Here is a 72,089-nt window from a genome sequence, read left to right as displayed (position 1 = left end):
GTGACTGGGTGGCTCATCCCTACCATCCTCCTTCTCTGGCTCCTTCTCTTTTTGTTCCTTTCAGATTTATCCTTCTATTTATTCTCTCTGCCTGCCAGCTCCACTAGTCCTTTTTTCGACCTTGCTATTGGCCATTCAGCTCTGTATCAGGTGTTTCAGACAGGTAAAGCAACACAGCTTGACAGAGTTATACAAATGCAGCATAAACAACTGCAACACACCTTAAAATATTATTCTACAATATTTCTCTCTTTTGTCTAAATAAAATGAAAGGTTTTAACTTTAACATAGTAAAACTATACACAACAAAAACCGTTATCACGTAAAAATTACTTTTACAATATTCTATCTGCTTGAAATTAGCATATTCAGAGAAAACAATGCATAATCTAGCCTGTCTTAGTGAATCCAAAGTATTACACCCATCTTACATTCTATCATAACAAAGGAAAACTGTGACTCAACTATCTAGTCTTCAACTCCATCAAAGACCCAGAAAATGTAATATTATCTAATAACAGAGACATTTGGCTGCCTTGACAGTTACCCAAAGTTCCTCTGCAACTTTAGAACATCTATTTTCACCCTACAGGTCCAGAATATCCTATAAACTTTTCAGTAAAGTAGGAAATTTGAAGGACTGTCCGCCTTGTATTGGCAATGTTTGTCAGTTGCTTTCCTCTGTATCCTGCAGAATATGTGGCAGATTTTTCTCTGAAGCAGGCATTTTGAAGTACTGTCCTGTCTTGTTTTGGCAAAGTTCAACAGTCTTTTTCCTGTGTGTTCTGTACATCTAGTCTGCACAGCACATTGTCAGCAGTCAAAGGCAAGAGCAGTTTCTTTGTCCAGTGGGTAACCTTGCCACAATGAAAGTAAACCCAAGAAGGAGTTTCTTAGATGCCCATAGCCTCTGAAGTAAATTGGTGCTGCCAGTGATGGATGTGTCTCATTGTCATGAAAAAACTTAGGTTAACAAAAAATTATAAATACCATATTCTGTAGGTCTTAGAAGTCATTGAAGATCATTTATCTATCTAAAATATACCCATTTAACATAGAAAACACACCTAATGTGACTACAAGTTTGCTTATTATACATTAACTACTAACCTCATTTTTTATCTATACATTGCATTTTTAAATGAATTGTATAAGTACAATAATCCAAATGAGTAGAAATATATACATACAATGTATCAAAATTAATATTAAATTTGTATCAATATACCAAAATCCATGCCAATGCAAAATATCTGAGTTTAGTAGTTGTTTTTTATCCTATATTCCCTTAAATTATAACAAACTTCAATAACCCACCAAATAACCAAAAAACTACCACACCATCCAACTCCTGGAAATGTGGGTGTTGTTTTCTCTAGACTACTTCCTGCTGTCTGTGGATGAATTATCTTTAGAACACCAGAGAGAAAATTTGATATTATCTCCAAGTCCTGGGAAGACCAGCTATAATTTTTGATAATAGATATCACCTGTCAAGTTTCAGGAGGTCTCCCTTGATCAAACCTAATCTATATTATTCCTGAAGGAATCCCAAACCTGTCATCCTCTATGGGAACAACACTCCAAAGCATTTTTGATATCCATTTAACAAAAATATTTTTTACTTTTTTTTTTTTTTTTGGTTTTTCAAGACAGGGTTTCTCTGTGTAACTTTGCGCCTTTTCCTGGAGCTCACTTGGTAGTCCAGGCTGGCCTAGAACTCACAGAGATCCACCTGGCTCTGCCTCCCGAGTGCTGGGGTTAAAGGCGTGCGCCACCACCGCCCGGCCAAGCTTCTGCTTTTTTAACAAGGACAGTTTTGTCATCTCTAAGCTGGCATTATGACAGGTGTTTTGCCTCATCAGGTGTTCACCTGACCCAGTCCCCCAGTGGGTTGCATTTGTTTGGGTGTTCAAGGGAGCTTATGCCAGATGCAATCATCCCTTAGGGCTACATTCCCTCATCTCACTGGGAGTCAGTTGAAACAAAGCTTTTTCTCCTAAAGATGCTTTCTCTGATAGAAAAGAAAGGTTTACTCCTGGATAGTTCTCCATTTTGCCTTGGCTGGGCTCTTTCCCCAGACAGCGTTCTTGACTCAGCAGACCAACTGCAGACACAGTTTGGCTTTACTGTTTTCCCAGAAAGGTCCTCTCTCTGATAGGAAAGCTTTGCTCAGATTTCTTTTTGTAGCTGTGGACCTATCAACTGGGAGTTGTAGGAAAGCAGACAACTGTGCTGTTCCCACTGGCTTTAGCTTTGTTCGTTCATTAGCAATCTTCCCCTGGGTCCTGCACCTTCCTGCCTCAGCTCTGTGCTCTAGGAAGTTTACCACTGCAGGAACCCTAGTATCCCCGAAATGCATTTCAAGTCAGAGATGCTGGCCAGTGGCCTCTGGGTTGTTGGTCTGAAAGGAGGATACAATGCTAACAGAGTTTGCATTGCTTCAGGGGATCTTTGCATTAGGATGATTAGGAGCACCTTGTCATTCTAAAATGCTCACTCAGAAACAAAACCCTTGATGCCTCAGCTTGGCTGTAAATGAAAAGCTTGCCTTTTTTGCTTTTCTCAGGTAAAGTTTCCTGCCCTTTTGGGCTCTCTGTAGCTCTTTACCCACACTCTCCCAAGTGTTTCCCTCAGGGAATTTTGACCCACTCTCTTTCACTATCTTGAAGAGACAGAGCTTAGAAGAGAGGTTTTTAGGAACTCCATCCCTGCCTCCTGCATTGCAGGGAGGATTTTTAAAGCTTGAAAAACAGAACTTAGAGAGGTTTTGTGGTCTTAAGTTTGTTGTTTTCCCTTTGAGCTAATCACAGGTGGTCCCCATACTATTATCTTCAGGTGATTCTAATTTTTGTCCTTCTGAGAGAGAGTTCTGAAAGGCTTTAGTTTTTAAGAGAGCTTTTAGTTTGAGAAAGAAAGACTAAGGCTTTTAAGAGATATTTTCCCCCCAAAATTTTTCAAGAAAAGCTTTTAGTTTAAGAGAAAGATTTTTTTTTTCCCCAAGAGAGAAAGACCAACTTTTCCCAAAAACTTCTGAATTTTAAACTTTTTGGCTTTTTACACTCACTCCCATTTTTGCCTCAGGGAGAAAACACTTTCTTCTGCTGCTTGGACTTGGACTTAGCATTTCAACTGTCCCCAGGACAAAAGCTTCCATAGGAAAGTTTTTTCTGCCTGATAAGCTCAGAGAAGAGCTTTTTTACTACCCGTAAAGCCCAAAGAAAGATTTTTCCCAGTTTGCATTCATAGCCCCCAAAGCCAGAAAATTGAAGAGTTTATCTGTCTAGTTGCTTTTAGTTATCTTAATTTTTTTCTACATGATCTTACATTTCTAAGTTTTTCCTACACTATATTACTACACTATGCCTTATACTTATTTTTACAGATAGAAATTGAGAAAGGGATAGAAGATAGAAAATTATATATATTTCATAACACCAGGCATGCCCCCCTTTTCACTGGCAGGGCTGACTCACACTTTCACCAAAAACTGTAATAAAACCATTATTTTCCTTTATCTTTAGTCCCTATTATTTTGTTTTTAGTCCCTGTTCATTAGTCTTTAGTCCGCCTTTTTTGTCTTTAGTCCTTTTTTTGTTCTTTAGTTTCTGTTTATGGCGCCATTCTGCGGGGCATTTACCCACCAACCCCACAGTTCCCCAGAGTTTTCTGGAGTGCAAGCAGCAGGAAATATTAGATAGAAGGATTTAGATTGTGGAGATAAACAGATAGAAAATACAAGATAGCCTCAAGAGGGCCTGGAACCTATTCCAAGGGGCCCTGACTGTCTCTGCCTCAGGGTATTTATAGAGAAGCCAAGGGGTGGAGCAAAAGACTTTTCCCCAGCACAGCCAAGTGCAGACCATCTCAGACACCTGCACTCAGGCCCATGGTCCTAATCATCCTCTCTATGCAGACCTGCTGGGTAAAGCCACGAGGAACCTGAAAATGGGCTCCCACAACTGATATTAAAGACCTCTATTCTACTGAATTAGAATCTCTAATTGAAACATATATGAGTTTCTAGATGCACTTACTATATTAAATTTAAACATCATGAAATAAATTCAGCCCTGAGACTGAGGCAGTAATAAAATGCCCCCCCCCATGCAAACCAATGACCTGATTGACAGGATTCTATCAAAACTTCAAAGAAGAACAGCAAATCTACATAAATACTTGAAACAAAAAGGAAGATTTCCTGATATTAAACCAGGTACTGATACAACCTAAGAGAATACAACCTAAGACTGACTTGCTCATTTCCAAAATTTATATTATTGTCTCTCTTTCATTTCTCTCTCACACATACATACATACACACACAAATACACATATGATGCAGATTTGTGTATGTGTGAGTGTGCTTCAAATACTGTCCATTCTCACTTCCTACCTCTGTACCATCCTGGTTCACAATTCCAACAAATCTCTGTTGTGTTCATCTCCATTCATTTTGCTTGGGATCCACTGAGATTAACCAGGGCCAATGTGAGACTGTGGGTTTGGAGCTATGTGTTGGAGCCTGGTTGGCTCAGCAGAGGACTGTAGCTAAAGGCAGTGATTCTTCTACAATGCATCTATTGTCATCATTTGAGAGGTAAAGAGTGTGCCCTGCGAGCCTTTCCCTTTCCTAGACTTATTGTGATCTAGTGTGAGGTCCATGCAGGTCAGTACAGTTAATGTTGGTTACTGATTACAACAGCTGTGTGGAGTCTAGAGAATGGCATGTCTTAGCCCTTCCTCCTCTTTCCCTTCTTATTCCCTCTCCTCCTCTGCTGTGGGATGTTCTGTATGGCAAATGTGTTGCTGATTGGTCAATAAAACACTGATTGGCCGTTGGCTAGGCAGGAAGTATAGGCGGGACAAGGAGGAGAATAAAGCTGGGAAGTGGAAGGCTGAGTCAGAGAGACACTGCCAGCCGCCACGATGACAAACAGCATGTGAAGATGCCGGTAAGCCACAAGCCACGTGCCAAGGTATAGATTTACTGAAACGGATTAATTTAAGCTGTAAGAAAAGTTAGCAAGAAGCCTGCCACGGCCATACAGTTTGTAACCAATATAAGTCTCTGTGTTTACTTGGTCGGGTCTGAGTGGCTGTGGGACTGGCAGGTGAGAGAGAGATTTGCCCTGATCATGGGCAAATCTAGCTACAAATTCTAAAACAGAGCTAAAAACAGTTTCCTAATTGTCTCTCTCAAATGAGCAGCAGCTGCTGGTTTGAGCTACTGGTGGGTTCCTAGCATGCGTGCTCGACCTGCCGCTGTATGGCGAGAATGAGGCCTCTGCAAGTGGCACACTAAGCTGCATGGTGGATTTAGCCTTTGCTAGTATAAAACAAAAAAAGAGGTTTCTGGGCTACACGCTGCTTGGATAAAAGCATAGAGACCCACGATAGCTCCCAGAGCTGGCGGTAAACTTAACATCGCCATGTTGGGAAGCTGAGGTGGGCGGAGCCAGCAGCCACAGCTGCTGCAGTTTAAAGCAATAGATTCACGATAAGACAGATTCAGATGTAATAGTTTACAATGTGTATAAAATATACATAGGCTTGAAAGAGACAAAAAAGGTGATATATACAGTTATATAAACAAATACATAGTTTTAAAAAATAAAGTCTTTAAAGAGACAGTAAAATTAATATAGAAAATAAGCCACGTAAAGATGAATATTACACAGAGAATCTGGATTGTGTTGTCTTTGGGATTCTTAACTGCAGAGAGATATTTGATTGTAAAGGAAGCTGAGTTAAACCAATATGTATATTTTAAAGGTACCTTCACTTCAAAATTTGGATATAAGGATGTGTTGCTTTGGAAAGGAGACTCTGCTTTTGTTCTCACAGAAAGCCAAAGGCTATGGATTTGTTCCAGATTAAGATACATCAGGTTTGACAAGCCAAGACCCCCTGAAAGTTCTCCGATGACACCATGGCCCAGATGATCCAACATCCAGAATGGTTTGAAGGCAACTGGCTCAGACAATACAGCCTCACGGACTACTCCATGATCCTAAAATTTCCTTTGTGTCCCCATAAGATACAGCACCCCCCTCCAGCAGGAAGTAGTAAGAGAAGCTACGCCCAAATTCCCAAATTATATGTAATTTTACTTTGTTAAGGTTAAAACCTTCCTTTTTGAAAAAAAAAAAAGAAAAGGGGAAGTGCTGTGGGATGTTCTGTATGGCAAATGTGTTGCTGATTGGTCAATGAAACACTGATTGGCCATTGGCTAGGTAGGAAGTGTAGGCGGGACAGGGAGGAGAATAAAGCTGGGAAGTGGAAGGCTGAGTCAGAGAGACACTGCCAGCCTCCATGATGACAAACAGCTTGTGAAGATGCCGGTAAGCCACGAGCCACATGGCAAGGTATAGATTGATGGAAATGGATTAATTTAAGCTGTAAGAACAGTTAGCAAGAAGCCTACCATGGCCATACAGTTTGTAACCAATACAAGTCTCTGTGTTTACTTGATCAGGTCTGAGTGGCTGTGGGACTGACAGGTGAGAGAGAGATTTGCTGTGGGCTAGGCCGGAAAATTCTAGCTACACTCCTCCTCTTCCTCAGTGTTCCCAGAGCCATAGATGGAAGGTGTAACTGACGTTTTTAGGGCTGGAGCCACATACCTTACTCATTTTCTGCATTTGGGACAGCAAGGGTCTCTGCCTTCACCACTGCATTAAAAAATTTCCCCTATAGTTTATGTAAATGTGCCTTTAGCATTAGTCTAAAAAGAACTTGTTTGAGTTAGTAAAATAACAAGACCACCGTCTAGTGGTGACAGCAGTACAGCTAGGCATGAACTCAGTCCACTGACTTCTGGAGACACCCATTTCTCCGCATATTCAAAGTTCCTGAAATGTCCCTCCCCAAGTCACAGCTGCAGTATTTGGTTTTGACTTGTCATGTTTGTGTTAGCGATGGGACGCTGGCATCTGAATTTACCCTGTTATCCTTTGGTGTAAGTATGTAGCCCAGGAGGTTGGTAGTCAAGTCGAGGTTAGGCTGTCTGTCTTTTATCTGAAGGGCTCAGAACTCACTGTAGGGTTCAGATACAGGGGTGCAGCGTCCTCCTAGATGCAGTTCTGGTCTAGGCTGGCATCGAGCATGTGGGGAGGCTGTGCAGAGCGGGTCCAGGGCAGCCTGACAGCTGGAGGAGTGAGAGGGGCGGGTCTAGAAGGGCGGGGACATTCACCGGAATCAGCCGCTGGGAGGATGTGGCGCATTGGCTGGGTGTAGGAAAAGAGTGGAGTGTGGGCGGGGTTAAAGCGGTGACGTAAACGGAAGCTGGGACACAAAGTGAACGCGGGGAAGTCGGAGAGTAACCCAGGTCAGCAGTGAAATTGCCGGTTCCCTGTCGCTGCTCCGGGTCCTGCACGGTGGGGAGTCCCGTGGTGCAGACCTGGGAGCGGAGGACACGGCGGGGTGTCGCGGGGACCCGAAACCTCCCCGGAGCCGCAGTCTCCGCGCGGGGCGGCCTGGGAAAGTCACCAGTCAGCAGCGCAGTGGCGGGAACCGCAGCCTGGCGGCCCTGGAACCTCCCAGGTCAGAGGAGCTGCGGGGCTGGGACACGGGAGGGGAGGGACCGGGGTGTGAGCAGTTTCTCTGCGTTCATGAGGAAGCCGGCTCTGAAGTTCTGCTGTGGGTGTCTTCCCTTGGTGTATTTAGGTCATATGCAATAAGCCTGATTTTTTTTTTCAATTGATCTTCTGGTTGCCAAAACATTCTTGTAAGAATAATCTAATCGAATATTTGAATTTATATGTTGAGATTTGCAAGCACGATTGTCTTTGCTACGGTGGAAATGACAAAGCTCTTGAAATTTAAAATCATTCATACTAACTTCCGTGTTATATTGCTTCCCTTTTATATACCCACCACCTTGGGAAGTGGAAGTTAAGCCACTTCCCAGAGAGTGGCGTATTTACCTGGAGACTTGGATTCTCTGAGCGCTTTTAGAGTATAGTCATGAAAGGAACGCCTGCAAATTTCACTGAATCCGAATATATATACATACATATGTATATATATATATATATTCATATTCGTCTACCACAGTTTACTTGCGAACATTACCTTTTAAAAGTTAATTTCTGTCCACTGTTAATTTTCCTTCTGAGACATATGCACACTGGGATGTAAATACAGCATTCTGAAAAGTGTCTTTGCCAGGCCTGGTGCAATAGGGCTTTAATCAGAAGGCCGAGGCAGGTGGATCGCAATCAGTTGGAGGCTGCTAAGGTGTACATAGTGACTTCAAGGACAGCCAGAACTACACAGAAAAACACTGTTTCGAAAATGGAAAATAAATTAATTAATTTAAATAATAATAAATGCATTATAGTACAGAATGATAATAAAAAGCATCTTTTGAGTAATAGTAATAATAATAATAATAATAATAATAATAATAATTATGATAACTCACCCATATCAGAGAAATGTCTTCAATAGTTTTTTTTCTCCTTGGTCCAAGAAAGCATTCTGTCCATGGACACATGACCAAACTTATTATTATTATTATTTTTTTTGGTTCTGGTGTTTGCTGTGTTTGAGACCTGAATTCACAGTGTTGCTCTGTCTGGTCCCGAACTCACCGTGTAGACCAGGCTAGACTGGAAAACACAGAATTCCACTCACCTGTTTCTCCCAAGTGCTAGGATTAAATGTGTGCACCAACAGGACAATTCAAACTGTTGTTTTTCACTTTGTTGTCTGTTGACAGCCAGTGGTGTGGCTTTTGACTACTCCCAAGTGGAGTGGCAATGCCCGGACCCTGCCCTGAGGGCTTTGTGCTGGGACTATGTTGTAGTGTTGTAGGAATTTAGCAGAGTTACTGTTTCTTGGATAAACATTAAATTGAACAACCGTGTTTTTTTTGGAAGTACTTTGACCTTAAAGAATCTTGTGGAAACAGTGAATGTATCCCGTGATCTGTAGAATTGTTTTTACTGAAGGGACATTGTAGCCATCCTGAGACTTTGGTCACAAGATGCCACAGGCACACCTGAGGCTTTTGTTTTGTTGTGTATTGCAAAGGACACATAATAAAGGACTAAAGTCATGGGGGCATGTGATGCTTTCCTTTAGTAAGACATGTAAATGAGATAAGGAAGCTTGGTTTGAAGAAATACTTTGTGTAACTTTCAATAAATACAACTTTGTGTGGGTGTTCCGGATTCAGTTCATCAAAGTTTGGACCTTCTTAATGTCACATAGACCTAAAATTTCATATTGGAGTGCCCTCTTTCTTCAATCAACCCATTACACTATACACCCTGACATTGCAGAATTACAGAAGTATACCTGGGCAGTGGTAGGGCATGACTCCTATCCCAGCACATGGGAGGCAGAGGCAAGTGGATCTCTGTGAGTTAAAGTCCCGCCTGGTCTACTGAGCTAGTTCCAGGACAGCTAGGGCTGATACACAAAGAAACCCTGTCTTAAAAACCATAAACAACAACAACATTAACAAAAAAGAAAAAGGAAAATTGCAGCAGTATAATTTTTTGTGACTGAGAATTGTTTGCTTGCAGTCTCCCTTTCTCCTCCTCAGTATTTGTTGACAAACTAATCTGCAAGTCTGTGAGTTTTGTGTGAATGAGTCTCAATCACACAGAATAAAGTGAATTTCACAAAGGAAAAAATAAAGAAATGTTCTCTCTTCTTCGTGTGTGTCTTTTTGGGAGTGTAAGGCTTTATCATTATTGATCCATGATCAATTCAGAACCTCACTAATGTACAATGTTCTCTTCCCAATCATTCAGTACCATTTCTGCCACTGAGTTTTGACTGAGCTGTGATTGGAAGTGGGATTCAAGTTACAATAACTAAAATGCTTTCTAAATATTTTCAGTGTTCTGACACTGCAGGAGTTGGGAAATCATTTGTATAATCCTGTATTTACTTTTCTCTTTTCTCCTGAGCACAGTACTATGTTAGAAATTCAGGTTATTCCTCAAATTTTGTTTCCCATGTGCAGGGCTAACTGATCACCATGACCTGCTCACCTGTGCAGCAGAACAAAGAGGCCTGGAAGGAGAGAGGAGACAGGAGCTAAGGGTCCAGGTATGGTGGAGACATTGGTGAAGGAGTGGAAAGGGGATCAAGTGAATGTGAAAGTGGGACATGAAATCAGTTTTGCCACATTCTGTTTCACTAGAAATAATTCTGGAGACTTCCACTGAGAAAAAAAATCTCCTCAGGATTATCCTAATATAGTCATGTGAAGGCTTTCTTCAGAAGAGTTGATAATGGAGTCAAATAAAGTTTTATTTGACTATCTATGCATGTGAGTGATGCTGTCCTTATTCACATCAGAGATCATGTTTTCATACCATTATTAAATAATTTTCATTCATTGTTTTAATGTATTATAAAAATGATGAAAATTAATACCTAGGTTTATTTATTGTATTCAGAATTTTTGAGCTTTGGTATTCTAGCACATTCTCTACCTTTTAGTGTTTTTGTCTCTGTTGCTGAAAATAATGCCAACAGAGTTTTGATAAGAATCAGGAACTATATTTACAGCCTACTTCACTGCATCTGTACTACCTCCTCTTGTCTCCTATTGCCTGTTGGAGATTAAGATAAATATTTACAATGCACTAGGAGTTATGCTGATTCCGTAAAGTACTGGTTGTAGGTTCTCCTCCAGGATCCATGCCTTTACTAGCTCTGAGGAAACAGGCTACACTTCCGGTACCAGGCACATTTTCCCTCTTGTTGAGAGGGTCTTAATCCAAGTAGAAGCTGTTGGTTACAACCTAATTATGTGTCCTACTCTTGCACCCCTAGGGCTGTCATGCAGTGCAGATCATTGTTGTGGTTTATAGGTGTCATGGCTGGGCAGGACAGTTGTTTGGCTCCCTCCTTGGGAAGGTTACATGTGGCCTTCTGATACCATGAAAGCTAGTCCCCAGGGAGGAGGCTTTAAGGTCAGTTCCATCCCCAGCCCTCTAGGATTTGTCTGAAGTGTATGGCTTCTTCAACACTAGGAACTCAACTTTTGTCTCTAGTAGGCAACCGTGGGCAACAGCAGTAGCCTGCAATGTTTGGAAGTCTCTTGGACAACTGTGACCTATAACTTCAAACCAGGTTTTTTGTTTTTTTTTTTTAATTTTTTTTTTCTATCATCAGCTTGATACAGTACAAATTCTTATCCTAATAGTGAAATGTTTCACTGAAGTTTGCCCAGTGATTGAGTAAAACTAAAACTTATTATAAGCCACAGTCATCCTAGGGTCCCTTCTGCTATGTAGCCTCTCCGGTTCTGTGGGTTGCAGTCTTATTGTCCTTTGCTTTATATCTAGTGTCCACTTATGAGTGAGTACATACCATGTTTGTCCTTCTGAGTTTGGGTTACCTCACTCAGGATGATATTTTCTAGTTCCATCCATTTGCCTGCAAATTTCAGGCTGCCATTGTTTTTCTCTGCTGAGTAGTACTCCATTGTGTATATGTACCACATTTTCTTAATGCATTCTTCAGTTGACAGGCATCTAGGTTGTTTCCAGGTTCTGGCTATTACGAATAATACCGCTATGAACATAGTTGAGCATGTATCTTTGTGGTATGATTGAGCATTCCTTGGGTGTATGCCCAAGAGTGATATGGCTGGGTCTTGCAGTAGATCAATTCCCAATTTTCTGAGAAACCGTCACACTGATTTCCACAGTGGTTGTACAAGTTTGCACTCCCACCAACAGTGGAGGAGTGTTCCCTTTACTCTGCATCCTCTCTAACGTAGACTGTCATTAGCGTTTTTGATCATAACCATTCTGACAGGAGTAAGGTGCAAACCAGGCTTCTTATACCTGATGTTGGTCATTTTGTTAGAAATTCTATGGCTCTTGTGAGGAGCATCATCAGTCCATTTGGGAGATTTTCATTTACACTCCAAATGTATAAGCTTACAGAGACTTAGATATATTATAGGCGTTTTTTTGGTTGTTGTTTTTTGTTTGTTTGTTTGTTTTTTTATGGATGATAATAGTCAAAGAAGAGATAGTTACTACAGTCATCCTGGTTGTGTACTCACATCTGAAGGTTTGGAGCTAAGCACTTCCTATGAGAGAACATGGAATGTCTATCTTTCTAGGTCCAGGTTACCTCATTCAATATGGTCTTTCCTAGGTCCATCCATTTACTTGGAAAGCTCATTATTTCAATTTCTTTACATGAATAGTATTCCATAATGTGTATGTACCACACTTTCACTCTCCAATTGTCAGATGAAGAACATTTAGGTTGTTTCCATTTTGTAGGTGTTGTTAGAGCAACAATGAACATGGCTGAGCAAGTATCTGTGGAGCAGGATATTGAGTCCTTTAGGCATATACCAAGGAAAGGAACAGCTGAGTCATGTGCTGAATTTATTTAATTTGAGATTTTGTTTATTTAAATGAGGGTTCTCTATTTTTATTTTTAGTGTGGCTAAGTGTTTTTTGGCGTTTTTATTTGCTATGGTTTCATTTTTATGTTGTTGCTGGTTGGACTATTGGTACTATTTTTCTTCCCTCTTTTTGAGAAATAGTGGTTTGCTGTCTTACCCATAGATGATTACTTCACAGTTCTTCTGTATTTCTCTATTTTTCATTTGAAATTTATTATTTCCCATGTTCTCACGAATGATTCCTCTGACTCTCCTGGATATATTTTGCCTCTAATTTATTATCTGCAGGGCTGTTTTTAGTGAAATGAATTGTGTTAATTGGTGACTATCTTGAAATGTACTTACATCTCCTTCAATTTTAAGAGAATAGTTTTCTTTGTGCAACAAGTTCCTTGATGGTGATTTTCTCCTCAAGCTTCAGATGTCTTTCCATGCTCTCCCGGCTTTGTAATCATTGACTGGACACCTGATAGAATTCTGTTTCTTGGGTCTTTTATGTGGTTGGACATTGTTCTCTAACAGCTTTCTGTATTAATGTTAACTTTTCTGTTTTGACCCCTTGATTTGAGAGGGAAGCGACCATCTATTCATTGTTCCTGAAAGAGAAAGCCAAAGAAGAGAAACAGTTAGAAATGGTTGATTCTCCAGTAATCACGTCTCAGGTCAGTGATCCTTTTTACTCTTTATCTAAAAGGGTTATACATTGATGTATTAAAAGTCTTTAATTTTCTGCTTCTGATACTTTTTGAAATTTTATTATGAGCTATTCTGCAAACAGAGAATCAACAAAATCACACACTGAAATTAAGCAGACCCAAAGACTACACTAGTCATTGTACTTTCTTTTTTTTTTTTTTGGTTTTTTGAGACAGGGTTTCTCTGTGTAGTTTTGGTGCCTGTCCTGGATCTCACTATGTAGACCAGGCTGGCCTCGAACTCACAGAGATCCGCTTGCCTCTGCCTCCCCAGTGCTGGGATTAAAGGTGTGCACCACCAGCTCCTGGCCTTATTGTACTTTTATACAGTTAGAGTCATCATAGGGAACAGAAGTTCTGGAGCCTCACATAGGATTTTATATTTTCACAATCAAATGTATTTTGATTTTTTTTTTTTTTGTTGTTTTTTTGTTTTTTTGAGACAGGGTTTCTCTGTGTAGCTTTGCGCCTTTTCCTGGATCTCGCTCTGTATACCAGGCTGGCCTCGAACTCACAAAGATCCACCTGCCTCTGCCTCCCGAGTGCTGGGATTAAAGGTGTGCGCCACCACCGCCCGGCTATTTTGATTTTTTTATCCACCACCAAAACCCCAAAAACTTTTCATAGAATTAGAACTTGAAAAGCACTTAACTTTATATCCTTCACAACTGTTGTTCATTACCTTCATTCAGTCCCTTATATACATTGTTTCTGTGTACATATACCATTAGGTAGATTCTGCAGATGAGCAAAAACGTGGTGTCTTCTTTATAAAAGTGTATGACCACACTTTGGTCAATTCATTTTCCTGCAAATTTTTTATTTTATTTTTTTTCTATAGCTGAATTTTCCTCAATTTTATACAATTTTCATTATCCATTCATCTGTTTATAGATTATTAGTTTGATTCCAATAGCTTTCCTTTGGTGATTAAAACAACAGTAAGTATGAGATATAAATATCTCTGTAGTGGGGTGTATTATTCTCTGGGTATATGGCCAAGAGTGAAAGAACTGGGTCATATGTAAGTTCTCTCTTCAATTTTTTCGATAATCTCCAAATGGATTCCCACTATGGCTGTATTCATTTGCACCCTCCCTTCCGTCAACAGTGCATAAGTTTTCCTTTCTCTCCATATCCCCTCAAATATTTGTTGTCAGGTTAATTGATGACAGCCATTCTGTTTGGGATGAGGCAGTATTTCTAAGAAGTTTTAATTTTTGCTCCCATGGTGGTCTTCTGGGATCCTGAACGCTTTGCAATGTTTGTTGGCCATTTGAGTTTCTGTCTTTGAAAATCGTGTATTTGGTTCATTTGCCCATTTGCTGATTTGCAGTTTTATTTCCTTGATATTTATTTATTTAATTTTGGTAAATTCTTGCTATGAGCCTTATCTAAAATGTCACTGTTATAGATTCTCTTAGCTATACTTTAATATGTACTTTTATTTGTTTTTGGGCTTCTCTCAATTTTTATTACTCATTGAGAGTGAAGTGAAATACTATTCCAAACTTCTGAAATTGTTATTTGTCTCTGTTGGCTTATTCATACAGAGACATTCCTAGGGAAAATTTGGATTATATCAAATATGGCTGATACAGATTTTTCTGTCTGTTCATAGTAGCCCAAAAATTTCCTTAAAATTATTCCATAGACTACTTATCTTAGATGTTAAAGCTTAAATGACAGTATGTAGTGCTGTTACAATCCTTGCCACTGTGGAAAAAAACAAAACTCTTTGGCTACAACTTTAGTCATATATTCTGTCTTCTGAACCTATACCTTTGCTGTTTAATGGATGGCATTGTACCTAGACTTTAAACATCCTAATTGACGCTGTTACAATAGAGTCACATAAGGCCCAGTTCACACATGATTTATTTGCATCAGTATTTTAGCGTGATCTACAGGTACAACATTTAAAGCACATTTCCTCATCATGAATTTTCCCTCTGAGACATGTCTGCTGTAATCCTGTGTAACATAAACACAGAATCCATAACAGATCGATAACCATGTCCAGACCTTAAATGTATTTAATGTTTCATGTATACTGCTTATAAGACTATTGTCTCAACCTGTTTTTACAGAGTTAGAACATTCATGATAGAATGTGACCGTATTAGAAATCTCCTCTTTGAGTAATTATCTTTGCTCATCTATATTCCATCTCATTATATCTAGGAAAGCACTTCCAAGTAGCCTGTGGTCAAACCATACTTTTTTGTTTCAGGGTCTGTTGACATTCAGAGATGTGGCTGTGGACTTTCCCCAGGAGGAGTGGGAACGCCTGGACTCTGCTCAGAGGGCTTTGTACATTGATGTGATGTTGGAGAATTACAACAACCTGGTCTTTGTGGGTGAGAACATTTTGTTTGTAGAATTCCTAACCCATCTTTTTTTTTTGTTCCGCCTTCATAGGATGTAAAATCTGTTAGGCTGTCCTGAAAAACCCAACAGGAGACAAGGCAAAGTTTAGTATTAGGAAAGAACTTTTTTATGCTATTTAGTTTTCTCTTTCCATTTTCCATTTCAGAGATATTATCCATCCTTCATTTTGGTTCCAAGATTCATCCATAAACTCAGTAGCATATAATATTTTCACTCATATCTTAAACCTCCATGTCCATTATTACAATGATATGGTTTTATTTGTGAGACAAATTCAAGATATATAAACAGAAAATGCTAAATATACTGAAATATGTGACTACAAATATTAATCAGGAATTCTTGCCTAAATTCCTCAGCTTTATGTTTTCAATTACTGAGAGCAATACTGTCTTAGACTTCTGTATTCTTTCTGAAAGTTCTAGCATGGGTCATGGGCTTCCTCAAAGAACATGTGGATTATGTATGCCAGGTAGATGTGATCACCTATAAGAAAGAATGAAATTGCCCTGAAAAGTGGGGAGGAGACAGTAGCCTTAACTTGGGTTGGCTAGTGAATAAGCAAGAGAATAGTAAATACTTAAAGTGAAGGAGAAAGCAAGACCTGAAAATGTTTTTACCATATTCAATTCCACTTGAAAAATATGCCTGATTGGGGGCTGGAGAGATGGCTCAGCAGTTAAGAACACTGACTGCTCTTCCAGAGGTCCTGAGTTCAATCCCAGCAACCACATGGTGGCTCACAACCATCTGATGAGATCTGGCGCCCTCTTCTGGCCTGCAGATATACATGCAGACAGAATACTGTATACATAATAAAAAAAAAAAAATGCCTGATCATTTAACTTTGTGTAGTGTCTTGCCCCAGGATGCAACCTGTGTGTTGAAATAACTGTTGGAAGGCATTGTGTCTTATTAGTCCTGAATGATGGTGGCTTAATACTAGTACAAAATGAAATTTTATTTAACTATGCTGAAATCAGATTGGTATAATTTTATAAATTTTAAGTTTAATGTGAATCCATGAGGTAGGATTATTCTGTAATTTCTTTCCTTGTTTGTATATCATCATATTACGTCCTTCATTTTCTTCCCAATGTAGAATACACAGACAGCCTCTAGGAAATAATCTCAGGAGTCAGTTAGAATACAGAGTAGACTCGAGAATAACCTTGTGAGGAGAGCTAGGAAACACAGCAGTGTGTGGAGCTCAGACAGTGGAGGATAGAAATAAGCAATAGGTGCCCATGACAGCCCTGCCTCATATGACCTAGAGCCTCTGATGTCTGGCAGAATACTGTCTTTGCATCCATTACTTTTGAAGTATCTAATGTGTTTTCTAGAGAAAAAAAAATAAGCCCTGTGATGCTTTTCAGTAAGACTTTAATCTTGAAAGGAATTGGGTCTTCTGAACAGTACTTGTCATTGCCTGTCACTTAGTAAGTGTAAATACTGTGAACTAGGGATCAGATTAAATTCCTCTTCATCAATTTCCGAGAAGACATCTTTTCTAAATATAATCACTCAGTGAGCTCTCTAATTCATAGCCGTAAATTATTTTTCCACCTTTTTTCCAGTTAGAGATTTTTGATAAAGATGAGCTATCTGTTGTAAATCATTGACCTTTGAAGGTTTTCATGCTGTTTTTGTGAGTATCCATACAATTACAGTGAATGAAAAATGTCCATTACTGGGAACTCTAATCTAAGTAGTTCATGGCTCACTTATCTTAAAAGATAACTTAGGGAGATAGTCATTTATCACATGCTTATCATTGGAAAAAAACCTATTAATCTAAATTTTGCTCATTTTCAGAGAATTATTACAGATGTAATCCTGTCCGTCAACTTGTGAAGACGGAAAAGGAGTCTTGTCAATGTAATGACCTTGGGAAAGTGCTTTATGACCCCTCCACATGTGCACTTTATAGAACAAGTCAAACTACAGAAAACTCTAATAACTACACATGTAGTAACAACAAGAATGCCTCTACTGACTCATCAAACCTAGATAGACATGAAAACATGCACACTGGAGAAGAACTTTGCAAATCTAAAGACCATGGGAAAACTTTAAATTTGTGTTCCATCATTTCTCAAGATCAAAGATTCTACACTGCAAAGAAGGAGCACAGGCAGGGAGAATATGATGACTATTTTGCCTCTGCATATAGTCTTTTGCAACAAGCAATTCGAGAGACACCACACCAATGTGGGAAATGCGGAAAATGCTTTAGGACTGCCTCATACCTCACTGAACATGAGAGAATTCATACTGGAATTAAACCCTACAAGTGCAATGTTTGTGAAACATCCTTTACCCTGCTTTCAAGTCTTGATATACATCTAAGACTTCATACTGGGGAGAAACCTTACAAATGCAAAGAATGTGGAGAGTCATTTCATCAGTTGTCAGCATTTCATAGCCATCTGAAGTTGCATAATGGAGAGAAACCTTACAAATATAAGGAATGTGGCAAATCCCTTACCCACTCTTCCACTCTCAAGAAACATCAGAAAAAGCGTGTTGTTAGGAGAAATTATATTTGTCAAGAATGTGGCAAAGTCTCTCATAGTCCTTCACACTTTAAGGATCATTCCAGAGTCCATACTGGAGAGAAGCCTTTCAAATGCAATGAGTGTGACAGAGCCTTTCCCCACTATTCATCATTGAGTAGACATAGGAAAACTCATAATCCAGAGCAAATGCACAAATGTAAAGAATGTGGTAAGTCCTTTCTTGAATTATCATATCTTAAAACTCATTACAGAATCCATACTGGTGAAAAGCCTTTCAAATGTAAGGTATGTGACAAATCCTTTACCTACCACTCAGCCCTTAAAACACACCAGAAAGTTCACACTGGGGAGAAGCCTTACAAATGTAAGGAATGTGATAAGTCTTATACTAGATTCTCATCTCTAAGAGCACATCAGAAAATTCATACTGTAGAGAAACCTTACAAATGCAAAGACTGTAACATGTCCTTTACTGATCTTGCAAGTCTTATAAAACATCAAGGAGTTCATACTGGAGAGAGACCTTACAAATGTAAGGAATGTGACAAATCCTTTACCAGTTTCACAGTTCTTAAAAGACATCAGATAGTTCATACTGGGGAGAAACCTTACAAATGTCTGGAATGTGAAAAGTCCTTTACTCAGGAGTCAAATCTTAGAAGACATCAGAGAGTTCATACTGGAGAGAGACCTTTAAGTTGTAAAGAATGTGACAAATCTTTTACAAGGTGCTCCTACCTCAGAGCACATCAGAAAATCCATAATGGGGAGAAACCATACAAATGCAATGACTGATAATCCTTTATCCTAATTTTGAGTATTAGAAGACATTAGAAAATTCATACTGGGCAGAAACATACTGTAGCTAGAGTTTTCCTGCCTGGCCCACAGTCAGGACAAATCTCTCTCACCTGCCAGTCCCACGGCCGCTCAGACCCGACCAAGTAAACACAGAGACTTATATTGGTTACAAACTGTATGGCCGTGGCAGGCTTCTTGCTAACTGTTCTTACAGCTTAAATTAATCCATTTCTATTAGTCTGTACCTTGCCACATGGCTCGTGGCTTACTGGCTTCTTCACATGCTGTTTCTCATCGTGGTGGCTGGCAGTGTCTCTCTTACTCAGCCTTCCACTCCAGCTTTATTCTACTCCTTGTCCTGCCTATACTTCCTGCCTGGCCACTGGCCAATCAGTGATTTATTTATTGACCAATCAGCAACACACTTGACATACAGGCCATCCCACAGCAACATACCATTGTAAATAATGTGACATAGCATTTTCCAGTTCTCTGCTTTCAGATCACAGCACTACACAAAATAGAAACATAAACTTTTGAAAATCTTTAATGAAGGTTTACATTTAAAAAAAAATATCCTAGAGTTTATAATAAATAAAATTCTGCAAATATGAGTGGGAAAAGCTTTTTTATTTCTTTCAATGTATATACGTGCTTTGCCTGTAAGTATATCCATGCACTACATGTATGCCTAGCATGGGCAGAGGACAGAAGGGGTCATCAGATCCCCTGATGTGTAGTTACAGACCATTGTTAACTGCCGCACTTGAGTTGGGAAGTGAACCTTGGGCCTCTGGAAGGGCAAACAGTGGTTTTACACAATAAACCATGTCTCCACCCCTGGTCAAAAATGTAATAAAAACATTTATCTTGTTCAACATCCGAAAATTCATAATATGGCAGGTGTGGTGGTACACTTCTTTATTGCAAGCACTCAGGGTTCAGAGGCAAGAAGATGTCTGTGAATTGGAGGACATCATCATCTCCATACTGAGTTCCAGGACAGCAGAACTACATACTCTTTGTCAAAAAATAAATCCTAATAGAGTTACATAAAAACTATGAAAAAACTTTTAGTTTTCTTTCTAATTGTGTTGTATATCACAAAATTCATACATCTGAGAAACCATATAATGTTAGAGAGTATATACTCCCCATGTCTTTCTGTCAGTTGGAAATTACACCTCCCCGACTGCATTGAATTTGACAAACTATATAAATAGTGCTCTATTTGCAGAGATAAAAGTAAATTCATCAAAAACATTCTGATAAATTCTTTTATTCATCTTCAAAATCATACTGGATTCAAACCATACAAATAGCAAGAAAGTAATTGACTGTGAGGAGATAGGCTATGAATGTGACATCACTCAAATGCTGAGATACAACTTAGAAATCCCCAAACACTAAGGATGTGGTGACATACACCTTAAATCCTGGCTCTTTGGAGGCAGGGGAAGGCATATCCTTGTGAGTTCTAGGGCAGTATTGTCTACATTGCAAATTCCTTGTCAGCCAGGGCTACTCAGGGAAATCCTATCCGGAAAAAACCAAAACAAGATAAACAAATCTCTAAGGGCGTGCAGGAATTCATTTTGAAATACCTAAACAAAATTGAAGAGGATTTACTTGAAACTCTATAATAAAATGATAAAACTTGCATTAACTGCTAGTATACTTTCACTGAGATAAAGGAGACATGTGAGACTCACCCTAAGCCATAAAACAATGGTAATTACCCCAGGCTTATACAGCTTGTTCTTAGTAGTTTTTGAAGTGTTATGAATCTGTGCTTTAGCAACTACCTACTGCAAGAGGAGACTTCTTTCTGGAATGTTGAGAGTAATACAAACATAATTTTAAACATGAATATTTAGATTTTAGATTAATGTTCATGACCATTATCAAAACATCAATAGCTTCTGCTCTACAACCTATAGTTCCCAAGTAATATTTTTTGCTTTTTGTTTTTTCTTTTTTACCACGGCATGAATTCCTCTCTGTGGTGAATGATTGAAATCCAATCGTGAGAGAGTTTGTTTATGTCCATAAACAGTGGTACAAGTTTTGCACCAATACTCACACATTGTCTAGCAGGTTATTGTAAAATGCATGGCCTAGCAGTTAATTAGACTATTGACATAATTTCTCTGCCAACAGTCTGCACAGAATCTTACAGTGCTACAAAAGCTAGCCAGCAGGGGGAGTCACCTGGCAAGTTCAATATTGCTCCATATCTTGCAACCCAACTGGTATCTTCAGCTACGTGTACTTATGGTCCCAAGCAAGAGCACTGTGAACGACCTTTGTTTAGGGTGATGATGGGACCTCCCTTATTAGTAAGTCCTGTAGCATGAATCTTAAAAGGTCTTATTAATAAAAACAAACCTGAAGCCAGGTATTGGGGTGAGCACAGGAAGATCAGAGAAGCAGAACAAGCCACAGCCACCTCACCTCACCAGTTCCTCAGCTGATCTTGTTTCCTTAGACTGGAAGCCTCTGTGTTCTCATCTGAATGGATCTCAGCTGAACTGCTGCTAAAAGCCTAAAAGCTTAACTAGACTCTAGTTCCTGGTCCTCACGCCTTACATACCTTTATGCTTCCTGCCATCACTTCCTGAGATTAAAGCAGTGAGTCACCATGCCTGGCTGTTTCCAGTGTGGCTTTGAACTCCTAGAGATCCAGATGGATCTCTGTCTTCGGAATGCTAGGATTAAAGGTGTGTGCCACCATTTTCTGGCCTCTGTATCTAGTGGCTGTTCTGTTCTCTGACCCCAGGTAAGTTTATTAGGGTGCACAATATTTTGGGGAATACAATATCACCACAAAGTCTTAGGCAGGTAACCAGTACCTGGTACAGAGAAATCAATTATATAGCCTCAGTGACTGGGAGCAGCATTATTTACCCTTTGAGATACCTTTGTTTAAAGTTAACTATTAATTTATAAGATAGGGTGTGGTGATACATTTTAATCTAGGAAATAAAGCTTGCCTGAAGATCAGAGGTCAGAGCTAGCCACAGAGCCATAGAGGTCAGGCAGTGGTGTCACACTTTTAATCCTAGTACTCTGAAGGCAGAGGCAGAGATTCATCTGAATTTCTGTGAGTACAAGGCCACATGGGCTACATAAGATTAGTCTAGTCTAAAAGAGAAACAGAACTGGGCAGTGATGTTATATCCCTTTAATCCCAGCACTAGGAAGGTAGAGACAGGAAGTGACATTCCTGGAAGACAAAGGAATGTAAGTAGGGAGGAGACAGGAACTAGCTCTCTTTCAGCTTGAGGAATAGGTGAGGTAAGAGATGCTAGCTTTGGTTTGCTGTGCTTCTCTGATCGTTTGGCTTTCACCTTGATATCTGGCTCCAGATTTTTTATAAGACCAATTAGGATTCATAAAACATCAGGTGTCCAACTTTTGGGACATGAATTCACAAAACCTGCTTGCCTTTGGCTTTGCAGCCACTGACTCAGGCCAGAGCTACATGCAGCTGGAGTCTTCACCCTGCTTGGGCCAGAGTCCCTACCCTGCTGGCTAAGTTTCCATTGCAGCCTATCTGCAGCAAACTTCTGAGCTCCAAATGCAGCAGGACTTAGCCGCTCTTGCACATTGCTCTGTGCAGACAGCTGTCTCTTTTGCTTCTTTCCTTTCCTGGTGGGTTATGGCATTCTCTGTATGCCCCTCATTGGTCTATTGCCACACCGTCATTTGAATAATCATTGTAAGCTGGTTTGGTAAGTCAACTGGGATTTCTTAAAGAGGGAATTAGTTAAAGAGAGAGATTTTTTTTCACCACATTAAAAGTGGGAAACACTATTACAATGGAAAGTGTTTGGTCTTTGTTTGCTAATATACTAGATGGTTTGAAAATGTAACAATTTAAATGAGAGGAAAATTAACATAGATGGGATTTATGTAATGTCAATTATAAACATTATTAGTTTGACCATTCTTCTTTTATCCCTAAAAAAATGTTGGTTTATACTAGTGCCAAGATACAAGTCTTAGAAAAACTTATTAAAACAAATCACAGAAATATTCAGACCCAGAGAGAGGAATTTAAAGGAGAACCAATTTCAGCATTTCATTATAAGTTTACATAGAAACTGCCTACACCTTTCAAACAGCCAACCTGAATTTATCCAGTAACCTTACAAGAACTGCCAAATGATAGATATCCCCAAGAATATGTAAGAGTTGAATGGACTCCTGTGCAAATGATAGATGTGAGGAGATTCAAGAAAGCAATTGTCTCATATTGCAAGCACTCACCTTTTGTGAAGGAGATGTTAAACTTTTGGTCAACTTGTAATAGAATTATCCCTCAAGACTGGAGAGGTTTTGTTACAGCAGTCGTGGAGCCTGGTCCCCAATTGCAATGGAGGACCTGGAGGAAGGATGAGGCTAAGGCCATTGAATAATGGAGTAGGGCTAGAGGTATTGAAATTTCCCAAAATCAACTTCTTGGAGAAGGCAATTATGCTGATGTACAAAGACAATCTTTATATGATGTCCACACCGGGGCTTTATGCCACACAGCAGCCTTGAAGACTTGGAACAGAATTGAAGTAGAAAAGAAAATTGAGTCATTTTAAAAAAGTTACACAGGGCCCAAAAGAAACCTTCACTGATTTCTTCAGCAGTAAATAAAATGATACCAAATTCAGAAGCTAGACAAATAATAGTTGAATCTCTGGCTTTTGAAAATGCTAATGCACAATGCAAAATGGTAATTAGGCTGTTTAAGGCAAGATCAGCACCCTTGGAGGAATGGATGCAAGATAAAATAAACATTGAATCTCATGACCATGATGGTACTTATATAGAAGAGGTGATTTCCAGAGGTTTAAAAAAAAATAGTAATGTCAAAAGTTTTAACTGCAGTTAACAAGGTCACCTAACAAGGTGCTATAAACAGGGCATTCCAAGAAACAATATTTTTTTCAAGGAATAATCCCAACAGAATGCCTCTCCCTTTTGGATTATGCAGAAGGTGTGGCAAATGAAGAAATGGACTAATGAACGTAGATCAGAAAGTTCCAGACGAGGTAATCACTTGCCTTTGCCATCAGGAAATGCCCTGAGGGGCCTCTTGTAGCCCCCCATGTCAAATTCTTTCCAGTCCTTTCCAGTTCATCATGGAAGAAACTTCTTCCCAGAACAATTAAAAAACCTAATGCTTATTGTTAAAAAACACACTATTCTGGATGAAAGAACAGCTATAGAAAAGTGAACAAAATATTCAGGAGAAGCCAGAAAGCATTTTTTTGGCAAACTTCTATAAATAAACAAAGACTAAAATTAAAAATATGAATAAATGATGTTGCAATTGAAGGTCTTTTAGACACAGGTGTGGATGTAACAATAATTGCCCCAGAATCTTGGCACCCAAATTGGTCTGTTCAGGAGATAAATGTTCAGCTTTTAGGGATTGAAACATTATAAGTGACTCAGAGTGTAAGATTGGTTGAATCTATAGGGCCAGAATGACAGGAAAATTAAAACCATATATGGATAATATAGCCAAGAATTTGTAGGGATATGATTTGTTACAGCAGTGGAATACCCAGACTAATATTCCTCCAATCTCAGAAACAAACCATAAACCAACATGTGTTTCTGGGGAAAATATTAGAAGATATTATAAAGAACAGTCACCAAACATTCAGATTGTACAAGAAAAAGGCACAATAGCTGCTGATCTTTCAAAGGCACCAACAGCCCTACTTTTAAAGTGGTTAACAGATAAGCCTGTATGGGTTGAGCAATGGCCTTTAACAACAAAGAAACTGCAGGCCTTAAAAGAGGTGGTATAGGAACAGTAAATGTTCAGCATATTGAAGAATCAATCAGCACTTGGAAATCTCCTGTATTTGTTATTAAAAAGAAATCTGGAAAATGGAGAGTTGTAACAAATCTAAGAGCTGTTAACAAGGTGATTCAGCCAATGGACTTTCTACAGTCTGAAATTCCTTTGCCTTCTCTGTTATCTAAAGAATGGCATCTTATAGTTATTTATTTAAAAGACCGCTTCTTTATTATACTTTTACAAGAAAAAGACAGAGAAAACAATTGCCTTCATGGTGCCTACTTATAATAATTCTTAGCCCATTAAGAGGTATCAATAGAAGGCTCTCACAGAAAATGTTAAATAACCCAACACTGTGCCAATATTTAGTATGACATCCATTGGAAGTAATATGTAAACAATTTCCTCAATATATAGTTTACCATTAAATGGATACATTTTACTAGCTGATTCAAATGTAGATACCTTAGAAAGAATGTTTGAAAAAGTAAAGAAAATTTTGCCTCGTTGGGGATTACAAATTGCTCTTGAAAAAATACAAAGAGAAGATTCTATTAAGCATTTAAGATATAAAATAGGTCTACAAAATTAGGTGCAAATTAGGAGAGAACAATTGTGGACTCTTAATGACTTTCAAAGATTGCTAGGAGACATTTCCCATTGGTGGCCCACTATTGGGGTAAAAAATGATGAACTGACTAATTTGTTCAAAACTTTAGATGGTGACAAGGACTTAAATAGTCCAAGAGAATTATCCACTGAAGCTGAGAGAGAATTGGCTTTGGTGGAAAAAAATGCAGGGGGCACATTTGTATTGTTTGGTTCCAAAGCTTGATTGCATTTTGGTTATTTTACCCTCTAAGCATTCTCCTTCAGGAATATTCATGCAGAGGGAAGATATTATCTTAGAATGGATATTTTTACCAAACAAACAGAGTAAAAAATTAAAATCTTACATGGAAAAGGCTTCTGAGTTGAATCTAAAAGGAAAAATGAGACTTTGACAGTTAGCAGTAATAGACCTAGCAGAAATTATAGTACCTTTTACTAATGATGAAATTGGCAAATTAAGGGTAGAAAGTGAACCTTGGCAAAGAGCTTGCAGTAAATTTTTGGGAGCGATTAACAGCAAATATCCCAAAAGCAATAGAATTCAACTTATAAAGAGAGCAGATTGGATTCTGCCTTGTATTGTACAGGAAACACCCATATCTGGAGCCCTTACATTTTATACATATGCAGACAAACAAGGAAAGGCGGGATACAAATGAGAACATTTAAGTAAAGTGGTTCAAAGTCCTTATCATTTGGTTCAAAACTTGGAATTATATGCTATTCTGATGGTATTAATGGATTTTTTGGAATCTCCCAACATAGTTACTGACTTTCAGTATGCTGAAAGAGTGGTCTTATATTTCGAGACTGCAGAATTTATCCCTGATGAGTCAGAATTAACTTTGTTATTTATTCAGTTACAAGATATAATCGGGAACAGGTAGCATCCCTTATATATAACTCACATCCAATCCTATATGGGTCTGCCAGGCCCTGTAGCAAAAGGTAATGATGAGATTGATAAACTATTGATAGGAAATGTGCTGGAGGCCTCAGAATTTCATTAAAAACGTCATGTAAGGGTTTAAAAAAGAATTTTTCCATAACCTAGCAACAAGCCAAGGAAATTGTAAGGAAATGTCCTACTTGTTCTTTTTACAATCAGACTATTATAATCAAGGCATTAGGTTTTAATTAGAAGAGGTGATAGTTTGTCAACCAGCATGACCATTCAATTTAAACTAACTCATATGACTAACGAATACTTTTCATTTGACCACATATTACTTGCCAAAAGGGAACCTCCCCAAAATTAGGGTTAGGGAAGGGTTTTGTTTTTGTCTTTCAGGAGAATGAAAACAAAGGAATCTGAAGAACACTGGACAAATAAGACATCTGAAGAAAAAGGACAAATCATTCAGAAAAAAATGTCCCAAGAAAAAGAGTAAATTGGCCTATTGGTATATCACATATAAATTTTCATAAGTCTTCCTAAATGTTTGTTTCTGCTGTTCTCTATAGACACATAATGCAAATGGTTTTTATGTAGTCTCAGTTCAATTAAAATTAAAACTGGCTTAGGACTTGGAGTGTGGCTCTCTCCTCTAACTCAAGCATGCTTGTTGAAGTAAAATGCAAAATCTCTGTATTATATCAGAAGAGCCACTTGATATGGAACAGAAGAAAAAACAAAATTAAAGGACTATTCTATTGCTACTAATCTCATGATCCATTGGTTTTATTTTGACTCTTTAAAACTTTTCTTAAGATATGAGTTTTATATAAAAATTTATAAGGTTATTATATATGTGTATATTAAACTTTTGTCATGGTATTAATGATCATATAGAGTACTAATTCTAGAAAAAAATTCATCTAGCTTTCTGTACCTGATTTAGGGTTTGAGTCTCTATCAGTTTTCTGCAATGAGCCATGACCATGCCTACTAGTGACAGTTAAAGTCTCCAAAAGGATGGTGGAGCCCCACAATGACAATTCCACCAGGGCAATGATAATGCCACCAAGCTGACAAACACCATCCAAATATCTCCTTTGGACTAGAAACCGCACAGGATAAATTTGAGGTGGCTAGCTGAGATGGTCCGTCTCACAGACTACTCTAACCAGGACTTGAGACATGCCCTGTACTTTCCTATTATGCATAGGCTGGACAACATATGATACAGCTACCTCTTCACGGACTTGACAGTTAACCCAAATTTTTCTTTTTAGGGTCCCTTAAAGATGCCATCACCCCCAGATAGGAGGGAGTAAATTTAAGAACATGATACCCACATTCCCAAGAGGTTGGGTAGGTGGTTTTTGGTCATTCAATGGGTTATGGATAGTTGTCATTGTTTAGGATGGTTAATTACAAGTTGTTATTGGTAATGGTCAGGACAAAAGCTAAACAAAGGAGATTATTTTCAGGCTTCTTGTTTTGAAAAGAAAAAAAGGGGGAGGATACAGATATGATAGGATAAAAGGATAGATTATTGAATCTACTCTGAAAAGAAAAAAGAAGAAATATACATATAAAATACAAAGGTAGATTACTGAATCTACTTTTAAAATGCAACTGCTGGTTTTAATTATTTTAGACTGGATTGGATTTTTTTATATTATATGCAAATTGTGTACATTGATACAAAATTGAGAATATTTTTGTTGGAACATACTGTATGTACATTTCTACTCTTGTTCAATGTATTGTACCTATACAGTTCATTTAACAATATGATGCAAATTGCTAGTCTTTGAAAGTTATTATTACAAACTAATTAGGATATAAATAAATGCAAGTTACTAGTTAGTCATAACAATCAAACTTAGAGTCATGATAGGTATCTTTTTCAAGGTCAAACAGAGATCTATTTTAGATAAATAGATCATCTTCAAATACTTCAGCAATCTATAGAATATGACATTTAAGATGTTTTAATAACAGGTTATTTTTTTATGACAATGAGACAGGTCTGCTCCTGGCAGAATAAATCTACTTCAGAGAAGCTGATGGGCATCAAAGAAACCACTTATAGAGTTTACTTTCTTTGTGGCAAAAGTTAGACACTGGGCAAGAAACTGCCCTTGCCTCAACTGCTGACATATGCTGTCCAAATGGACAAGCAAGACACACAAAAAAAGGATGCTGAAACTTGGCAAGACAAGGTAGGAAGATCCTTCAGAATATTGTGCTTCAGAGATAAGTGTGTAAGATATCCTAGGCCTGTAGGCTGAAGTTGGATGCCCCAATGTTGCAGAGGAACCTTGGGTGACTGTCCAGGCAGTCAGCTGTTTCTGTCATTTCTCTCATTTTTCAGAAGTTGGTTGTTTGCACTTCCTGCTGACTCAGTAAATATTATTTTCTTCTTGGGTCTCTGAGGGGGGTGAAGATTAGATAGTTATAGTTATAGTTTTCCTTGTTAACAAATTCAGAAAAGAAACACACAAAAGAGGTGTAAAGTATATAATTTTGAAAGACATTAAAAGGTAGTTTTGGGTTGGTAACACAAATTAGGAGAGAAACTGAATTAGCTACAACACTTTGGACTCACCAAAATAGGATAAATAATGGAGTATTTTCTCTGTATTTGTCAAATTCTTATAGACTGGACATTATTAATATAATTCTTGACTGTATATATTGTATATAGCTTTTGTACTTATTGCATATAGCTTTTCTTACTGTAAGTTATAACCTTCTTTTATTATTTTAAACAAAAAAGGGAAATGTGGTGATATATCGTTTGTAATCTATGAAATAAAGCTTGCCTGAAGATCAGAGGTCAGAGCTAGCCACAGAGTTAGATATAGAGGTCAGGCTGTGGTGCACACACCTTTAATCCTAGCATTCTGGAGGCAGAGGCAGAGATCCATCTTGATTTCTGTGAGTTCAAGGCAACACTGGGCTACATGAGATTAATCCAGTCTAAAAGAGAAACAGAACTGGGCAATGGTGGCACACACCTTTAATCCCAGCACTTTGGATCACACTCCTTTAATCACAGCACTAGGAGGGTTGAGACAGGAAGTGATATGGCTGAGCAGAGAAAGGCATCTAAAGAGGAAGTAGACAGGAACTAGTTTTTTTTTTTAGGTTGAGGAGTTCATGAGGTAAGAGGTGGTGGCTGTGGCTTGCTCTGCTTCTCTGATCTTTCAGTTTTCACCCTAATATCTGTCTCCAGGTTTTTATTATAAGACCAATAAGGATTCTTGCAAGTATAAGGGGATTTGATACGGCTTCTTCACAGATCTTTACTCTTGGTTGATCCACTCACTCTTCATCTCTTCTCTTTACCTTATTCCCAGTTAAACATTTGGCACACATGATCTAATGCCAAATTCTTTTTTAACATATGTGTTCTACTATCATTTCCTTATATTTTTACTTGGATTGCAAAATGATAGGTTCCCATGTAGCTTCTTCACAAACATCTCATTTGAGTTGATATTTCAGCAGCCCCTTCTCCACTGCAAATTTGAGTCATTCTCTAATTTCATATCACCTGTATTCTACTATCCTCTCTTCCTCTATCTCCCCACTAATGATCTTTTTCTAGATACCTGGCCTCTACATGTAGTCTTACTTGAACACACAAAACAAAGTTTGTAGCTCAGACATACATACATGAGAGAACAAATGATGTTGGACTTTTGGGGCCTAGGTATCTGAACTCACTATAATTTCAATTTTCTTCCATGTATGTTTAGATTTCACACTTTCATTTTTATTTACACCTGAATAATATTCTGGGTTATATAGAAAATTATCACATTTTCATTTACCTATATTTTAGTTCATGGACATCCAGGTTGATTCCATTTCCTAGATACAGTGAATAAAGCATCAATGAACTTGATGGGCAAGTGCTCATTGGTAAATGCCAAGTCTTTGGCGTTCATGCCCAGGAATGGTTATTGTGTATCAGTTTCCTCTGAGAGTAAATCCTTCTATCTTGGAGGAATCCCATCAAAATACAGGGCATGAAAAGAGAGGTAAAATAATGGGATGTTCAAAGGCCGTGGTTCTCAAGCTTGCCAAGCTTCAACACTTGAGTCCAGATCCTTATGTTGTGGTGAGCCCCATCCCTATAGTTATTTTGTTGTTATTTCACAGCAGTAATCTTGCTACTGTTATAAATTCTAATGTAAATATCTCATATTCAGGATATCTGATATGAGACCCCAAATGGATCATGACACAAGGGTTGAGACACTCTGCTCTAAGGGGAGGCGATACATTCAGTCCTACAGAGAAGCACTTAAAGCTCAGGAATAGAAAACTTAATAGCTTTGGGTAGTCACAGAATCTGGCAAGATTCACTAGTGCTCTCCTGCTTCACGTATATAAAATTGGTGAAGACTGCTGACACTGTCAGACAGCTGAACTGTGCAGAACATGCTCAGACCAGCCATCAGGCAGTCACCAGTCAATTTGCCTGGACCAGATAAGACAAGCTGCCTGGAGGAGTAGTGAGTGTTTGAAAGACACTTCTAACCTTCCTTGAGCTGCCTGCAAGCTGTGCAGTGATCTCCAGATTTCCAGCTTCATTAGCCATCACCCTCACAAGGTGATGTTGCTGTCATTGAGTCCTTTGTGCTTCTATAAGAAAACCCTCACCCACACTCTTGTAAGATACACCAATAACTCATTGGTCCACATGACTTTAGAGATAACTCAGTGGTTAAAAACACTTGTCTGCTCTCTCTGAAGACTCATTTTGAAATCCCAGCACCCTTACATAGGCACTCAATAACTAACCTCACTCCAGGGCATCCTATTCTCTCTTCTTGCTTCATGGGACTAAAGGAACACACTTTGCATGCACTCATACATGCAGAAAAAAACTCCCCTTAAAAAAGTCCTCACTGATTGATCTAGTTAGACTTCGTTGGTTTACTAATGTTGATTTGCCACAGCTTCCTTATCTGTGGTAAGTAGATGTTTGTCATTGTTTCCACAGGAATAGTGCCATGGATCAGTTCTCTAATTGGCTCATACAGGAGTTGTGTGTTGTTTTTTTCTTTCATTTTAATTATTCATTTATTTGAGAACATATACATTGATTTCAAAAGTTGATTCTCTACTTCTTAATCACATAGCAATGTATGACCTCCTTCCCTCACATTGATGCCAACCTTAGTTATTTCTATGTCTGATGATGGCATTGTAGCTAGGGCAACATGGAAGTTTAAAGACGTCCTCATCTGCATTGTCCTGATAGGTGTATGATCTTTTTTGCTTGTTTTAGTGTCACCTTGGGTTTGTTGTTGTTTGCTTTTTTGTTTTATTTTGTTTTGCTTTTTTATTTTAAATTTTTTAAGATTACAATATAATTACAACATATTTTCTTTCCCTTTCCTACAGCCAAATTCTCCCCTATGCCCTTCCATGCTTTCTTTTAAATTCAGGGCCAATTTTTTCAGTAACTATTATTGCATATATATATATATTCATATTCATATACAGATATATTCCTGTTGGGCTGTCATGGCATACACCTTTATACCAGCACTTGGAAGGAGGGCAGGCAGATCTCTCTGTCCATGATAAGCCTGGAGTACAGACTGTGTTCCATGACAGCAAGTCCAACACAGAGAAACTCTACCTATAAAACAAAAACAAACAAAAAAAGAAGCAAAGAAAAATACATATTCCTAAATATAAACTTCAATGTCCATATCATGTTACTTACATGTGTGTTTTCAATGTTGACCACGTGATATTGGATAACCAGTTGGTATGCTCTTCCTGAGGGGAGACCGTGTCTCCTGCTCTCAGCATCTTCCAGTTGCCTGTAGTTCTCTGTGTAGGGTTGAGACCTTGTAGGTTTTCCCCCATCCACCTTCACAAGTCCATTGTACTTGTTGTTGCTTTGCTCACATTATCTGGGCATGTTGGTGAGCTTGTAGAGGTGTAGTTTCTGGCATTGCTAGGTGTGATGGATACTCTTGCTTGTCAACATGACTACACCTGGAATGCACAATTCAGAAATCGAGGGCACACCTGTGAGAGATTATTTTTGCTTGGTTGAAAGAGGGTAAATCCACTTGTAGTCTGGACCTTTGAGGTCAGAAGATGCACACTTTGAAAATACTTGTTGCTGGAAGTTATACCTGTAATGTAGGCCACACCTTCTCCTGGAAGCCTATATAAGGACAGGGAAGAATGAAGCTTTTGCTCCTTGCCTGTTTGTGGGCTCACTTCCTTACTAGCACATCCATTCCTTCACTGGCACTGAAGCCTACTTCTTTGGGATTGCAGTGTATACTGAAGATCAGCTAAGATATCCAGCATTGTGGATGGAGTAACAACTGGATTTTTGGATTTTCTGTTCACAGTTAGCCATTGATGGATTAGCTGGACAGCAGCCTGTAAGTAATTTCAATAAATTCCATATCTATATCTCTATCTATTCCATATAATATATGTATGGAGAGAGAGAAAGAGAGAGTGAGAGTAAGAGAGAGAGAGAGAGAGAGAGGGAGAGAGAGAGAGAGAGAGAGAGAGAGAGAGAGAGAGAGAGTTCTATTTGTTCTGTTACTCTAAAGAAACCTGACTCTATAGATTTTGGTACCAGAAGTGGCTCTAGAAAAACAGAAGTATAAGGATGAATCCTTCAAGTATCTGGAATAGGATTTTCAATTTACCAGCACCATCAGGTACTGGAGCCTCTCCAGTTACTCCCTCTTCTGGTGGGGGGGCAGAGATTCTTATTTGTATCTGAACTTTGATCTTTTTTTATTGCTTTATTCTATAAGGTTACTTACTCTATCAATATATAGTCATGGTACTTCCCTATACTTAGAGACCTGGGTCAACCTACTAGTGACTTTTTTGTGGAGAACATGTTGATATTTAGAAAGGTAATACTTTAGAAGGATCACTATGGTTTCCCCCCAAACACAGAGCAAAATTGTCAGGAGAAAAACTGTGTTTCCAAAAGCACAGTGGTAAGTTTTGTCTACTACTCTACTGTGACACTGTAGACTTGATGCATTTTAGTGCAAATGTGCCTGCAATGGAAACTCTGCACAGCAAAGGAGTTGAATCACTGTGTATAAAATGATCTTTGTTTAATAACTCCTCTACTGTGACACTGTAGACTTGATGCATTTTAGTGCAAATGTGCCCACAATGGAAACTCTGCACAGCAAAGGAGGTGAATCATTGTGTATAAAATGGTCTTTGCTTAATAGTGATGAATTAATATAGGTTAATATATTTTACCCTTTCCCTGATATCGTAATGTGTTAGGACAAGCAGAAATTGAAGTGGGTGTTTGTGTGGGCACATGGTAACTATCACTGGCCTTCCTTCAACTATTACCTTCAATTATTTTGTAAGCAAGCACAGCTTAAAGTGCAGCCTCCTTCTTTAAAAGAACACAACTTATTTCTTACAGGGAATCCTCTAGTATCACTTTAATAGAGGATATTTTAAATATTCTTAGACCAATGACAATATGGCTGAGAGTAGATATTACAGAAGGGGGTTGAGGGGTTTCACTTGAAAAATAAATGCATATATGCCATCATAATTTTACATTTGTTCCATGATACAATGATAAGTGTTTACTTTGGCTTTTTTGCAGAACACCAAAACAAAATGGAGATGGTATACCTCCCCTAGTGAGCACTACAGCAGCTGCTCTGTGTAGATCACTGAGCACAGATGGTGAGAGGGTTCCTATATCAGAAAACCACTCAGCATTAACTGTCACCCTGCATCCAGTTTCCTGTATCTTGAGGAAGATTATTGTGGCCCTTGAATTGTGTTTTACTACAGATTTTAGTAATTATCTAATCCCTGATACCTTGTAATTCTTATTTAGAAATTGATTGTTTTTTGAAGTAATCAGAATAGAATAAGTTAACTGTGGATAGGTTTCATATTATTTGGATTATCTAATAAACAACAGCCTATGTCATGGCTTAGATAAAGAATAATGTGTTGTAACAACAATGCAACTGTGTCTAAGGTTGTCTGTAGTAGATTCCAAGAGACAATTCTTTCTCCATCCATTTCAGAGTATAAAAGACACAGTGAAACTTTTTTATCCTCAATGTTCCAGGATCATGAGGTCTATCCATTTTTTGTAGGAAGTTACAAATTTTTAATTCTGTGTTACATTTATACTGGAAATTAATATGAGTAAATAAATGGGTGAGTTCATGAAAGATTAATTTTAAGAATGTCATGCCTTATACAGTTCCTTCAATACAATTTTGGGTGTTTGTGTTGTTGTTGCATTCCTATTTGGAGTCTGAAATTAGCTGTTTAACTTCAGCTCTCCGAACTACATAATACGTTCTATGTTCAGTCATATGTATCCTAAAACAAAGTTCATTTATCAGAGTGAGAAGACAAATGTGACTAGCTCCTAGACATCACATGCTTGTTACAGACATGAATGAATAGTAACTGTGGTTATATAAGGCTTCAAAGAGATCAAGAAAGTAAACAATTTTAGCATGGAAAGGATGTTTCATGATGTTCACACATAGTTGAGGGGCTGTGGATTTTTTTAGTATTTGATTTTATTCTTTTATTACAAAATTTACGGTGGTGGCGCACGCCTTTAATCCCAGCACTTGGGAGGCAGAGGCAGGTGGATCTCTGTGAGTTTGAGGCCAGCCTGGTCTCCAAAGCGAGTTCCAGGAAAGGCGCAAAGCTCCATAGAGAAACCCTGTCTCAAAAAACCAAAAAAAAAAAAATGATGAATTAAAATCAAACTCATCAAGATAGAAATGAAAGTAACCCTCTACAGGTTAGATACGGTAACAACTGACAAGGCAGGATATGCCTTATCTGCAGTAGTGGCACAAATGTTATGTTGGTAACCAATTACTTTCTTATTGGATTTAAGGTGTGCTCAGTAGACAGAAATGCATTCATGGTGATATAATCTGGCCAAGATCCCCAATGAGAATCACTCCTATTAATTATCTAAGTGAACATGGTATCAAACAGTCCTCTAAATTCATATCTCCACATCCCCTGGTTAGTGCAACTCTAGACATCATTAGCAAAGCACATTTGTGCAGTGGACAGTCATTAGCACGGATACCCAGAAGTCATCAGAGTACAGAGAATAAGTGACAGTAGAATGGTCAGCCACATTTGGAAATATATATCAACCCACTGACATAGGCTCAGGGACCACCATGAAGGAAGACAAGAACAGGTTTTCAAGAATCAGAGGTTAGGGACAAACTGATGAAAACAATATCTTCTGTACCAAATTGGATTGCTGTACTCATGAACTAATACAAGCTGTGTTTGCCAGAACAAAGCCTGTAGATGAGCAATGCATTTAACCAAGAATGCAGATGGGAGTGGCTCCTTAATCACCATGGCTGGGAAGCTACTGAAGTGTCATAGCCTCCAGAAGAGGGAGAATCAGTTTTTATTAAAGGTATGGCACCTGCTAGATCAACCATGTTGTAGTAAATGACCTCATAGCCAGTAGTATATGGGCAACACATAGGCCTCAGTGGCTTACACAAAATTCAGAGCATAAAATGCTGCAGTTAAGGGGAGATGAGGGCTGCATCTGGGAAGACTTGGTGGTGAGTATGATGGAAATATGAGGGATTATATACTCAAAGAGTTAATTAAAATATTATATAAAATTCAAACACAATAAAAATATGTAGACATATGCAAAAAAGCAAAACCCACAGAATACCACAGCATCCAAAATAACATTATTAAATAGAAAGAGAAGTCCATCTAGAGAAAAATTTAAACTTCAATTCCGAGAGAACACAATCAGTAATTTTGAATTTTCAATAAAAGATGAGATACTAGTCTAATCATCCATGTTTTGAATTTTATATAAGGCATAGATTCTAGTTACTGAGATTTAAATACAGGGTACATTTCTTCCAGAAACAATTTTTTCATTCATGAGCCCCTTTAAAGTTTCATGTCATCTGACCTCTATATCTCGTATATAGATGTACATGGGTAAAATTTAAAGAGAAGATCCATGTATTAGAGAGAGAACACTCTGTATTTGTTTTACTGAGTCTTGGTTCCTCACTCAATTTTGCTGTGCCATTTTCCCCTTGAAGTTGCAGTTCCCCAATGGCTAAGAATGTTGAATATTTTAATGTTTATTCAGTCATTAGTATTTCATTTCTTGGCAACTCACTAGATATATAACTAAATATATAACTCCATTTTTAATTGGTTTGTTTTCCTAATGTTCAGTTTTCTGGGTTCTTCGTACATTCTAGAATCTAACCATCTTTCTGCTAAATAATTGGTAAAGTTTTTTTCCCCCGTTTCATAAGGTACCACTATTCTCAAGTGAGGATGCCCTTTGCTGTACAGAAGCATTTTTAGTTCCATGTGGTTCCTTCTGTGAACCATGAATATTAATGTCTGTTTTACCAGGGTCATTTTCAGAAAGTCTTTTCTTGTGCCAATGAAAATTTCTTGCACATTCTCTTTCTCTCTTCTCTCAACCCAGGGTATCTGGCTTTCTGCTGAGGTTCTGGGCAATTCAGAGAGCTATTCGCAAAAGCTTGTTGTGACATATTACTCATGGTTTATTGAAGGAAATTTTCCTCAAATTGAGAGGAGAACAAGTGATGACCTAAAATGTGTTTTAGGAAGTTCTCAAGTAACTGGGAGTGAGGTCTTTGAACAGCTTGAGGAACGTATATGGAATCTAAGTTTCTTGAGTAAGAGGACATAGCTAAAAATTGAAAGGATGTGAGGAGGAAGTAAAGGCTTACAGACCTTCAGTAATATGTCCCCACAGAATTAGTTTGCAGTATCTCAATATCACACCCTATACTCTATACCTGTGAGCATATACCTGCCAAGGCAATATGTGGTGGAGGAATGGAGGAAGATACAGCAGGACTTTGGTTCCCAATCACAGATAGTACTACTTCTAAGAGTGTAGCTTGAGTTTTCCTGCCTGGCCCACAGTCAGGACAAATCTCTCTCACCTGCTAGTCCCACAGCAGCTCAGACCCGACCACATAAACACAGAGACTTATATTGCTTACAAACTGTATGGCCATAGCAGGCTTCTTGCTAACTGTTCTTACAGCTTAAATTAATCCATTTCTATAAATCTATACCTTGCCACGTGGCTCGTGGCTTACCGGCATCTTCACAAGCTGTTTCTCATCGTGGCGGCTGGCAGTGTCTCTCTGACTCAGCCTTCCACTTCCCAGCTTTATTCTCCTCCTTGTCACGCCTATACTTCCTGCCTGGCCACTGGCCAATCAGTGATTTATTTATTGACCAATCAGCAACACATTTGACATACAGACCATCCCACAGCATAAGAGCCAGTTATAGTGGACCAGTATGTTTGAAGCCAAAGATAAATATTTTTTTTAAAACTTTGAAGATGATGTGTATGACTTTGGAATCTGTTTGTCACCACTGATTTAGTGAAGTAAATCTCTATGAGATTCAAAATTTAATATCAGAACTAAGCCAAGTGGAAAGAGAATACATTTTCATTTTGTAAGCAAATTAGTAGTGCAATAAGAGCAAAGTAATAAATAGTACATATAAATGGAGGAAACCAAAATGCAATGTATATTTCAAAATTTAAAAAATCGCTGATGGGTGTAGAAAAATGAGACTAAAATATTTAGATCAAGAAATAAAAATTCATGCTATCAAGTGCTAAACTGTAACCTATATGTGACTATTCAAATGCTGTAGAACAGAGTTCAGGATTTCTATTTAATTTCAGAAACATGTGAGCTAGGTTTCAAAGGAATTACTCTTCCTAGAATGTGTTTTGTCCTTGATATGATGAAGTAAGTTTCTTTCTGGCCTTAACAACACAATGTAGCACTTAGGGGCAAAGATGAGGCCCAGGACCCCTGCACTGGAAGCCAAGATAGAGGAGACTTCCAGAGCCACCATGACCTTCCCCTTGGTGCTGTGGTAGACAGGGAGGAAGGTGACCCAGACACTGCAGAACACCAGCATGCTGAAAGCTAGGAATTTGGCCTCATTGAATGTGTCAGGCAGATTCCTGGACAAGAAAGCCATAAGGTAGCTCGCTAGGGTCAAGAATCCCAGGTATCCAAGGATGCCATGGAAAGCAATAGCTGAGCCCTTGTTACACATGACGATGATGTGTTCGTGTTCAGAGTGAGCATCTGTGTTAACAAATGGAGAAGAGGTTGCCAGCCATATTCCAGAAAGAAGAATTTGGATTGTGGTGCAGAGTGGAATGATGATGTTAGGAGTCCTTGATATCATTAACCTTCTCATCATACTTCCCAGAGCAGTGACCTTGAAGGCCATGACTACAGTTACAGTTTTGGCCAATACAGTAGAAAGAGCCACAGTGAACAGAAGTCCAAATGTGTTCTGCTGAAGGATACAGGTGGCTGTGTCGGGACGGCCAATGAAGAGTAGGGGACACAGAAAACAGAAGGTCAGAGTGATCAGCAAGATGTAACTAAGACCCCGATTATTGGCCTTGACAATGGGAGTATCCCTGTGCTTCATAAAGATCCCAAGGACAAATGCTGTGAGTGAGGAGACACCTAGGGTCATGGAGGTTAGTGCCTTTCCCAAGGGATCATCATAGATCAGAAAGTTCAGCCTTCTGGAGACAATGACTCTTCTCTATGTTTGCATAGTGACTCTCTGGGTAGTTCATACACTGATCCATATCTGGTAGAAATGAATGTGATCAAAAGCACAAGCTTAGGTTGTCCTTTTAACCTCCCCAGGAAATCTCCAGCCACCAGTTCATTGCACTTCTATCTGAACTGTCTCCCTTTGCTTGAGGGACAAATATTTTCTAGATAATTATTCTGAACTCATATATCCATTTTAATTCATAAGTTACACAGCCCTAATGCTTCTTTCTCTGTTACCTGCACATGCACACACACTCAGACACTCACACACACACTCACACCCACATTCACACACACTCACACACACACACACACACACACACACACACACACTCACTCACATACACACACACACATTTGCTTTAAGCAATTTTGTTGGATTGTTTTTGGTGTCCTTAGAGTACTCAATTACATTTCTCAAATGTAGTTTCCCTCTGATACCACTACTTTATAAAATAAATCTGTACCCTTAATAGGACATGTGACTTTGTTATGACTAAGAGAATGTCCTTTGTAAACCTTTTAAAATGTTGTTCTCAAATATGACTTAAATGTATCTACATTCACAAAGTCCACTGTGTTACACAATTTGTTCATTCTTTGAAATGCCCTGTATTTTAACATATGCAAGGATGAAACACTTCAACAGTGAAAATGTTTTCATGCAATGATATCTATTTAATACATTTAGAACTGTTCATATAGTCTCATGTCTTCATGGACAATGTTTGATACTGTGTTCCTGGTAGGTTGTGAATTTACTCTTAAATTCTTATGTATGAATATTGATTTATGTATGCCATATTTTCAATATGTTAATAATATCAATATTTTTGTAATGCTTTTCAATCATTTTTTAATTTTATTTCTGTTGATACATCTTTTAAATAGGTTATCAACTTTATTTTCAATAGAGTCGTTTCTCTTTGTGAATATTATGTTTTTCTTTCTGTTTTCTTCAGCTCTCCCACAGTCCCCATTTCATCCAGTCGTACTTTTACTCTATTTTCATTGATCTCTCCACCATTATATCCTCTCTTCTTTCTTCAGTGTATTAATTTTGCTCTTCCTGTCATTGCTTATACTGAAGGTTTCACAATAGGATGCAATGTCTTGTTTATTAAAGGCATATGATATATAAACTATTCAAATCACTTTATATTAGATTAAACATTTCCTTTTAAAGACATGTTTCACTTACTCAAAAGTATTTGACAACTAATAATGGGTTCAGTTTTAAAGTGTCTAACATTTGTGTATTAATCCATCTTTCATACTACAGATTTTCATAAAAACTAGTTCTTAACATATACATTTAAGATTTATTTGTGGTTGTAGAGATGTTCCTTCATTGGACAAATGCTAAAGTTATTAAACCAAACATACACCCAAAGTGAATATTCAAGTATTCACTGTATCTTTTCAGTCTAAATCTACTCAGATCCTAACATGATCTTTGAAGCACCTAAATATTAATATGAAAATATGACAAATTAAAAAATTACATTTGTAACATCCCTATTATAAAGGTGACTCCGGCAAATATGAGTGTTTTTCCAGATGATAGTTGTGTAATATTATTCAAAAATAAATAAACAGCACCTTTAGTAATAAACTTGTTAAATTATTGTGAATCATTTCTGCTTCTATCTTCCTATTCCACATACATACACAAAAATCAATGCTCCTTCTCATGGGCTCTGGATTTAGTGTCTTTCTTTGTTCTCTGAATTTATTGCACTACCAGGTTTCCCTGTTTTGTTAATACTGCCCTTATATTGATTTTTTTTCCACTTAAATGTCCTAAATTTCTGTAACTATAGGTAGAGGAAACCATGCCAGGCTTATTCACTTCATTTCCTTTAAGCAAACTGCTCATGTGCCATGTTTTGAAATTTCAATCATTTGTCACAAACACTATTCCTCAACTTGGGCATTTCATTGATAGCAATGCTCATATTAATGTTCTAAATTGTCAGCTTGTGGATAGTGCTACTAATGATTATATTACATTCTTCCCACTTTGGAAAACTGTGTCTTGTATCTGAGACTCAATGAAAATTTTCCATAATGATGAACTTCTGTAATGATGAATTAATACATTCAACTTTTAATTAGTGTACAAGTATTTATTGTTATTTTTCTGGTGAACAGAACACTTGGTTATATCCAGTACTGTACTCTGTGAATTTTCTAGCCTTTTATAGACCTTAAGTCTCAACATATGATTAATGGTTTGAAAAAGAATGGCTGCCACAGGCTCACACATTTGAATGTTTGGTCACCAGTTAGTAGAACTATTTGGTAAGGATCAGGAGGTAGTGCCCTGATGGAGTAAGTGGGGTCTTGTTGGAGGATGTGTGTCACTGGGGATGATGGGCTTTGAGGTTTCAAAAGTGTGTGTGTGTCTCTCTCTCACTCTCCATGCCTCCTGCCTCTGGATCATGATGTAAAACTCTCAGCTACTACTACAGTGACGTGCCTGTCTGTTTCTGGCCATGATCACCATGGGCTAAAACTCAAAAAAACTTTAATCTAAAACCCAACAAAATGCTTTTTTTTAATAAGAATTGCTTTGTTGTATTGTTTCTTCACAGCACTAAAAAATTAATATATTGAGTTTACTGCATACTGATCACATAATCTTGATTTTATTGTGTAACATATTGTTTGTTATAGTGGTATAAGAGGTATTGAAGAGGTGTGATAGAGGGGGAAGAAAATAGAGGAGAAAACATGTTCATTAAAGGACTGTAAAAATTTTGTTTTGATAGATGGCAAATACACACACACACACACACACACACACGCACACACAGTCTTTCTCATGTGCTGTGTTTCCAGATTCATGCTGGGCATCATATATTTAGAGATGTAAAAAGTGATCAAAATATGTTTTCAAAATCATGAAGCAATGATGCTGTGTGTTCAAAGTCATTGTGCAGCAAAGCATACTACTATGGTGTGGGAACAGTTTCCTGTTGGCAGCCATGCTTGCAATGGATGAAGAACATAAAGTGCACAATAATTTCTGTGTCAAGACTGTCTTGTTTCAGGGAAAATGTAATGACCTGTAACTTGTGATTAACTAACATGGAAAGAAGAGAATTGTCTATAAAATCACTTAGAGGTGTAAATTTACTTAGATACTGCAGAGGTGGACTAGTAGAAACATCCTTGGCATGAATGATATTTACCAGTCTCATTCATGTGGGCAAGGTGTGCAGTCAAAGCAACAGGCAGCCTTGCCTTCCTGGGTGTCTTCCTGAATCCAGAACCACAGCTCTCACTGCATACAGACTGAGGATTCTGAGAAAAATGAAATAAATGTTAGGAAATGCTCAGGATTATATTGAATCTCTAAACCTAGAGGGCTTTAATATGTAACATTAATTTGGTAATTTAGATATTCGTAAATGAAGATCATTGTGTTGCTAGTACTAGCGTAAGTCATACACAGGGTCATGTGTACAACGGTTGGTCCAGGATTCAGAACCTCTGTGGAAACCAATCTTTGATCATTAGTGTGAGAGATTTTCTAGAAGAGGTTGCTTCAGGTAGGAAAGCCTTCCATAACAGGATGTCCCCAGTTTATTGGCTGTGGTCCTGGCAGGAGTAGAAAGGAGGACGGAATGTGGACAGCAGCAATCAACAGTCTCTGCCTCCTGACTGTGGATGCAGTGTGACCAGCTGCCTCCATCTCCTAAGACATGGCTTTCAGAGGGAAATGGAATACACCCACAAATTGTAAGCCAAGGAAAATCCACCTACATGGCTTTGGTAGGTAACATTTTAAAACAAAAACAAAAAATATTCCACAAATTCTCATCATACTTTTTTTTTGTCTTTTCAGAGTCCTAAAAGGAAAAGACCAACTTTTCCAAAATTCATGGACCTAAAATTTTGAAGCTGGGATTAAAAAAATCTGTCTTCTGTCAGATGATCTGTTACAGTGATAGAAACCATATTGTATTAATTAGAGTTTCTGTTACTACAAAACACAATGACAAAAATAAACTTGAGGATGAAAGGATTTAATTCACCTTATAGCTTACAGTCCATTAACCAGGGAATTCAGGGCAGAAACTCAAGGCAGGAATATGGATGTAAGAACTAATTCAGAAACCATAGAGTAGTACTTTTTTTGTTTTGTTTTTTTTTGAGACAGAGTTTCTTTGTGTAGCTTTGGATCCTTTCCTGGAACTCACTCTGTAGCCCAAGCTGGCCTCCAGCTCAAAGACATCCACCTGGCTCTGCCTCCCAAGTGCTGGGATTAAAGGCCTGTGCCACCACTTCCCGTCTTATTTATTTATTTATTTATTGGTTTGTTTTTGGAGTAATATTTCTTACATGCTTCTTATGGCATGTTTAGTCTGATTCTTATCACCCAGGAGCACCTAACCAGAGTTGGCACCATCCACAGTGAGCGAGGCCTCCTTATATCAATCAATATTTTAAAAAAGGCACCACAGGATTGCTCATAGGCAATCTTTGTGAAAGCATTGTCTAATTGGGTTCCTTTTTTCCAAATGACTCGATATAATGTTGAGTTGACATAAAATTAGCCAAAACAGTATACTAAAATAAATATTGTACTTATGAAATAAACAGGCATAACAACAACATGTGCATCCAGCAGAATTATATGGTAAAACTGTACATTTTATTAGTGGTCATTATGTGTAATGCACACATCTTAACGGAGCAAGGAAGATTCATGAACTGAGAAACATACTTTGTTACTTACATAGAGGTCAAGGCATGAGATAAGATCCATCCCACCTCTGTAAATCCGGTGGGCCATTGTATCATGTGCTCAGATAAAGACAACTGTTGACACTGGGGAAGATTTGGAGAAAATGTTCCTATTTTCACACTTAGCCCAAGACCTTTTGGGAAATTCCCAAAACTGAGAATGTCATAGTCTACATCTAGTTTCCTCTTCCAGTCCAGAACCATATGGTCAGCAGCAGGATTGGTATACTGGATATTCCTACGAAAAGGTTGAAGCTGAAAGAGATATATGATGCTATGCTATGGGAAACAGGTCCCAGGTAGGTGCAACAGAGCCAGAATTAGTTATAGTCTCACACTGACATTGTTTTCTGATGTTAATAGAAACTTTAACATGGGTATTAATGATGTTGAGCAAATGATGTCCTTGGAGAATAGAAACATTATTATTTTTCTAAAATGTCAATAAGTTTTAGGAGGAAATGTAGAACTAAGCACATAAGAAAAGTACACTCGCCCCCGACCCCATCCCTGGGCACCAGCCACTCCGGGGAAGACCTGCCCAACTTGGGCCCAGGTTCTGGACCCCGGGCAGGTGCCCTTCTACCCCAACCGGGAAGGATCCCCTTCTCCAAGACCCCTGGCAGACCCTGAAGTCTCCACGCCCTGACCCACGCCCATCTGCCTGAGCCCCAAGCCTCTTCCTGAGACTTAGAGGCCAGCCCCCAGCTCCCATCTTCCCCCGGACTTCCCTTCTGAAGCACAGGTGAGTGCCCTAGCTTGCCCCCGATCCCATCCCTGGGCACCAGCCACTCCGGGGAAGACCTGCCCAACTTGGGCCCAGGTTCTGCTCCCCGGGCAGGTGCCCTTCTAGCCCCACTGGGAAGGATCCCCCTCTCCAAGACCCCTGGCAGACCCTGCAGTCTCCACGCCCTGCCCCCACGCCCATCCGCCTGAGCCCGAAGCCTCTGCCTGAGACTTAGAGGCCGGCCCCCAGCTCCCATCTTGCCCAGGACTTCCCTTCTGAAGCACAGGTGAGTGCCCTAGCTTGCCCCCTACCCCATCCCTGGGCACCAGCCACTCCGGGGAAGACCTGCCCAACTTGGGCCCAGGTTCTGGACCCCGGGCAGGTGCCCTTCTACCCCAACCGGGAAGGATCCCCTTCTCCAAGACCCCTGGCAGACCCTGCAGTCTCCACGCCCTGCCCCCACGCCCATCTGCCTGAGCCCCAAGCCTCTTCCTGAGACTTAGAGGCCGGCCCCCAGCTCCCATCTTGCCCAGGACTTCCCTTCTGAAGCACAGGTGAGTGCCCTAGCTTGCCCCCGACCCCATCCCTGGGCACCAGCCACTCCGGGGAAGACCTGCCCAACTTGGGCCCAGGTTCTGGACCCCGGGCAGGTGCCCTTCTACCCCAACCGGGAAGGATCCCCTTCTCCAAGACCCTTGGCAGACCCTGCAGTCTCCATGCCCTGCCCCCACGCCCATCTGCCTGAGCCCCAAGCCTCTTCCTGAGACTTAGAGGCCGGCCCCCAGCTCCCATCTTGCCCAGGACTTCCCTTCTGAAGCACAGGTGAGTGCCCTAGCTTGCCCCCGACCCCATCCCTGGGCACCAGCCACTCCGGGGAAGACCTGCCCAACTTGGGCCCAGGTTCTGGACCCCGGGCAGGTGCCCTTCTACCCCAACCGGGAAGGATCCCCTTCTCCAAGACCCCTGGCAGACCCTGCAGTCTCCACGCCCTGCCCCCACGCCCATCTGCCTGAGCCCCAAGCCTCTTCCTGAGACTTAGAGGCCAGCCCCCAGCTCCCATCTTGCCCAGGACTTCCCTTCTGAAGCACAGGTGAGTGCCCTAGCTTGCCCCCGACCCCATCCCTGGGCACCAGCCACTCCGGGGAAGACCTGCCCAACTTGGGCCCAGGTTCTGGACCCCGGGCAGGTGCCCTTCTACCCCAACCGGGAAGGATCCCCTTCTCCAAGACCCTTGGCAGACCCTGCAGTCTCCATGCCCTGCCCCCACGCCCATCTGCCTGAGCCCCAAGCCTCTTCCTGAGACTTAGAGGCCGGCCCCCAGCTCCCATCTTGCCCAGGACTTCCCTTCTGAAGCACAGGTGAGTGCCCTAGCTTGCCCCCGACCCCATCCCTGGGCACCAGCCACTCCGGGGAAGACCTGCCCAACTTGGGCCCAGGTTCTGGACCCCGGGCAGGTGCCCTTCTACCCCAACCGGGAAGGATCCCCTTCTCCAAGACCCCTGGCAGACCCTGAAGTCTCCACGCCCTGCCCCCACGCCCATCTGCCTGAGCCCCAAGCCTCTTCCTGAGACTTAGAGGCCAGCCCCCAGCTCCCATCTTCCCCCGGACTTCCCTTCTGAAGCACAGGTGAGTGCCCTAGCTTGCCCCCGACCCCATCCCTGGGCACCAGCCACTCCGGGGAAGACCTGCCCAACTTGGGCCCAGGTTCTGCTCCCCGGGCAGGTGCCCTTCTAGCCCCACTGGGAAGGATCCCCCTCTCCAAGACCCCTGGCAGACCCTGCAGTCTCCACGCCCTGCCCCCACGCCCATCCGCCTGAGCCCGAAGCCTCTGCCTGAGACTTAGAGGCCAGGCCCCCCAGCTCCCATCTTGCCCAGGACTTCCCTTCTGAAGCACAGGTGAGTGCCCTAGCTTGCCCCCTACCCCATCCCTGGGCACCAGCCACTCCGGGGAAGACCTGCCCAACTTGGCCCCAGGTTCTGGTCCCCGGGCAGGTGCCCTTCTAGCCCCACCGGGAAGGATCTCCTTCTCCAAGACCCCTGGCAGACCCTGCAGTCTCCACGCCCTGCCCCCACGCCCATCTGCCTGAGCCCCAAGCCTCTTCTTGAGACTTAGAGGCTGGCCCCCAGCTCCCATCTTGCCGTGGATTTCCCATCTGGAGGAGAGAGAGAGAGAGAGAGAGAGAGAGAGAGAGAGAGAGAGAGAAGAGCACCCATCCTCCCCCGGACTTCCCTTCTGAACAAGAGCTTCCATCCTGCCCCGGACTTCCAATTTGGACAAGAGAGCTCCCATCTGGACAAGAGAGAGAGACTTCCTGAATCTGTCAGCTCTGAACCAAGTGTGCGGATAAGGCCAGGAACGAACCACAAGGAGATGGGCAGACGTCAAGGCAGAAACACATACAACAAAATGAATAGTAATACACCATCACCAGGCCCTAGCCCTCCTCCAACACCTAGACCTGAACATCAGAAATTGGAAGAAGCAGAAGAAAATAGCCTTATGAATGTCATCATGAAGAAGCTAGAGGCTCGTGTAGAGGAAAAGACAAAAAAATGTGAAGAACGCTGTAAACAACTAGAGGAAAGGGCAAACAAATTAGAAGAAATCAATAAAGTCCTGGAAGAGAACAATAAAATACTGAAAGAAAATCAAGAAAAATCAATGAAACAAATGAAGGAAACAGTCCAAGACCTGAAAAAGGAAATAGAAAAAATGAAGAAGACACAAACAGAGGGAATGCTGGAAATAGAAAATCTGAGAAAACGATTGGGAACTTCAGATGCAAGTATAATCAACAGAATGCAAGAGATGGAAGAGAGGATCTCTAGCGTTGAAGATACAATAGAAGAAATAGATTCATCAGTCAAAGAAAACACTAAAGTCAACAAAGTCATGAACCAAAATGTCCAAGAAATTTGGGACACCATGAAAAGACCAAACCTACGAATAATAGGGGTAGAAGAAGGAGAAGAATACCAACTCAAGGGCACAGAAAATATATTCAACAAGATCATAGAAGAAAACTTTCCCAACTTAAAGAAGGAAATGCCTATGAAGATACAGGAAGCCTATAGAACACCAAACAGACTAGACCCCCAAAAAAAGTCTCCTCGCCACATAATAATTAAACAATTAAACGTACAGAATAAAGAAAGAATATTAAGAGCAGCAAAGGAAAAAGGCCAAGTGACATATAAAGGCAAACCTATCAGAATAACACCCGATTTCTCAATGGAGACTTTGAAAGCCAGAAGGTCCTGGACAGATGTAATGCAGACATTAAGAGACCATGGATGTCAGCCTAGACTAATATACCCAGCAAAACTTTCAATCGTCATAGATGGAGTGAACAAGACATTCCATGACAAAGCCAGATTTAAACAATATTTATCCACAAACCCAGCCCTACAGAAAGCACTAGAAGGAAAATTCCAACCTAAGGAAGTCAGATACAACCTCGAAAACACAGGCAATAGATAAAGCCACAGCAGTAGACCCCAACGAAGAAAAGTACACACACATCACCACCAAAAAATAACAGGAATGAACAATCACTGGACATTAATATCCCTCAATATCAATGGACTTAATTCACCTATAAAAAGACATAGGCTTACAGAATGGATACGAAAGCAGGACCCATCTTTCTGCTGCATACAAGAAACACATCTCAAATTCAAAGATAGACACTACCTAAAAATAAAAGGCTGGGAAAAGACTTTCCAATCAAACGGTCTTAAGAAACAAGCGGGTGTAGCCATCCTGATATCCAGCAAAATAGACTTCAAACTAAAATCAATCAAAAGAGATCAAGAAGGGCATTACATACTCATCACAGGAAAGATCCACCAAGATGAAGTCTCAATTCTGAACATTTATGCCCCAAACACAAGGGCACCCACATATGTAAAAGAAACATTATTAAAGCTTAAATCACATATAAAACCCCACACATTAATAGTGGGAGACCTCAACACCCCACTTTCACCACTGGACAGATCCCCCAAATCGAAACTTAACAGAGAAATAAAGGACTTAATTGATGTCATGACTCAAATGGACTTAATCGACATCTACAGAACATTCCATCCTAACAAAAAAGAATATACCTTCTTCTCAGCACCCCATGGAACCTTCTCTAAAATTGACCACATACTTGGTCACAAAGCAAATCTAAACAGATACAAAACAATTAGAATAACCTCCTGTGTTCTATCAGACCACCATGGTCTAAAGTTGGATTTCAACAACAACAAAAACTACAGAAAACCTACAATCTCATGGAAACTGAACAATACCCACCTGAATCACCAATGGGTTAAGGAAGAAATAAAGAAAGAAATTAAAGACTTCCTAGAGATCAACGAAAACGAAGACACCACATATCCAAACCTATGGGACACTATGAAAGCAGTACTAAGAGGGAAATTCATAGCACTAAACGCCCACATAAATAAGCTGGAGAAATCTCACACTAGTGACTTAACAGCACACCTGAAAGTTCTAGAACAGGAAGAAGCAAAGTCTCCCAGGAAAAATAGATGCCAGGAAATTATCAAAGTGAGAGCTGAAATCAATAAAATAGAAACAAAGAGAACAATACAAAAAATTAATGAAACAAAGAGTTGGTTCTTTGAGAAAATCAACAAGATAGACAAGCCCTTATCCAAACTAACCAAAAGACAGAGAGAGAGCATCCAAATCAACAAAATCAGAAATGAAAAGGGGGACATAACAACAGACATTGAGGAAATCCAGAGAATCATCAGGTCATACTTCAAAAACCTCTATTCCACAAAACTGGAAAACCTAAAAGAAATGGATAATTTTCTGGATAGGTACCACATACCTAAATTAAATCAAGACCAGATAAACTATTTAAATAGTCCAATAACCCCTAACGAAATAGAAACAGTCATTAAAAGTCTCCCAACCAAAAAAAGCCCAGGACCAGATGGTTTCAGTGCAGAATTCTACCAGATCTTCAAAGAAGAGTTAATACCAATACTCTCTAAATTGTTCCATACAATAGAAACAGAAGGAACATTACCAAACTCCTTCTATGAGGCTACAATTACCCTGATTCCCAAACCAAACAAGGATACAACAAAGAAAGAGAACTACAGACCGATCTCCCTCATGAACATTGATGCAAAAATACTCAATAAAATACTGGCAAACAGACTCCAAGACCACATCAAAACAATTATCCACCATGATCAAGTAGGATTCATTCCAGGGATGCAAGGATGGTTCAACATACGAAAGTCTGTCAATGTGATACACCATATAAACAAACTCAAAGAAAAAAACCACATGATCATCTCACTAGATGCTGAAAAGGCATTTGACAAAATCCAACACCCCTTCATGATAAAGGTCTTGGAGCAATCAGGAATACAGGGAACATACCTAAACATAATAAAGGCAATTTACAGCAAGCCAACAGCCAACATCAAATTAAATGGAGAGAAACTCAAAGCAATTCCACTAAAATCAGGAACGAGGCAAGGCTGTCCGCTCTCCCCATACTTATTCAATATAGTACTTGAAGTTCTAGCCAGAGCAATAAGACAACATAAGGAGATTAAGGGGATACAAATTGGAAAGGAAGAAGTCAAGCTTTCCCTATTTGCAGATGACATGATAGTATACTTGAGCAACCCCAAAGATTCCACCAAGGAACTGATACAGCTTACAAACACCTTCAGCAACATAGCAGGATACAAGATCAACTCCAAAAAATCAGTAGCCCTCCTATATACAATGGACAAAAAAGCGGAGAAGGAAATCAGAGACACATCACCCTTTACTATAGCCACAAATGACATAAAATACCTTGGGGTAATACTAACCAAGCAAGTGAAGTTCTTAACAAGAACTTTAAGTCCCTGAAAAAAGAAATTGAAGAAGATGTCAGAAAATGGAAAGATCTCCCATGCTCATGGATAGGCAGAACTAACATAGTAAAAATGGCAATCTTACCAAAAGCAATCTACAGATTCAATGCAATCCCCATCAAAATACCAACACAATTCTTCACAGACCTGGAAAGAATAATACTCAACTTCATATGGAAAAACAAAAAACCCAGGATAGCCAAAAGAATCCTGTACAATAAAACAACCTCTGGAGGCATCACGATCCCTGACTTCAAGCTGTACTATAGAGCTACAGTAATAAAAACAGCTTGGTACTGGCATAAAAACCGACATGTGGACCAATGGAATCGAATTGAAGACCCTGATATTAATCCGCACACCTATGAACAAATAATTTTTGACAAAGAAGCCAAAAGTACACAATGGAAAAAAGAAAGCATCTTCAACAAATGGTGCTGGCAAAACTGGATATCAACATGTAGAAGGCTGCAAATAGATCCATATCTATCACCGTGCACAAAACTTAAGTCCAAGTGGATCAAGGACCTCAACATAAATCCAGCTACTCTGAACCTGCTAGAAGAGAAAGTAGGAAGTAGTCTTGAACACATTGGCATAGGAGACCACTTTCTAAATAGAACACCAGTAGCACAGACACTGAGAGAAACAATCAATCAATGGGACCTCTTGAAACTGAGAAGCTTTTGTAGGGCAAAGGATATGGTCAACAAAGCAAAGCGACAGCCTACAGAATGGGAAAAGATCTTCACCAATCCCACATCTGACAGAGGACTGATATCCAGAATATATAAGGAACTCAAGAAATTAGACATCAAAATGCCCAACAGTCCAATTAAGAAATGGGCTATAGAACTAAACAGAGAATTCTCAACAGAGGAAACTCAAATGGCTGAAAGACATTTAAGGAATTGCTCAACATCCCTAATCATCAGGGAAATGCAAATCAAAACAACTCTGAGATACCACCTTACGCCTGTCAGAATGGCTAAGATCAAAAACACTGAAGACACCTTATGCTGGAGAGGATGTGGAGCTAGGGGAACTCTCCTCCACTGCTGGTGGGAATGCAAGCTTGTACAACCACTTTGGAAATCAATATGGCGATTTCTTAGAAAATTGGGAATCCATCTCCCCCAAGATCCAGCTATACCACTCTTGGGCATATACCCAAGGAATGCTCAACCACACCACAAGAGCACTTGTTCAGCTATGTTCATATCAGCGTTGTTTGTAATAGCCAGAACATGGAAACAACCTAGATGCCCTTCAACTGAAGAATGGATAAACAAAATGTGGTACATATACACAATGGAATACTACTCAGCAGAGAAAAACAATGACATCATGAGGTTTGCAGACAAATGGATGGATCTAGAAAAAATCATCCTGAGTGAGGTATCCCAGACTCAGAAAGACAAACATGGTATGTACTCACTCATAACAGGATACTAGATGTGGAACAAGGATGACTGGACTGCTACTCACATCACCAGGCAGGCTACCTGGAAAACAGGACCCCAAGAAAGACACAGGGATCGCCCAACGACAGAGAAATGGAATGAGATCTACATGAACAGCCTGGACAGGAGTGGGGGTAGTGAAGGGCGAGGGTCGAGGGAAAGAGAGCTTGGGTGAGTGGGAGATCCCAGCTGGATCAAAAACAGAGAGGGAGAACAAGGAATAGGAGACCATGGTAAATGAAGACCACATGAGAATAGGAAGAAACAAAGTGCTAGAGAGGCCCACAGAAATCCACAAAGATACCCCCACAACAGACTGCTGGCAATGGTCGAGCGACAATCCGAACTGACCTACTCTGGTGTTGGGATGGCCAAACACCCTAATTGTCGTGCTAGAAACCTCATCCAACTACTGATGGACCTGGAGGCAGAGATCCATGACTAGGCCCCAGGTGGATCTCTGGGAGTCCAATTAGCGAGAATGAGGAGGGTTTATATGAGAGAGAATTGTTGAGACCAAGGTCGGATAAAGCACAGAGACAAATAGCCAAACAAACGGAAACACATGAAATATGAACCAATGGCTGAGGGGTCACCAACTGGATCAGGCCCTCTGAGTGGGTGAGACAGTTGATTGGCCTGATCTGTTTGGGAGGCATCCAGGAAGTGGGACCGGGTCCTGTGCTCATTGCATGAGTTGGCTGTTTGAAACCTGGGGCCTATGCAGGGTCCCTTGGCTCAGCATGGGAGGAGGGGACTGGACCTACCTGGACTGAGTCCACCAGGTTGATCTCAGTCTGTGGGGAAGGCTTTGCCCTGGAGGAGATTGGAATGGGGGGCGGGCTGGGGGGAAGGTGAGGGGGGCGGGAGGGGGGAGAACAAGGGAATCTGTGGCTGATATGTAGAACTGAATTGTATTGCAAAATAAAAATAAAAAAAAAAAATAAAAAAAAAAAAAGAAAAGTACACTCAGATAAATCTTAGTTTCTTTGAATAGATAAACATATGCAAGAACATTTCAAAACTACTCCAATTATTTTTATGTTTAAAGTGTTATTATAGTTGAACACTTACATAATATAAGCATTCTATTGGTTATTAATTACCTATATCTTCTATTTCTAGTGTGAGATGTACAGGGATTTTTTATTTGAACATTTTACCATGTGATGATAGTGAGGCTTCTTAGAATAAACTCAGTATAGATACTAAACAGTTTTCCTCTTTGCTTCAGCCACCAATTCATCACAGATATTGATGGCTGTGTTTTCATTGATCACTGAGGAGTGAACAAGTTCAGTGTTCCCTGTGGAGTTTGACAATATATTATAAAACACAACATGCTTATAAACCCTGAGGACATCACATTGTTAATACCACAGTGCTATGGAGGTGACATTACCTTCCAGGGGAAGAATACTATCTCTTCCCCATTTTCAGGTAGTTGGTTTTGTACTTGATTAGAAATCATTTCATGCAGACTGTGGGCCACAGCGTACATGGCACTGTACACACTGTAACTCTCTTCACTCATGGCCATGTCAAATATGTTCCCTGGCAAGAATGCCAAGGAGACCTTGGTCAGATAGTTATCCATAGTTTTACAATCTTTCTTTAAAAATGAGCAATTGAAGAATGAGTGCCACAATACATGAAGACAAATGTCTTCTAGGTATTTTAAGGATTGGCTGTCTGGGTAAAATCTGTAAAATTATCAATCTCCTCATTATGGTGTGAAAAAATAAGGGTCCCATGCAGTGCATCTAACAGGAAATAGTTATCAGATTTGGAATGATCCTAGTGTGAGTTCAGGATCCAGACTTTCCACATAACTAACCTCTGCTTTATATGTACTATTAAGCGCAATGAGAATCAGTGTCCCCATAAATAATAATTGCATTTGCTGATAATTCCAGGATCTGCACCTGATTTTTCCAGGAGGTGATCAGAAGTGAACCCCTGTTGACTAGGATCATTTCTACAAATGATCTGCAGACTCCACTTTTCTCCATTGCACTTCTCAAATCTGACAGCATCTGGGCACCTTTGTGATCACCTATGATGAACAGCCCAACCCAGTTCCAGTGGAAAAGAAGCATCAAAGCTACAATGCCAAGTGTCAGAGATGTGTCCTTGGGGGCCACCTGGTACAGGAAAGAAAACCTTCTTTGTTCACTCAGGGTAGTATCAAAAGGCCCAAAAGTAAGCTGTAGGGAAAAAACAATTGGAAAGAAGAACATTGTCCTAAAATTCAACTCAATTCTACAGCAATGGTTTGAAGCCTTTAGGGCAATCCTGCTTTGAAGATCTCTGTCTTCCTATGGGTTTATCAGAAAAGTACAGTGATGTTCTTCTGTCAGCTCAGCAGCTGCACATGAATCTACTAATGCATTAATTACTGTCTGTGGCCCCACAGCTCCACAGTCAGTGCCCCAAGCAGCCACTTGATTTTCCTTTTTGGCCAGAGATCCAGCAATAGTCATGTCTCTCCATTCATCCCAAAGCAAAAAGAAAGCACTGAATTCCAAGTCCCATCCTGTGTTGTATCTCTGTATGTATTCCCGGATCATCCAGACTCTGTATAGCTAATTCCAGTCAACTAGTTGCAGGCTCTGCCCCCTGAACCAAAACTCATTTTATTTAATTAATGCACACAAACTCACAGTGTGAATAATATTCCTCAGAAATACAGACAATATTCAGAGGTTTAATATTGTGTTGTGTCCATTCCACCCTTCCTTCCCCTTCTCTCTACTCTAAGCTACAAAAATGTAGATATGTCAACAGCGTCTCCTTTATTTCCCTATCCATGAAGAGTTACTCAAGCTTGTCCTCTTGTCCTCACAGACAGCTGAAATGTCACCAAGCAGAGCTGACATCATGTCTTATCCCATCACCTTCTCTCACCTGTGGAAATTTGTAAAGATCCAGCAGTGTTCCTATGTATTCAGATATTGCCCATGATAGTCCTGTAAGTACTGCAGCCAATACACTCTGTCTTGCACATCTGTAGTTAGGGATGCCATAAACAGGGCCTGAAAGTGAGCCAAAAAGAGTTGCCAGAGTGTGCCTTTGATCATGTGGGACATTATGAACCTCAAATCCCAGGGATGTATTAGGTAAAAGATAGGGATTGCTATTGATTTCCTCAATGACAAACATCATGGCCAAAATACATTAGTAGTTCCTCAACTTGAACCTGCACAGAAGGTAGAACAATATTTAGGAGGAAGACTCACACTACACAACCATAACATATGTGCAAGCAAATTGAAAATAGATTTTTTTCATACAACATATTCTAATTACAGTTTCCCCTCCACCAACTCCTTACAGGTTTGCCGCACCTCCCATCCCTCTCAATTCTACACTCCTGTCTCTCTGTCTTATTAGAAGTCAGAAAGATGTCTATAAATAATGATAATTTAAAATAAAAACAAACAAGCCAGAATTGGAGAAAACAAGCAAACAAACAGAAGAAAAAAAGCTAAAGAAAAAGGACAAGAGACACAAGAGAGGAAAAGACACACATTTTCATACACAGAAAATCATGAAAACAAGAAATCAGAAATAATAATTGTGCAAAAAAGTCATGTAATGTTAAAAAAAATTAACCTCCACCAATGCCATTAAGTTTATTTATTTATTCATTTTTGTTTTTCATCTACTATGGAGCATGGGTCCTGCACTTAAGAATTGTTTGAATACCCAGGGAGTCTCCATTGAAGAAAACTAATTTTTTTATTGCTACTGGGTTCGGGATGGAGGCTTGTGACAACTTGGAGTTGGCTTCTGAATTAAAGATGAGGGCTTGTGTCCACTTCCCCTATCAGTGCTGGCAACCCATCTGTCTTAGTGGTACAGGCCCTGTGCATCCTTCCCAGTCTCTTGAGTTCATATGTGTATCAGTCCTGCTATGTTTAGAAAGTCTTGTTTCCTTAGTGTCTTTGACTTTCTCTGACTCATATAATCTTTCCACCTCCTCTTCTTTCGGGTTCCCTGACCCTGAGGAAGGGGACTTTAAGAAGACAAATCATTTAGAACTGAATGTTCCATTGCTGGAGAAGACATCTCTGATGATAGCCGAGTGACACAATGATCTATGAATATGGCAGAATATCCTTAGGAGACATTTTATTGCTATATTTCTTTAGCAAAACTATAGTATTTGGTTTTTCCCTGGTTCCATGGCCTATCTTGTCTCAGGTTCTTGACAATTTGAAAAGTGCTGGGTTCCATCTCATGGAGTGAACCTAAAATCCAATCATGTATTGGTTGTTTAGTCTCACAAGCTTTGTGCCATTTTGCACCAGTATATCTTGCAGAAAGGACATCATTGTAGATTGGAGGGTCTACAATTAGGTTGGTGTTTACCTCCATGCAATCTCCCTGCAGACTGCCTTCCAGTACCATGAACACTAGTGTATAGGAGCAAAGACTCTAAGTCTATACTAGGTCAACTTCTCCATGTTCAATGAGTCCTGTAGTATTATCTCCAATAATAGGACTTTACCATTAATTTGTGGACAGCAACCAATAGCTTTGGCAAAAGCCTGGGTTGTTTGGGCATTTCTGGAGGGGTGGGGGTGCTCACAACTCAATTAACCCATCCCCAAACTAGAGATTTTCTTTGGTGGTGAGAAATATCTTATTGGGGCTTTCTCTCCCTGTTATTTCATGATTCCATTAAAATTTCTTTCATATATGTATATATTTTAGGAAGCTTCTACTGTATTGTTTCTATATGACTTAAAATGTTCTTTGTTTTATTTCTTTAAGACTATGAAAAACCCTGAATGTGAACCTCCCAATAACTTGAGCTCTAAGAGAGTAAGCGAAGATTCAGTTAACTTATATTTGTCATAAATTCTGTCCATGAGTTAGGATTAGGTCTTCAGATCTCCTAGAATTCAACTTTCAGTCTGCGCAACCATGAAAAACAAAATGTTTCTTGATCAAGCCACAAGTTACTAAGACATTGTTTAATTCAGGAACTTCTAGGCCATTCAAACTGTCTGACCATCAGTTGACATTTCTATAACAATTCACTTTTATATGTGTGTTGTGTGATATGTATATATGTTTCTCTGTGCTTTGTGTACATGTACATGATTGTAGACAGTGAAAACTTGAAATGGGGGTTGTTATCTTCTTCTGTATTTAATAACAGATGTTTTGTGACACATAAACTTGGATTTTTCCTACTTCTACCCCTCATTTCTCCAAAAGCAAAAGGATTACACATGTACAGTGCAATGACCCCCCATTTTGTTTTGTGATCTGCAAAAGTAAACTCAGTTCTTATATCTGAACTGCAAGCATCTTACCTTCTGATCTACTTACTCATTCTCTTAATATTAGTCACTAGTGAGGAAAATAACTTGCACTCTCTAACAACCAAATTTCCACACACATGGAAGAATATTATGACATTTCACAAGAAAAATATATTTGTTAAGATTTGTTTCATTGAAGTCATATTTTATACATAGTTCTTTGATTTGTGTGCCAAAGTTCATTCCCCTGTTGACATACTTTTAGTGATTTGTATAAATGCAATGTTATTTTCTTCATGTTGGTGCTTTCTGTAGAAAAGGAGATAAATATCACCTTAAACTCATGTGATAAGAAAACAGACTTTGTTCTATTTGTACCTATTTTCTCCTGTATTTTCATTATGAAATCATGTTGGATTTTTGTCAGAAGTCTTACTTCATTTAACCAGTTGATTCATTTTTTCTTGTCATTTTGTCTGTTTATATGGTAGATTATATTAATTGATTTAGAGTTGTTGAACCAGTCATGAATCTCTTGGGTGAGGCCAACATGATCATGGTGTATAATCATTTTTGGGTGTTCTTGAGTTTAGTTTTCAAGCATTTGATTTATGTCTAGGTTTATATGTGGTTTTTCTCTATTTTTCTTCATTTATGGTATGGTCTTTGTATTTTTTTGAAATCAGGGTAATACCACCTTCACAAAGTAAATGGTCTTTCTTTTTCTCTTTTTCTCTATTTGTGTAACAGTTTTAGATATATTAATGTTAGCTCTTCTTTGAAGGCCTGCAAAAATTGTACACTGACTCCATCTCACTTGAGATTGTTTTAAAATTGGGATATTTTTACTTAATGTTTTCTCTTATAGGTCTATTTGAACTATTAACTTCAATTATATTTAACATTGGTGGGTCATATGCATATCTTGAAATTCATTCATTTCTTTATTTTTTTCCAATTTATAGGAATACATGTGTTTTATAATATATTCTTTTGATTCTCTGAATTTTGTCAATGTCTGTGGTAATCTTTCCCCTTCCATCTCTAATTTTATTAATTTGAATCCTCTATCTTTTTCTTTTGTTAATTTGACTAACATGCTATTAATCTTAGTATTGGCTTCATTCATTCTTTCTATTGAAATTTTTATTTCTGGTTCATTAATTTTTGCCCTGATTTGATGAACTCTTACTGATTACCTTTATGAGTGTTGATTATTCTTGTATTTTTAAAGGTTTCAGGTATCTCATAAAGTCATTAATTTGTGGTCTCTCAAAGTTTTTCACATAAATCCACAGTTCCATAAACTTTCCTCTTGTGACAGCTGAAGTTTTGATATGTTATGATTTAATTTCCATTCAATTCTAGGAATGTGAATGCCTATCTATATTTCTTCCTTCAGTCAGTAATGGTTCACTTTTGTGTAACTTAACATCCATGAATTTGTGTTCTTTCTTTTTTGTTGTTTATATCCTGACTTAAAACATACAGTCTGACAGCATGAAGGATGTGCTTTAAATTTTCCTGAACATTAGAGACTTGCTTTTATCCTAATATGTAGTCTATTTTAGAGAAAATTCCATGAGCTTCAGAGAAGAATGTATATTCTTTAATTTTTGGTTGGAATGTTCTATAGATATATGTTAAGTCTATTTGATTTTGCAGAACTCCATATGCAAAGGATTATAAAAGAAACTTCCTATGTTATAAAATAATAGTAACAGTTAATATACAGGACCAAGAAAGGATTTGGAGAGCTACAAATGAGAATGACTAAGTCATATTCAAAGAGGGGCCTATCAGAATAGCAACAGATTTTTTCAGTAGAGACTACAAAGCCAGAAGAGATTGGGCTTATAAATTCTACAAGTAATGAAACAGCACTGATACTACCTCAAACTACTATACCTAGAAAAACTATCAATCATAGTGAGAGAGAAAGGTACACTATAGCGTGAATCTTAACAGGTCTTATTAATAAAAACAAACCTGGAGCCAGGTATTGGGGTGAATACTGGAAGATCAGAGAAGCAGAACAAGCCACAGCTACCTCACCTTGCCAATTCCTCAGCTGATCCTGTTTCCTCAGACTGGAAGCCTCTGAGTCCTCATCTGAATGAATCTCAGGTGAACTGCTGCTCAAAAGCCTAAAAGCCTAACCAGCTCTAGTTCTGGTTTTCACGCCTTATGTACCTTTCTGCTTTCTGCCATCACTTCCTGGGATTAAAAGCGTGAGTTACCATGCCTAGCTGTTTCCAGTGTGGCTTTGAACTCACAGAGATCAGACTGGATCTCTGCCTCCAGAATGCTAGGATTAAAGGTGCGAGTGCCACCATTTTCTGACCTCTATGTCCATCTAGTGGCTGTTCTGTTCTCTGACCCCAGATAAGTTTATTAGTATATTGGGGGACATAATATATCACCACAGTACACTTTTCAGAATATAAAGTGGTTGAAGAAAATTATGACCACTATCCCAATTTGGCAAAAGGCAAAAATATGAAAGATAGTTAGGTCTCAATAGTTAATGACTCGAAAACTTCTACCATGGAACTCCTACAGCTGATAAACGCCTTCAGCAATGTGGATGGATACAAGATTAACTCAAAAAATTAGTAGCCCTCCTATATGCTAGGACAAATGGACTGAGAAAGAAATCAGGGAAATAGCACACTTCAAAATATCCACAGATAATATAAAATACCTTGGAGTAACTCAGACTAAGCAAACAAGCATGTGAAAGACTTGTATGATAAAAACTTCAAGTCTTTGAAGAAAAAAATTTAAGAAGATATGAGCAGGTGGAAAGATCTCCCATATTCATGAATGGGTTAAGGTCAACATAGTAAAAATGGCCATCTTACCAAAAGCAATCTACAGATTCAATGCATTCCTCATCAAAATTCCAATACAATTCTTTACAGAACTTGAAAGAACAATAATCAATTATATATTGAAAAACAAAAAAAAATCCAAGATAGCTAAAACAATCCTGTAGAATAAAAGAACTTCCAGAGGTATCACAATCCCTGATTTCAAGCTATACTATAAGCTGCAGTAATAAAAACTGCATGTTACTAGCATAAAAACCAACAGCATGATCAATGGAATCTTAGAACCAGATATAAATCCAAACACTTTTGGACACCTGATTTTTGTTGAAGAATCCAGAAAGACACAATAAAAAAGAAAGCCTCTTCAACAAATAGTGTTGATCTAAGTAGATGTCTGCATGTATAAGAATGCAAAGAACGCAAAAAAAAACCATTTATCACCCTGCACAAAATTCAAGTCCAAGTGTATCAGTGACCTCAGAATAAAACCAGGCACATTAAACCTAACAGAGGAGAAAGTGGGGAGTAGCCTTGAATGCATTGACACAGGAGATGACTTCCTGAACAAAACACCAATAATTAGTCCTGGCACTAAGATCAACAATTAATAAATTTGACCTCGCAGAACTGGAAAGCTTCTATAATATAAAGAACATCATCAATAAGACAAAATGCTAACCTATAGAATGGGAAAAGGTTTTCACCAACTCTACTTCAGATAGTGGGCGAATATCCAAAATATATTAAGAACTCAAGAAACTAGATATTAACAAACCAAATAATCTAATTAAAATACCTTGGAGTAACTCAGACTAAGCAAACCTTCAACTGAAGAATGGATAAACAAAATGTGGTACATATACACAAGGAATACTACTCAGCAGAGAAAAACAATGACATCATGAGGTTTGCAGAGAAATGGATGGATCTAAAAAAAATCATCCTGAGTGAGGTATCCCAGACTCAGAAAGACAAACATGGTATGTACTCACTCATAGCAGGATACTAGATGTGGAACAAGGATGACTGGACTGCTACTCACATCACCAGGGAGGCTACCTGGAAAACAGGACCTTAAGAAAGACACGGGGATCACCCAATGACAGAGAAAAGGAATGAGATCTACATGAACAGCCTGGACATGAGTGGGGGTAGTGAAGGGCGAGGGTCAAGGGAAAGAGAGCTTGGGTGAGCAGGAGATCCCAGCTGGATCAACAATAGAGAGGGAGAACAAGGAATAGGAGACCATGGTAAATGAAGACCACATGAGAATAGAAAGAAGCAAAGTGCTAGAGAGGCCCACAGAAATCCACAAAGATACCTCCACAACAGACTGCTGGCAATGGTCGAGAGACAGTCCAAACTGACCTACTCTGGTGATGGGATGGCCAAACACCCTAATTGTCGTGCTAGAAACCTCATCCAACTACTGAGGGATCTGGATGCAGAGATCCATGACTAGGCCCCGGGTGGATCTCTGGGAGTCCAATTAGTGAGAATGAGAAGGGTTTATATGAGCGAGAATTGTTGAGACCAAGGTTGGATAAAGCACAGAGACAAATAGCCAAACAAATGGAAACACATGAAATATGAACCAATGGCTGAGGGGTCACCAACTGGATCAGGCCCTCTGAGTGGGTGAGACAGTTGATTGGCCTGATCTGTTTGGGAGGCATCCAGGTAGTGGGACCGGGTCCTGTGCTCATTGCATGAGTCGGCTGTTTGAAACCTGGGGCCTATGCAGGGTCCCTTGGCTCGGCCTGGGAGGAGGAGACTGGACCTACCTGGACTGAGTCTACCAGGTTGATCTCAGTCTGTGGGGAAGGCTTTGCCCTGGAGGAGATGGGAATGGGGGGCGGGCTGGGGGGAAGGTGAGGGGGGCAGGAAGGGGGAGAACAAGGGAATCTGTGGCTGATATGTAGAACTGAATTGTATTGCAAAATAAAAATTAAAAAAAAACAGTAAATTAATGAGCGAAAGTTTAATACATAAAAAAAAGTGTGGTACAGAGCTTATCTGAGAATTCACAAAAGAAGAACTCAAAATGGCTGAGAAACATTTAAAGAAATGTTCAACATCCTCAGCCATCAGGTAAATGCAAATTAGAATGACATGGAGATTTCATTTTTCACCAGTCAGAATAGCTAAGATCAATAACACAAGTGATAGCTCATGCTGGCAAGAATGTGGATCAAGGGAAACTCTCCTCCATTGCTTGTGAGAGAGTAAACTTGTACAGCAACTATGGAAATCAATATGGCAGTTTCTCAAAAAAACTGGAAATCGACCTGTATCAAGACCCAGCTTTATCACTCTTGGGCATATACTCAAAGGTCACTGCATCCTACCAGAAGGATACTTGCTCAATTATGTTCATTGTGCCTTTATCCATAATAGTCAGAAGTTGTAAACAATCCAGATGTCCCTCAACCAAAGAATGGATAAATAAAATTTGGTATACTTAAGCAATGGCGTAATATTCAGCTACTAGAAAAAATGATATGATGAAATTTTCATATCATTTCATATCATCCAAAAATGGATGGAACTAGAAAAAAATCCTTTGTAAGTAACCCAGATGCATAAAGACAAACATAATATGTACTCACTTACAGTTGGATATTATTTGTCAAGTAAATGGTAATCATGCTAGAATCCACAGACTTAGAAAGGCTAAGTAACAAGGAGCACTTTAAGTGGGACACATGGACCTCCCTGGGAAGGGGAAATTGAATAGATTTTCTAGGTGGGCAGGGAGTGGGGGTGATGATGGGAATTGGAAAAGGAGGGATCAGGTTTGGGGAAGGGATGGAAGGAGAGAGTACTGGGAGAGATGACTGGAATTGGGGTGCATTTTGAGGATGCGTCCTAGTCCAGCAGAAGCTCCTAGGAATTTACAAAGGTGATCCTAGGGAGGACTCCTAGTATTGGAGGATATGGGTCTGAACCACCCATCTCCTGTAACCAGGCAATCCTTCCAATGGTGGGACTGGGACACCAACCCAGCTACAAAACCTTTGACGTATAAATTTATCTTACTTTCAAGATGCACTGGGGTAGAGGAGACAAAGAATTTGTCAGATTGTCCAACTAATGACTTGTCTAATTTGAGGCCTAAGCCATGAAATGGAGACCATGCTTGACATTGTCTAGATGACTAGGAACTGGAGGCTGGATAGCCCAGAGACTTTGCATAGGAAAAAAATCAGTAAAATATTTCTTAATGATATTCTGCTATACTCATAGATGGTGCCAGGCCAATTGTCGTCAGAGAGTCCTTCACTGGCTACTGATGGGAGCAGATACAGAGACGCATAGCCAAATATTAGGCAGAAAGAGAGCTCAAATTGGAGATCTCTGCTGTGGATATCACTCTGTATGCTGTGAATGTGTTGCTCTGATTGGTTAATAAATAAAGTGATGATTGGCCATTAGCCAGGCAGGAAGTGTAGGTGGGACAAAGAGAGAAGAGAATTCTGGGAACAGGAAGGCTGAGTCAGGAGATGCTGCAAGCTGCTGGCATGAGAAGCAAAATGTAAAGGTACTGGTAAGCCACAAGCAAGGTACAGATTTATAGAAATGGGTTCATTTAAGATGTAAGATCTAGCTAACAAGAAACCTGAACCATTAGATCAAACAGTTTTAATCAATATAAGCCTCCGTGTGTTTACTTGGATTCAAGCAGCCACAGGGCCACGGGAGCCAGACAGGAACAGGAAAATTTCAGCTACAGATCTCCATTGGATCTCTCCCCTTGGAGCTTGGGGAACTCCACAGAAGAGGGTGGGTGGAAGAATTGTAGGAGCCAAAGAGGTTGAGAACACCAGGAGAACAAGATCAACAGAATCAATTAATCAGGGCTCTTAGGGGCTTACAGAAACTGATGCAGCAATCATGAAGCTTGTATGGGTCTACGCTAGGTCCTCTGTCTAGATGTGATGGTTGTTAGCTTGCTGTTTTGTGGGACCCCTAACAGTGGGAGTGGGGGTGCCTTTGACTCTTTCATTTGCTGTTTGGACCCTTTCCTTCTTACTGGTTGCCTCTCCCAGCCTTGATATGAGGGTCTGTGCTTAGTCTTATTTTATCTTGTTATGCACTGTTGGTCTGATGTCCCTGGGAGGCCTGCTGTCTTCTGAAGGGAAATGGAGGAGGAGTGGATCTGGAGGAGAGGGAAAGAGGGGGACTGGGAGGAGTGAGTGGGGGGAAAACTGCAGTCAGGATATACTAGAAACAAACAAAATAAGAACCCCTCACAAATCTAAGCAGGCACAACTATATTAAAATGTGACAAAACAGACATCCAACAAAACCTATTCAGAAGAGACAGTGAAGTGTCCTTTCTACTCACTAAAGGAAAAATCCAAAACCAGGGTCTAACAATCCTAATTAAATAAACATCAAATACAGGAGTCTCCAACTTCACTGAAGGAATAGTCTTAAATTTAAAAGCACAGAAATTAAATTTAACCTCTGCACAGAAATGGTGGGTGACTTCAATACCCCAGTTTCAACTTCAGACAGGTAACATGAACAGAATAGTAAATAGAGAAATTCAGAAGTTAAATGACATCATAAGTTAGTTTTACCTGTACATTTAACACACCCTGTGCACTTGCAATCATCAAGATAGAAGATATGTTTACAGAAAGTACTCTTTGTCCATTATACACACAGCATCCTTCAATAAGCAACCTATGTGAAAAAATACTTTCAAAATGTGTGCAACATATGAGGATTCTGGCCCAGAAACTTATTTTCTACCAACCAGTGGTCTGTGAGGGACAAAATTTTGAGTAGATAATTTTAACAAAAATATATTAGATTAAAAGCTTTTTTTTTAACCTCTACAGGGTCCATATGATATAAATGACTCCTTTATGTTTATATTCACTATGTACACAACAATGCAAAATTAAATGGGACAATGGTTCTCTATTGCATTGTGAGCACACAGGCTTAGAGCTTGGCATTTTGTTTCTTCTGGGAACCAAGACACAAACACATTGTGGGCAACTCAAGATGGGTATATATCATCCAAAATTCTTAGTACACATGAATTTTTCACTAAAAGATATTTATTAACTGTGTTTTTATTAGTTATACTAATAAAGTAAGAGAATTTAAAAAGAAATTTGTAAAAGAGTACTCAATATATGTATTTGCATGATCCAGAATTTCTGTGTAGATCATGTTTGCCTTGAAAACATAGGTTCACCTGTTTGTGCCTCACAAATGCTCTCAGATTAAAGGCATGAGCCACCATTATGGCCAGTAAGATGCTTGGTTCTGATAGCACATGGCTTTTCATAAAATGAATAATTAATATGATTAAAGTTGAAAAGGTGGAAATGTTACATTCCATAGGTTAATCGCTGTACATTTTTACATATGATAAATTATCATCCTATACCCTAAACTGACGTCATGGTGACAAATGAATATATATAAATATTACTGATAATTATGACAATGCAAAACTTAAAGAAATTAGTGCAAATAGTTTTAGAACAAAGAAGGAAAGCTGTATCATTTCTGAAAAATACATATTTGATAACTCATAAATATACCACATAAAATTAAAAGTTCATGTTTTTTTACATCTTCAGTATGGTATTTTATAAATATTTAGAATAAACATTACATTGTAGAAATGTTTTTTCATTTCTACACCAGATTTAATGTAAGATTTTTTAAAATTTTTTTATTACAAAATTTTCTATTCATTTTACATATCAACCACAGATTCCTCTGTTCTCCCTCCTCCCACCCCACAGCATTCCCTTCCAACACACTCCCATCTCTCCCTTTCAACCTCCTCCAAGGCAAGGTCTCCCATGGGGAGTCAGCAGAGTCTGGTACATTCAGTTGAGGCATGTCCAAGCCCCTCCTTCCTGCACTAACGCGGTGCAAAGTGTCTCACCATAGGCATTAGGCTCCAAAAAGCCATCTCATGTACTAGGGACAGGTCCAGATCCCACTGCCTGGGGGGCCCCTAAACAGTTCAAGCTAAACAACTGTCTTGCTTATCCAGAAGGTCTAGTCTAGTACCATGGGGGCTCCTCAGCTATTGGTCCACAGTTCATGTGTTTCCACTAGTTTGGCTAGTTGTCTCTGTACTTTTTTCAATCATGGTCTTGATATCTCTTGTTCATAGAATTCCTACTCTCTCTCATCAATTGCACTCCTGGAGCTCTGCCTGGGACCTGGCAGAGGATTTCTGTATCTACTTCCTTCAGTCACTGGATGAGGGTTCTATAATGACAGTTAGGGTATTCAGCCATCTGATCACCAGAGTAGACCAGCTCAGGCACCCTCTCAACTATTTTCAGTAGTCTATGGTGGAATCATCCTTGTGGATTCCTGGGAACAATTCCTAACACTCTGCTTCTCCCTATTCCCATGGTGTCTTCAGTTATCATTGTATGTCTTTCTTTGCTCTCCTACCCTGTTCCCATTCCAGCTCGAACCATCCACTTGTCTAAGCTCTCATCTCCCATTCCTTGCCATCCATTACCCCCCCCCGTCACCCCTAGTTTGCTCATGTAGATCTCATCCATTTCTCCATCACTGTATGATCAATGTGCCCTTCCTAGGGTCCTCCTTACTAGGTAGCCTCCCTGGAGCTGTGGGTTACAGTCTGGTTACCCATTGCTTTATATCTAGTATCCACTTATGAGTGAGTACATACCATGTTTGTCCTTCTGAGACTGGGTTACCTCACTCAGAATGATATTTTCTAGTTGCAGCCATTTGCCTGCAAACTTCATGATGTCATTGTTTTTCTCTGCTGAGTAGAACACCATTGTGTATATGTGCCACATTTTCTTTATCCATTCTTCGGTTGAGGGCCATGTAGGTTGTTTCCAGGTTTTTGCTATTACAAATTATGCTGCTATGAACATAGTTGAGCATGTGTACTTGTGCTATGATTGATTATTCCTTGAGTATATGCCCAAGAGTTGTATAGCTGGGTCTTGATGAAGATTGATTCCCAATTTTTTGAGAAACCACCATAATGATTTCCAAAGTGGTTGTACAAGTGTGCATTCCCACCAACAGTGAAGGAGTGTTCCCCTTGCTCCACACCCTCTCCAACATAAGCTGTCTTCCATGATTTTGATCTAAGCCATTCTCACAGGTATACGATGGTATCTCAGAGTCATTTTTATTTGCATTATCCTGGTGACTAAGGATGTTGAGCAATTCCTTAAATGTCTTTTGGCCATTTGAGATTCTTCTGTTGAGAATTCTCTGTTCAGCTCTATAGCCCATTTTTTAATTGGACTGTTAGTTGTTTTGATATCTAGTTTCTTGAGTTCTTTATATACTCTGGAGATCAACCCTTTGTCAGATGTGGGGTTGGTGAAGATCTCTTCCCATTCTGTAGGCTGTTGTTTTGTCTTACTGACCGTGTCCTTTGCCCTACAAAAGCTTCTCAGTATCAAGAGGTCCCATTATTAATTGTTGCTCTCAATGGCTGTGCTACTGGTGATCTCCTGTGCCAATACATTCAAGACTACTTTCTACTTTCTCTTCCATCAGGTTCAGAATAACTGGATTTATGTTGAGGTCTTTGATCCACTTGGACTTAAGTTTTGTGCATGGTGATAGATATGGATCTATTTGCATTCTTCTACATGTTGACATCCAGTTATGCCAGCACCATTTGTTGAAGATGCTTTTTTTTTCCATGGTACCATTTTTGGCTTCTTTGTTGAAAATCATATGTTCATAGGTATATGGATTAATGTCAGAGTCTTCAATTCAATTCCATTGATCTGCATGTCAGCTTTTATGCCAGTACCAAGCTGCTTTTATTACTATAGCTCTATATTTAGAATAAACATTACATTGTAGAAATGTTTTCAAATAATCAATAAGCAGATATTTATGTCCTTTAATTGGAAAAACTAAAAGATGAAAAATATCCACAGTAAAATAGGAAAAAAAATCTGAAAATCTGAGTTTTCATATACTTCTAATACATAAATTGTTTCAAGTTAATAATGTACAAATGCACACATAATGGATACAATGCTACTTGCACATACTAAGTCAATCATATTTTCAAGTGAGTGTTAAGAAAAAGCACTCCCATATAGTGAGAGAAACTGTCATTATTACTTTGTAGGGAAATTAACCAGCATGCATAAAAGATTCCATAGTGTGCATCAACATGTGCTTAAATCAGATGGTAGACATGTTTTGTACCTATTAGACATTATACTGTACCTATCAAATATTCATTTACCATTTCCCTAATTTTGACAAGGAAGTAAAATCCAATTAGACAATTAGACCACACAAAATTAGTGTCATAGACATAAATGCTAGCTGCACATCTTATGGTCCTTTATAGTTATGGGAATTAAGATAAATATATTTATGCAGCCACAATGAGGAAATTTAAGTGGAGAAAGACGGAACAATCTCTCTTTCAAATTACACACGTAGTTTCTCTCACTTATTGTAAAAAATTTTATCAAAAGCATGAAAGTGGTTGTGAGCCTTGAAGTGTATATGCTTGCATGTACCTCACTCTCTATGGAAAGTATAAGTTGAAAACGACTTGTCTAATCAAATATGTTAATTACTTATATCTTTTATAAGTTTATTTTAGTTTCTTTCTGACTTCATAAGATATCAAATTACATTGATACAGCACTCTCTCCCTTTATATATTAGACAAGCCACCCACAGAGAGCTCATGTAATTACAAGTGTGATCTTTGCAGATAAAAGATTTCTGCTGTACAACCTGAACGGGGGACTCAGGCTGCTGGATGCACAGTGGTGCCTGAGCTGCTGAGATTGGAAAGCAGAGGAGAAGAGAAGGAACAGGGACACCATCTGCTATAAAACAGAAGAATCTACTTCTAGCATGCAAGGTCAAATATCTAGTAGATCATACAGACCTGTAACCTTAAATGAAGTAAACAATGATCCCTGGAGCCAGTAGAGTCTTCCACAGAATATTCTATCTAGAGGCCAATTTTAAAATTTCCCCAGCTGCCTTCAGTAAGCCCATTTCAGAGTAAAGCTATTACAATATCTTTCATGTCAAATGACATTCCACACTTCATTTATCTACTTCTACTGTTGAATTGATGACTTACTCCACAACCACATTTCAGCAAACAGTAATGCTATACTGCCAAGTGTTCATCCTCAGTCCTTTATTTGTTTTAGGTGATTTTTTTGCCCATTGCCTCCAACCTAACTCCTGAACATGTATTTCCATGTTGCCTTTGTTGAGTGCAGACCTGACTGCAAGCTGCATTTCTCATTTACAGATACTTATTGTATGATTACCTACAGCTATTGGTATAACAGCCTGGGATAAAACACAGCAGACTTCTTTTAATCCCTCACACACAAGATTGGTTCTCTTTAGCAGGACCTTAGATACTCAAGCAGACTTGTCAAGACACTATGTCTTAATCTTACATCTTTGATAATGCCTAGAAACATCTTTCAGAAGCCCCACAACAGTCAATGTGTGCACAGAAACACATACATGACAATGAACAAATGCACATTGGATATATTATATATGTATCAAACAGGTAAACATGGTAAGTTTTCAAAGGATACAAATATTAAAAATCAGATAAAAGAATCTGAGAGAGATGAAGGCATTTCTAAAGCAGAGAGTAGGTCCCATCTCGTCCTGACATCCCTGTCCCAAAATCTTCAGCAGCAAACACAGACAATACTTGTCACCTCAGCCACACACAGGAAATTGCTGTGGCTAACATCAGTGACATTTTCACTTCTCATAGGAGCACAGCTAGACTTCTAGAGTCCCCTCAAACAGTCTGTCAGTCTTCAAGTTTATAATCTTTCTCTTGCAGAGCTATCATTGCAAACATCCAAATTTTCAGGAATTACAGACATGGCAGAGAATATAGGGGAAATTCCGAGTGTCTGCTGTGGAAAAGGAAAAGAGTAAAACCCAAATTGTTTCTTCCCTTCTGAAGATACCAGATGAGCCACTAGGAAGACAGCATTGCAGAAAGATCTAGGAATGGAAGAGAGGAAAGTTCTTAATGGAGTAAAGAGGGAAAAATAATGCTTGAATCTGTACTTCCCCTGGGGCACATGAATGCCAAACCTTGGAAAACAATAATTGAATAAAAGACTTACTCAACCATAAATCTCTGTTAAGTTTAGTCATTCTTCAGTCAATTGTTTTGTTGAGTGGGTAGGTATCAGAAGTAGAGAAAAATCCAACAATGTCTACATTTCCTTTACCAGTTAAAAAGTAATTCATTCTAATTAAGCACCTGCTGCTTCTGTAGGTATGGTGATATTTTATTTGCGCTGAAATGTGATTTTTATTTGTATGTTAATAAACAAAGTTGCCTGAAGCAAGCCATTTAGCAGAAGTCTGGCAGTGGTGGCACACACCCTTGATCCTATCACATGGCAGGCAGAGTCTCCATGTATTCAAGGACACAGTCAAACGGTAACCCGAACCTTTAATCTCAGTATGAACTATAGAGACCTGGAGGTCTGTATAGACAGGCAGTGACTAGGAAATCATGTGGTTGGGTTTAAAGCCAATGAGAAGATAGAACAGGCAAGGCAATAAAAAGTTGGGTCACACAGGAGAAGGTCTCTCTCTGAGGGGAAGGACGGCAGCGACTGGTAAGCTAAAGGCTTCGCTAGTGCTCTGATCTTTTGGGCTTTTAACTCTGTATTTGGCTCTGTGTTTATTATTTAATAAGAACATTTAGAATTTCATCTACATGTAGCAGCACACAAGAATGGGAATCTGCAGAAATCAAGAGATAAAAATCCAAGAGCACAGCATATTAACAATGTACTTGCCAACCCATGAGTATGATAAGGTGGACTCTACAGGGTCCAGCATGTATATACATAGCTTATGTGTTTGTAAGTGTTTGCTTATGATTTTATTGGTGACTGAAGCTATCCCTTGAATCACCCCAAGTTCTTTTTGACAGTATTCTTCACTCCCCTGTGGATTCATGCAATAATCTCTTCCCTCTGGCGTTGAATGGGAGACCTTGCTTTCAGAACAATAAAAAACATGCAAAAATTGTTGTTTTTAGCATCTTATCCAACCACAGGCAGTATGATTTCATCCAAGACCATAGAGAACCAGTGCCAAGACATGAAATCCACTCTGGATTCTGCCACAAGTGTGAACCAAGAAAGTACTCATGGGAAAGCCACTTATGGTGATACAAACTTGTTACAGTAGGATGATGCCATGGTAGATAAAAGGGGATAGACAAAAAAGGGCACATGCTGGGTCTGACCAAGACACAATAGCAGACATCATGTTCTGTAGAGCTAGAGACTATCAATTCTAGTTTTGGTTTCCATGGTGTTCATGAGTCACAGAATCCTTTTCTACAGATGTATGTCTGAACACCAGTGTTATGCCCATGCTCTTCTGTAAACAGTTTGTGTCTCTTTCTGATGAAACTAATGGTTCTGCTGAATTGATTTCCAAATGACCAACTTAATGTTAATGTAGAAACCAAGTTTCTTGTTTGAATCTGAACTTTGACTTTCTTTTATATTCTTTTATCCACCATGAACCACTGAATTAAAACTGACAATGCCCTAGCATATGTCTCTGGTAAAATGACACAATTTTTACAATATAAAGTATATAAGAGGTATACCACATAATTTACCAGTTAAATGGTAATTCATTCTGATTAAGCACCCGTTAATTCTGTAGGAGCATACAAGAATGGGAATCTGCAGAAAGCAAGAAATAAAATCAAAGAGAACAGCATATTAACAATGTATCTGCCATTGTTATATGCTACATATACATATAGGTCAAGCAGTCATAGAAAGATCAAATTGAACTCTAAAGGATATGCTAACTAAACAGAAATGGGTAACAAAATCCCCCAGAAATAGATTGCATAATACAATCTATTAACCTTAAATTTTCTCAATGCTAATGAGAAAGGAACATTGGATAATAAAAAAATTACAGTATTGTAAAGAGACATTGGACAATAAAAAAATTACAGTATTAAATCAGTCTATTTACTTTAAGAATATGCTGACCTCAGGATGCAAACCAGGATATGTATTACATTATGGACAAGGTTTTGCTTTTGTTTCTATAGGAGAAGAAATGCTTGGACACCATCAAAATTGATAAAGGTTCAATTTGAACAAGAGAGACATCTTAGTTAGCAGAGGTGATAGTTCATCAACCAGCATGACTGTTCAATTTAAATTAACTTATACAACTAAGAAATGCTTTTCTTTAATCATATATAACTCGCCAAAAGGGAACCTCCCCAAAGTTAAAGTTTGGGAACCATTTTTGT

The 72,089-nt window shown here is 39.2% G+C and overlaps 1 protein-coding gene and 1 pseudogene across 1 annotated transcript; one reads left to right on the top strand and one right to left on the bottom strand.

The window, feature by feature from the left end:
* The first annotated feature begins 11,801 nt into the window (after positions 1 to 11,801).
* LOC131894378 (zinc finger protein 54-like) lies at positions 11,802 to 19,727 on the top strand. The gene is made up of 3 exons (XM_059244635.1): positions 11,802 to 13,059; positions 15,326 to 15,452; positions 17,299 to 19,727. Exons 1-3 carry the CDS (start codon positions 13,030 to 13,032, stop codon positions 18,795 to 18,797), a joined length of 1,656 nt encoding a protein of 551 aa, XP_059100618.1. The 5' UTR covers positions 11,802 to 13,029; the 3' UTR covers positions 18,798 to 19,727.
* Positions 19,728 to 37,909: 18,182 nt separating this feature from the next.
* On the bottom strand, positions 37,910 to 70,576 carry LOC131903560 (vomeronasal type-2 receptor 116-like; annotated as a pseudogene).
* Between the last annotated feature and the right edge of the window lie 1,513 nt (positions 70,577 to 72,089).

Source organism: Peromyscus eremicus, chromosome 1 (genome assembly GCF_949786415.1).
Source record: "Peromyscus eremicus chromosome 1, PerEre_H2_v1, whole genome shotgun sequence".
NCBI lineage: Eukaryota > Metazoa > Chordata > Mammalia > Rodentia > Cricetidae > Peromyscus > Peromyscus eremicus.
This window is presented reverse-complemented; position numbering and strand designations above follow the sequence as displayed.

Bases quoted from the DNA above. Each gene is read 5' to 3' on its own strand.
- LOC131894378 (XM_059244635.1), top strand. From the start codon at position 13,030: ATGGTTGATTCTCCAGTAATCACGTCTCAG. The intron at 13,060-15,325 runs GTCAGTGATCCT...TTTTTGTTTCAG, and splicing joins CTCCAGTAATCACGTCTCAG to GGTCTGTTGACATTCAGAGA. The intron at 15,453-17,298 runs GTGAGAACATTT...GCTCATTTTCAG, and splicing joins CAACAACCTGGTCTTTGTGG to AGAATTATTACAGATGTAAT.